This window comes from Lotus japonicus, chromosome 1, assembly GCF_012489685.1.
Source record: "Lotus japonicus ecotype B-129 chromosome 1, LjGifu_v1.2".
Classification (NCBI taxonomy): Eukaryota; Viridiplantae; Streptophyta; class Magnoliopsida; order Fabales; family Fabaceae; genus Lotus; species Lotus japonicus.
In genome coordinates, this window is record NC_080041.1 from 3758332 (window position 1) to 3830420 (window position 72089).

A 72089-nucleotide genomic window follows, 5' to 3' on the forward strand; every position below is an offset into this window, starting at 1 on the left:
ATGATTTAGAGGCGCTAGGCCCAACTCCCCCAACTATAAATAGGGGAAGAATACCAATTGTAAAGGACTCTTAGCTCATTTGAGAAATAACAAACTTGAAATTCAGTTATTTTCTCTCTCTAACCAGTTACGTTTTCATTCCCTCTAGGAATCTCACATCACGTTCCTTACACCTTAGGTACTATACCTCATCTCAATGTTCATGATGGAACATTTGGCGCCGTCTGTGGGGAACGGTAGATTTCGATTCCCAGACTACGTGGAGTATGCTTTAGCTGTAACACCCCGATTTCTCGAGTGTCACACAGTAACCAAAACGTCGTGAATTTTCGTCGTTTAATTAATTAATTTTCAATTAGTGACAAAAGTTCAATTTTACAATATTCTTGAAACTTAACCATTTCAAACTCGCGGAAATAATCATCAACGTAAACCCCAAACTTTATTTAATCATTGAAAAGAGTATGAAATAAATATCCGAAAGAAAACTTCAAAGTAAATTTCATCAAGTTAAACTATCCCAACTAAAAATAAAGTAATAGTTCATTGCTTCTAAACTCGGTACTCTCAATCCCAAAAGAAAATGGATGTCTCCCAACCCAACCCAAATCCTTGGCCTCTTTCTCTTTATCTTCTTCCTCTTTATCTGAAGTGTAGTCGTCATCCGGTAAAGGCTCGTCACAGAGTATCAGCTCCCAAGAATGGGTCGTCGTCGTTATCTTCACGACCATCTACCCCCCCCCCCCCCACAAATAACAAATAAACAAGTAGCGCAAGGGTCAGGTCGCAAAGAAGATAATCATAAACATATCATAAAGCACAATAATCATTCGCTTATGAAATTAAGTTTTATGACAATTAGTCAGTTAGACTAGCGCATCCTCACATCACACAACCCACCAAACCTTCCTTGGCCAATCTCGATCATCCGCAGATGAACAATTCTCGGAGGGGACCGTAGTACAACCCTCAATCACGTGGAGACCTAACCGGCTCATCCACAAATCCCTCAGTGAGACCCATACAGTCAATCCCTATCCCATGACTAAATCATGGTTATCACGTGGAGACCTAACCGGCTCATCCACAAAAACACCCTCGCGTGCAAGCCCATCGTTCTCATGGACCATAGTCTACACCGACCTATGTTCCATTAATCACATTTTCACTTTTTACTTGCAAGCGAGTTATTTCTCTATCTCTTATATTGAGGCTCTAAGTCAAGTCTTCCTAGAGTCTTTTATTCTCTTCACAACACTAAAGATAGCAACACAACATTCACAGTGCACAAAAGGGAATTACGACTAGGTGAGCGACCCTTTTGTACAAATAACCAATTAAACAGTGTGAAATCATTTAAGAATAGCTATATACATAAAAACATGCATATTATGTCACAACAGCACCACAAGGCAAGTACCAAGGCTCATGAAATCAAGATTAACACCATATAACTCACAACATCTCCTAAACACTTGTTCCTAAACAAAACTTCAAAACATTTTCGCAACTCAACATATTGACAGCAGAAACAACTTTCACAAAAACAGAGCCACAAAATGTATCTTTCAACCAAAAATCACGTGTGATACCTTTCTGGAAAGCTATTCTAAATATCTACAACTCTCTAGTTAAAAACTCGTTCATTTGAGTCCCATAATTAGGTGATATTAGGCCTTAAAGCTAACTGTCCGGAACAGGAAAGACACCAGGTGTAACAGTTACTAAAAACGACCTCCAGATCACATTACTAAACCAAAATTATGATTTTTATACGTCTGGAAAGCTATTTTGAAAATCTACAACTATCACTTTAATCACCTTTTCATTTGACGACCCTAAATAGGTAAAAAAGGGCTCTGAAGTCCGCTGTCCAGTACAGGAAACTGGCAGCGAAACTCCCACCTCTAGTTTAAGCTATAAACCATTTCAGCCCAAGGATTTAAGCTATGTTCCAGCATTAAAAATCAAATCACATAGGTCTCATATCATAATAGTACAGCAAGCAAACTTCCAACCCAAACCCTCATGCAAACCCTCAACAATCAAGATTCTTCACAACCAAACATAGCAACAAGTCCCTAACAAACTACCTAAGTCCTAGGACCAGCCCTTACCTTGGCTAACTTGATGAAAAGAAGAACCTTTGGTGATGAAAACAAAGTCCAGAACGCTGCTGTCCCCGTTCCTCTCTCTTCCTTCTTCCTCGCGAAACTCTCCCCCTCGTCGTCCTCCTCTCGTGCGCTACACGGCGGTGGTGGTGGCTTGGGCGGCGGCTCCCCTTGCTCTCTCTCTCTCTCTCTCTCTCTCTCTCTCTCTCTCTCTCTCTCGAGTTCTCTCTTTTCTCTCGTCTGTATTTTCCCTTTCTGTTCTTACGTGAAACTTGTGCAGGTTCTGTTCTGAATGAGGGAGAGAAAATAGGGTTTTCCCCTTAATCCCATGCAAACCACAAGTGGGCTAGGGTTTGGTTTTCCCTTTTCAAGCCCAAATCTTATCACCTTTGACCCAATTAATTAAAAACCCTAACCAGGTCTTATTTAATTAAAAACCTACTCTTTTTAATTAAATAACCTAACCAAATTCGGAATTAAAATAAAAACACATTAATAAATTCGCTGGCACTTTACAGCCAGAACCCTGCTTGGTAAAATTCAAATATATCGAGCTACAAAGGTCGGAATGATCTGATTCCACTTAGAGCATTTTCTAAACTTAAAGGGCTACAACTCTCTTGAAGGAAGTTTTCCCAAATGAGATTGTTAAGACCCTCTAAAAATTCACACAAGTTGACAGGCGTAATCTGTCCAAAACTCAAACTTAGCCAAAAGTCTCATTTTATTCAATCTATCACTTAAGCATTACATAAGTAAGTCTAGGGTCTTACAATACCACCCTCCTTAAAAATAGTTTTGTCCTCGAAACTACTATAGGAAGACATACCACGCTTCCATTGCGCACTCTGATATTCCCTACAAATTTCCCAGTCGTCTCGACGCATAGGTTATTGGCCTTAGTCTCATCTTTCTGGTCTTCACGTGACATCTCTAACGGTCTAGTTCCACATCATTCTCACAAAGGGAATCCGTCATCCTTAACGTTCCTTTCATAGTCCAACACCAACTATCATTCCGATCACCATTTTCCAATATCAAGTTGATCAGGCTCAATATCCAAAAGATGGCAATCAGGAAAAATATTTGGTAAGGATGTTCGAGTCACTCTCATTTCACTGTCTATAACCTAGACACTCGTCGTAGAACCTTATGAAACTCTCTCGTAAGAACACGACCTAGATTGCCTCATTGCAATCACACAAAAACAACAAAAGTTTAAGTCAAACAGGTGTTATGCTCATGCCGGCACACGCTGGTCGGCGTCCCGTCCAGGTGATCCAGATGCAACATCAACAACTCAGACACAGGAAAACAAACTTTCCGGACACCGAGCTCAAAGGTTCTATCCACCAATTCACTCGTTCGGTAGTTCCATCCACCACATAGTCCATTCGACAGTTCCATCCACCATCTGGTTTGTCTGATCTATGGTTCCATCCACCATATACGATCGTTGGTTCCATCCACCAATCCCGTCTTTCCTGATGGTTCCATCCACCATCTCGGTCTGACCAATGGTTCCATCCATTATTTCTGCTTCACCGATGGTTCCATCCACCATCTCATCGACCTTGATGGTTCCATCCACCATCTCGATCGACCCAGTCCGTTCACTGGCTCCATCCGCCATCTCATCGACCTTGATGGTTCCATCCACCATCTTGATCGACACGCTCTGTTCACTGGCTCCATCCGCCATCTCACCGACCTTGATGGTTCCATCCACCATCTTGATCGACACACTCTGTTCACTGGCTCCATCCGCCATCTCACCGACCTTGATGGTTCCATCCACCATCTTGATCGACACACTCTGTTCACTGGCTCCATCCGCCATCATTTCTTAGCTGATGGTTCCATCCGCCATCTTTGCCAAGTAAGGAAAAACAAAAATCGAGAGTGTAACACAGTCACACAAAACACCACAAAAACGTAAGGAAGACACTGACTCGGTCAGTGTTCTTCCTCGCCTCTATGACTCAATAATGAGCATTCAGCACACCAAATCATATCACACACATAAATCACAAACCTTTCACAAAATGAGATAATACCAATTATTATTTATTTTACCAATTCTGACAAAAAGTCTCGATGTGGTCAGGCGTGTCCCACTTGGAGCGTCCATTCCAATCTCAATCTTTGGTAAGCGATTACCCTTAATTAAAACATCCTTTCAATCCCTCACTTTTCTTCGATCTTACAAGTAGTGTCAACACGCATCCCAAAACCTGGGATACGTCATGCAAGTTCACCTCAAGGGTGACATACAAGGCAACAACAACCCTTAGATATCTAGCAGTCATCTTCAGATAGACCTAGATATCACGCTCGTACTAGGGCACTAGGCGCCAAATCCAAGTCCAATTGATCAACCGTTTATAAGCTAATCATCATCTCAATACCTAACAATCCATATGTCATCTCTTGTTCAGAACTATCCTCATTCAGACCTTAAATCAATCTTTCACTTATCCACAAGTCAAATTATAGTATATTTTAAGTCTGAAATCTCTGCATAACTCATAATTCATTCCCTTCAAGATCAAACCATAAATTGTGCCTCAAGGGACTTAGCCCAACTTTCGCTCCCTAGATTTTAATCTTCAAAGGTTCAACTGCTATCGTCACAACTAAAACCATTAAATCTCTTATTCATACCTGTCTCTCAACTCTCAAGGACAATCTTAACCTCTAAGGTTTTAATCCAGCTTAGTCAATCTCACTTAGTAATCCTAGCACATTTCTCTGAAATCCATATCAACACTCTCATGTATTCAACTTATGCTAAAACTTTCTTTCTCTAGCTTGATCACTATGACACCAATAAACTTCTTACTCTCTCAATCCAATTCTAACAAACTTTAAGTCCTACACAATTAGGACAAGAATTTATGGACTTAAAATCTAAACCTTCACCGAGTTCGCACCAATAATGTCCTCTAACTCTTCAACACTTTTTAGATGAATATTCATTTCTTAGCACTACGACTTCTTCACAAAGGGATCAAACACCTAACAAACTCATCTCTCAGATTTGACCAACATCTATCAATTCCTATCAACCTTTCTATCATGGTCCATCACCAGCTATAATTCTGAAGATCATCACCCTTCAATATTAAGTCGATTAAGCTTAATATGTCGAAGATGGAAATTTAGAAAAAAAATCATTGTAAAGGTCAATGAGTCTCTATCATCCAGTAGTCACATAAATTGAGGTCCTATCCAATCGATTCAATTTCTAATACTTCAACCTAAAAAATTATGTACCCTTGACATCTCATCTCTGGAATTCATATGTCATTCCACTAAGATTCATCCTTAGCTTCTACCTTCTCCTTTTTGACACGTCAAACACGTTGATACATACTCGACCACTCGTTTCTTCATCCCAGTCCACCAGAAATGAAGTTTTAAGTCTGATACATCTTTGTCATTCCCGGATGAATACTCAATCTACTCTTATGACCCTCATCCAAGATCAACTTCCTCAAAATATCTTGACAAAGAGTCAAACACTTATTCTCAAGTATCACGACAATGATACTAATCACAGACATTCTCACAGCCAAGCAAACATCTTAGCAAACAAGTCTACCCAATCTCACCGCGAAGTTTTGAAAACACCTTTATCAAAAACAAAACACCACGAGTTCGGAAACTCGTAAGCCCAAAATCCTTAGTACTCTGGTTTCTCAACCGGAGCTCTGATACCACAATGTAACGCCCCGATTTCTCGAGTATCACACAGTAACCAAAACATCGTGAATTTTCGTCGTTTAATTAATTAATCTTCAATTAGTGAAAAAATTTCAATTTTACAATATTCTTGAAACTTAACCATTTCAAACTCGCGGAAATAATCATCAATGTAAACCCCAAACTTTATTTAATCATTGAAAAGAGTATGAAATAAATATCCGAAAGAAAACTTCAAAGTAAATTTCATCAAGTTAAACTATCCCAACTAAAAATAAAGTAATAGTTCATTGCTTCCAAAACTCGGTACTCTCAATCCCAAAAGAAAATGGATGTCTCCCAACCCAACCCAAATCCTTGGCCTCTTTCTCTTTATCTTCTTCCTCTTTATCTGAAGTGAAGTCGTCATCCGGTAGTGGCTCGTCACATAGTATCATCTCCCAAGAATGGGTCGTCGTCGTTATCTTCACGACCATCTACCCCCCCCCCCACAAATAACAAATAAACAAGTAGCGCAAGGGTCAGGTTGCAAACAAGATAATCATAAACATATCATAAAGCACAATAATCATTCGCTTATGAAATTAAGTTTTATGACAATTAGTCAGTTAGACTAGCGCATCCTCACATCACACAACCCACCAAACCTTCCTTTGCCAATCTCGATCATCCGCAGATGAACAATTCTCGGAGGGGACCGCAGTACAACCCTCAATCACGTGGAGACCTAACCGGCTCATCCACAAATCACTCAGGGAGACCCACACAGTCAATCCCTATCCCATGACTAAATCATGGTTATCACGTGGAGACCTAACCGGCTCATCCACAAAAACACCCTCGCGTGCAAGCCCATCGTTCTCATGGACCATAGTCTACACCGACCTATGTTCCATTAATCACATTTTCACTTTTTACTTGCAAGCGAGTTATTTCTCTTTCTCTTATATTGAGGCTCTAAGTCAAGTCTTCCTAGAGTCTTTTATTCTCTTCACAACACTAAAGATAGCAACACAACATTCACAGTGCACAAAAGGGAATTACGACTAGGTGAGCGACCCTTTTGTACAAATAACCAATTAAACAGTGTGAAATCATTTAAGAATAGCTATATACATAAAAACATGCATATTATGTCACAACAGCACCACAGGCAAGTACCAAGGCTCATGAAATCAAGCTTAACACCATATAACTCACATCATCTCCTAAACACTTGTTCCTAAACAAAACTTCAAAACATTTTCGCAACTCAACATATTGACAGCAGAAACAACTTTCACAAAAACAGAGCCACAAAATGTATATTTCAACCAAAAATCACGTATGATACCTTTCTGGAAAACTATTCTAAATATCTACAACTCTCTAGTTAAACACTCGTTCATTTGAGTCCCATAATTAGGTGATATTAGGCCTCAAAGCTTACTGTCCGGAACAGGAAAGACAGCAGGTGTAACAGTTACTAAAAACAACCTCCAGATCACATTACTAAACCAAAAATTATGTTTTTTATACGTCTGGAAAGCTATTTTGAAAATATACAACTTTCAATTTAATCACCTTTTCATTTGACGGCCCTAAATAGGTGAAAAGGGGCTCTGAAGTCCGCTTTCCAGTACAGGAAACTGGCAGCGAAACTCCCACCTCTAGTTTAAGCTATAAACCATTTCAGCCCAAGGATTTAAGCTATGTTCCAGCATTAAAAATCAAATCACATAGGTCTCATATCATAATAGTACAGCAAGCAAACTTCCAACCCAAACCCTCATGCAAACCCTCAACAATCAAGATTCTTCACAACCAAACATAGCAACAAGTCCCTAACAAACTACCCAAGTCCTAGGACCAGCCCTTACCTTGGCTAACTTGATGAAAAGAAGAACCTTTGGTGATGAAAACAAAGTCCAGAACGCTGCTGTCCCCGTTCCTCTCTCTTCCTTCTTCCTCGCGAAACTCTCCCCCTCGTCGTCCTCCTCTCGCGCGCTACACGACGGTGGTGGTGGCTTGGGCGGCGGCTCCCCTTGCTCTCTCTCTCTCTCTCTCTCTCTCTCTCTCCCGAGTTCTCTCTTTTCTCTCTTCTGTATTTTCCCTTTTTGTGCTTACGTGAAACTTGTGCAGGTTCTGTTCTGAATGAGGGAGAGAAAATAGGGTTTTCCACTTAATCCCATGCAAACCACAAGTGGGCTAGGGTTTCGTTTTCCCTTTTCAAGCCCAAATCTCATCACCTTTGACCCAATTAATTAAAAACCTAACCAGGTCTTATTTAATTAAAGACCTACTCTTTTTAATTAAATAACCTAACCAAATTCGGAATTAAAATAAAAACACATTAATAAATTCGCTGACACTTTACAGCTAGAACCCTGCTTGGTAAAATTCTAATATCTCGAGCTACAAAGGTCGAAATGACCTGATTCCACTTCGAGCATTTTCTACACTTAAAGGGATACAACTCTCTTGAAGGAAGTTTTCCCAAATGAGATTTTTAAGACCCTCTAAAAATTCACACAAGTTGACAGGCGTAATCTGTCCAAAACTCAAACTTAGCCAAAAGTCTCATTTTATTCAATCTATCACTTAAGCATTACATAAGTAAGTCTAGGGTCTTAAATTAGTTGAGTGAAGTTCGTTTTTTCGTGCGATTCTCTTCGTTTTTCGATTTCAGAGTCAAATTCTTGATTTGCTGGTGGCACGTAATGGAAGCGCAACGTCAACAAAGCGAACGAAGGATGGAACACACGCGCAATCCGCATCAAGTATATAGAAGGTGACGCGAGAAGGAGGCGGAATCTTCAGTCTCCTTGTTGGAATCCTTAGAAGGAAAACCGCCGTCACCCTGGCCGATAGACACTATCAGAGATTGGAGGCGGCTGATTCGCGACATAAGTCGTGGTTTGGAGCAGCAAGACGCGGAGGTCCGAGAAGCAAACACAACGGCAGAGCTTCGGATGTTGCAAAGGGAAAGCTATTGGAAATCCTCAAAGGAATGGAGAAACTCATCTCTAAAAGGAAAGCTGGCGCGCCTGGACAAACCGTCTACATCGGAAATCCTCCGAGAGCCGTTAACAACGCGAATACGTGGCGAGTCGGGAGGTGAGTGGTGCGTTTATCACCAGGCCATGGGCCACGTCACAGAGGAGTGCCGCACGTTGCAGCGTGAAGTCAGAGAAATGATAGCGGCGGGAAGACCTACTAAAGTGCAGGGCGGTAGAGCTCCAATACCCAAAGGAGTACACACGATTGCCAGAGGTTTTGGAGGAGGGGGAGTCACCAGTGCAGCTAGGAAGCGGTATGCTAGAGCAGTGAACACGGTAGCAGAAGTTCCTTTCGGTTTTTTACATCCAGATATTACCTTTTCATCCGATGACTTCGTTGGAATAATGCCACATCTAGACGATCCGATTGTAATTCTCCTTCGCGTCAACCAACTTAATGTACAACGAGTACTTTTGGATCAAGGGAGTTCAGCAGACATCATTTACGGCGGGGTATTTGATCGGCTCGGTTTGAGTGAGGCAGATCTCACTCCTTATGCAGGGACTCTGATGGGGTTTGCGGGCGAGCAGGTATGGGTGAGAGGCGTCCTTGACCTTGATACCACATTTGGCGAGCGAGAGCACGCTAGGACGCTGAGGGTGAAATACTTGATCCTAGGAACGGAGGGATCGTACAACATGATAATTGGCAGAAACACCTTGAACCGGCTATGCGCTGTGATTTCGACGGCACACTTGGCGGTTAAATATCCTTTGTCGACTGGACAAATTGGGAGAGTGGCTGTGCACCAGAAAACGGCGAGGGAGTGCTACTGCAACGCGGTAGACCGATACGGGAAAAGGAACGCTTCGGTGGGACACCGATGCAACGAGGTCGATGCGCCGGAAGAAAACCTAGATCTAAGGGGCGAAGGGCGAGTCAACAGGCCCACGCCGATCGAGGAGACCAAGGAACTGAAATTTGGCGAGAAGATACTCAAGATAGGGACCCAACTAGAACAGAGATTATCAAAGCTATTGGGCGAGAACTTGGACCTCTTTGGTTGGAGTCACCAAGACATGCCAGGGATAGACCCGAACTTCATTTGCCACAGGCTGGCGCTAAATCCCGGAGTTAAACCAGTGACCCAGACGCGCCGTCGAATGGGCGATGAAAAGGAGAAGGCAATCCAGCAAGAGGTGAACAAATTATTGGCGGCAGACTTCATCTGGGAAATTAAGTATCCTACTTGGCTGGCGAATGTGGTAATGGTAAAGAAGGCGAACGGGAAATGGCAGATGTGTGTAGACTACACAGACCTGAACAAGGCGTGTCCAAAAGATTCTTATCCATTACCAAGCATAGACAAGCTAGTGGATGGAGCGTCGGGAAATGAGCTGCTGAGTCTGATGGATGCCTATTCGGGATATCACCAAATCAAGATGCACCCGTCGGATGAAGACAAAACGACCTTCATGACCGCGAGGGTAAACTACTGTTATCAAACTATGCCCTTTGGGCTGAAGAATGCAGGGGCGACGTATCAGCGGTTGATGGATAAGGTATTTGAGGGTCAAGTAGGAAGGAACATGGAGGTATATGTCGATTATATGATCGTGAAATCGATTTTGGGATCAAGCCATCATGAGGATTTGACGGAAGCTTTTGGCAGGCCTCGAAAACATAATATGAGGCTCAATCCGGAGAAGTGTTCTTTTGGTATACAGGGCGGGAAGTTTTTAGGCTTCATGATTACATCAAGAGGGATTGAGATCAATCCAGATAAGTGCAAAGCAATCCAAGAAATGAAAAGCCCCAGCAGTGTAAAAGAGGTGCAGCGCTTGACAGGGCGGATTGCAGCCCTGTCCAGGTTTCTCCCTCATTCGGGCGACAAGTCGGCCCCATTCTTCAAGTGCTTAAAGAAGAATGCGGCGTTCGAGTGGAGTTCAGAACGCGAAGAAGCCTTTAAACGCCTCTAGGAGTAGGAAGGTAATTTACATTTTTTAATCTTATAAATTTTTTTATTGCAGGCTAGTGTAGATGTGTTCTTAAAAAAAATACTCATTGATTTATTCAACGAAAAGTTCATTTGTTCACAACAAGTATTTTCCGATGCACCAAAACAAAATTGTTCACAACAAGTTAACGTAACACAAAGTCAATAATATTTAAAACCTGGCTTTTAGTATAATTTTGGTTCTATTTTTTAAGCTTTCCACAAAATATGCTAAAATATCTGACAAATATTTTTCCAAAACACACACAACACATTCTTATAAAAATAAAACCCTACTTTGGTCCTCATTACTATCGATTTATGGGACATTTCTTGCTCGCCAAAGAAATATGTCCCTTTTGTTATTGTTTTATCGGGTTTTGATCCCCTATGCTTTTCAACACTTCTGTCCATTTACTAATGTTTTTGCTTTTGTGAAATTTTTTTTACTGTTGTCGTGCAATTTTTGTTATTACTACATACTAGGGTTGAATTTGGGGATGATGAATGATTCAATTAGTTAGATTATGATTATTTACTATGATTATAAAATAAATTAATTATTAACATATCTCCATATAAATACCTTTAAATTTATAATATTTTATAATTAAAAATTAATCTTAAACGTATTATATATATATATATATAAAGAAAAATAAAATTCTTTATCATTTTAAGAAGTTCGTAACATACTATAAATAAGCTTGTGCATCATTCGTGCAACCCACGAGTTTATTTACATGCTTTAAAAAATAGTTTATTTACATGTAAATCTTTCTGCAAATGTTATTATAAAATTTATATGACTGAAACAATATTGACATAAGTTATTAAAAATTGTGTTTCTTTTTTCAAAAATAAATTTTCAATTATATTCCTTCAAAAACATTAATGAAATTCACATTTATTTTAATTAGAATACATCAAATACAAAGTAACAATTCACATATATTTGTAAATCTGAGTTAATGAAGTATTAATGTCATAACTAAAAAAATTAATTAATTTAACGATTTTTAAACTCTTATTCTAAATACTCTTATAATTAATAATTTATTCCTTAATCATTAATTTAATCATGCCTAATTATAATCTTATCAATTAGTCCTCTTGTCTTATCAGGCAACGACATCCCAAGTTGATCTCCTTGCTTCAACCATGAGGTCCTTTTGTGAGTGTTCGGGGCTTAAGATCAATATGGAGAAATCCAAAGCTATCACTTCTAAGGGTGTAAGTTCCGAGGTGAAGGCGGAAATTTCAAATATTGCTCCTATCCCTTTCGTCAGAGACCTAGGCAAATACTTGGGTTTTCCGCTAAAAGGGGGCCATATGCAACAGAGGAATTTTGACTATCTTATTGAGAATATTCAAAGGAATTTGGCACATGGAGAATGTCTATGCTTAATCTAGCAGGCAGAGTTAGCAGGTGGAACCCGCCAGTGGAAGGAACTGTGAATTTGTGACTTGATGGAAGCTATAGCAGGGAGAGGAACTGCATGGGATCAGCGGGGCTGGCTCGTGATTCTCAGGGACAGTGGTTGGTAGGTTTTCACAGCCACAAGGATGGTGGAAACGCGCTACTGGCTGAGGCAAGGGCGTTGAAGATTGGGCTCCAAGTTGCGTGGGACAAGGGCTGGAGAAGGCTACAGTGTAACGTGGACTGCGTGGAGTTGGTTCGAGCACTGGATGATGATGTGAGCCATGTTTTCTCTCCAATTCTTGATGATATTGGCTTTTTTGGGAAGAAATTAGATTGTTTCTTTGAGTGCGATCAGCAGAGAGTGTAACAAGCCTGCTGATTGGTTAGCTAGGAAGTGAGCCTCCTTTCCAACCTTGGATCTTTGCACTCTTGAAGTTCCTCCTCCAGAAGTAGAGATTGAAATTCTGGTTCACGCACAGGACATATGTCGTACCAAATGTGTAAGACATCTTGCACAACGTACAACAGGTAAATCACAAGTGCAACACAGTATTAAACCAGCAAAATAATAAGGAAGAACACAGAGGATTGGTAACCCAATTCGGTGCAACGTCAGCTACGTCTGGAGGGCGTCAGCCCGAGAAAGATAATCCACTATTATAGAGAATCAAGTACACAAAAGGTCTTAACTGAACTGCCCCAGTTCACTGCCTTTTCTACCTATTGCTACCCGTGGTTTATTATTTAGGTCTCTCCCTAAGTATGAGAACCCCTTCTCACTTTCTCACACACAATCACTGCCACAGTGATTGAAACAATAAACAACGAAGATGAAGAGATTACAACTCAACTAAACAAACCAACTCTATGCCATATGATGATCAATGGAGGCAGTAGATTGGTGTACAATTAACACAATAAGGACTCACAACCACAAAAACTAAAAACACCACCAAACGGTGCTAAACGCACACTTAGCAACTAGGGTTAAGCCTCTTTAAATAGCCGTTCTTCAGGTTTTGATCTTCAATGGGCTTGCACGAAAATAGAGTCCACAAAACAGATCTAGAACAAATCTTTTTAAACCAGTAACAAATCTTATCAAATAAGATTTGAACAAAAGATAACAACTTTCACAATTTAAACCAAATCAAACCCTCTTCAGCATATTTAATTCCACTATATTATATTCCAGATAGCACACAAAAGCTTTCTTCAACAAGCTAACTAGAATTCCACGTAATCAAAACACAGCTTCACATATAACTTAGCCAACTCATATCAGATCCGCAGGGACACATGTCATAGTCAAGATGTTACAACATCGTGTCCGACATGTTGGCAAAAACACACTTAGTTAAAATGCAGACAATCATGAAAAAAGGAACAACAGAGATCCTCCTAATGAGGGATCGTTTAGCGTTATCGTAGTTGTCGTTTTGCTATTCGTTTTCCGATGTAACAAAAAAAAATCTTATCAATTAGTGAACTAATTCTTAAATTCGAATTTATAAATCATTTTTTGATATGTTTCCTTAAAATATAATTTGAGTTTCATAGACTTAAATTTTGTTAAATACTTTATTTTAGAAAGCAAAAGTTTATTGAATTCGAAAGAAGTCAAGATATAGATCCTCTTGACAATTGATTAAATACAAAGCAAAGCAAAAACGAAAGCAACACAATGAAAGCAACAAACGCCAACCGACAAGATATACCCACAAAAAGACCGTCAAAATAACGTAAACTGAAACCACACAAACCAATCAACGCAAACTCCTAGACGCTCCGATCCATACTTCTTCAGATGAGTAGCCCTGAGATGCTCCACACAAGCATGAAGCGCCTCCTCGTCAGTACCAGAAAACACAAGTCCACAAAATTTCCCCATCTCCAACATGCCTCGTGCCCTCTCAAAAACGCAATCAGTATTCTGCTCTGTGACCGGAAGCAAACGATCCTCAATGTATTTTTTAAGTTTTTCATATAATTCACAACACACAGTATTCCTAATTTAGGTCATATTTAATTCCTAAAAATGATTTATAACCATTATAAATGATTAAATGAATATTGAATATATTGATTTTCAGAATTTTTTTTCAGAGAGCAAAAGAATTTATTGAAAGTCAAAAGCAAAGTACTGTCTGGACAATATGGCAGCAGAGGAATGATGTCTTGTTTAACTCAGGGGTGATAAATGCAGAGAAGGCTCTGGAGCTAATTAAATTTAAATCCTGGAAGTGGCTCAGATGCAAAAAGAAGGAGTTTTATTATAGCTTTTATGAGTGGCATAGAAATCCTTCATTATGCCTGGGAGAAGGACTTGCAGGGTTCTGTTAGCTCTCAGTCTTTGGACTTTGAAATGGCTTGTTACGGTGCTTTTGAGACATCTCGAGCAGGTTGGAGTAGCTTCTTACTGTTGGATCATAAAAAGAATGTTCAAAGCCTATCAGTTGGAAGTTGTGCAGGGCTCTTGGCTGTTGACTCATGGTATCTTCTGTTTTTGGCCATTTGCTTACATAGTAGGCTTTTGCTCCTTTTGTTTCACTTTATCCTGTTTGGTCAGAGGCAGATTCTCTTAGGCTTTGGTCCCTTGTAAACATGTTTTCTATTCTTTCCTTGTCCATCCTTCTCTTGTGTTTTTATCTTGTGTATTGGGTTGAAGTACTTCTAATACTTCTCTTTCAATGCATATTTTATTGGCCTTCCAAAAAAAAACAGTAAACGAGCTTCGACCAAAAAAAAAGTAAGCGAGCATCAACACCAGCTCTTAAAAAGCAGGAAAACAACGCCAGACAGCAAGACCAGCAATAGAAGAGGCGCTGCACAGCTCAAATAACAGCTCCTTAACACCACAACGCGAGGCCAAGCACCCCATCACCTGCTGTAGAAAACCGAAACAGACCCATACAAGGAAGCACATAGGATAGACCACCACAACAAAGACCAGCTGAAGGGAATTAAAATTTCAGTGCAGAATCAGATTGGTGACTCCCTTCTGCAATCTTCCTTTGATTGGTGACTTCCTTTGATTTTGCAAAGTTCTGAACTGTCTTCACTCTGTGATCACCCAATTTAGTTTCTTGTAGCAGAATCATCCCTGGATTGCACTTCTTGATGGCTTCGTTTACAAATCTCCACTTTCTCCCCATTAAGATGAAGAGTGGCGGAGTAGCTGGCCTCAGTTCTTCCTCCACTCCTGCAATAGCTTGCGAATCAGTGCCCTCATGAAGTATTAATGTCATAACTAAAAAAATTAATGAATTTAACGGTTTTTAAACTTTTATTCTAAACACTATTTCATTTATTGAAATAGTAGATATAATAATTAGATTATGGTTATGTTAATTCATCATTAATAATCAAACTTCACAAAAAAGGTGATATAAGGATTTGGATTAGAAAAATAAAAATGGTAGCAACACACTTTTCAACACATATTTTGTAATTGACTTATTTTTTGAAAAGTTAACACAATCCTCTCATTTCTTAAACAAAGGTTGATTTTTAAAAGTTAAACCAATCAAATTAAGATAGAATTTGGTAGGCAGGTTAGAGCGGGACAGATAAGGCACAATTCTCTCATTTCTTTGAGTGCTGAGAATTAATCAAATCAGCCTGAACAAAGCTATATGAAAACAACTTCAAAGATTTGAGGCAAGCATGGTAGTAAACATGTGCTGGAAATTCAAACAAAGTCTCATGATTGATATAATTAGTAGTTGACTAACAATCTAGTGTTGGATCGCAAAAGTTCAGCTCCAACTCGTTCAACCTATGTTTTTTTTGGGAAAGACAATGCATTTTCGCACAACCTCTTAGCTTTTCCGAGCATTGATAACCTCAAAGAGAAGTTATCCGCGATAGTTTTTAGGTACTTTCAAAAATTATGACTTAATTGAATTTTTTAATTCATTAACATTATTTTATTTAAATTACTAATTATCATTTAATTACAATTATTTTACCATAACAACGACTATTATTATATTATGGTATTGACTATCTATTATTTGTTTTCAATTTTTTTATTGAATTAATAATATAACTAATATTAAAAGATCATTAATGGTAAAATTATTTATGATTTAGTTGAACTTTTTAATTCTTTCCATTTTTTTATAGGGGTTTGTTAACTTGCTCTCACTGGATTTTGTGAAGGAGTAAGTTAACAACCAACACCTTTTCTTTTGGACTAAAACGCCCCCACTTTTTTTGTTTAAAAATATTTTAAATGTGGGTTTCTGGTAATTTTCAATACCCAAAACTTCATTCAATTTTAAAATTTAAAATTTTCTCTCTCCACATTTATCACTTTCTTTAATTTTCTCTTCAACTTCTATTCTTTTGCTTCTCTGCAAATTGCTTTGTCTTTCTCTGCAACAAAATCACCATAAACAACGTGCCACCAATCTTGTTTGGTGAATATTTTAACCCACCAATCATGCAGGAAATGAACCCCCAAGACCAAATAATGGAAACACGAAAAAAAAAGGTAAAGCAACAGAAAACTGTTTGTGAGAAAAATCCTACTTTAATGGAAAAAAGAAAGAAAATGGGAATGATTCATTATTTCCCATGAATAAAAGGTTGCTCTCCCTCTCTCGGGTTTTTTAGAACAACCCATTCCAATGACTATGGTAAGGAGAAGAAGAAATAGAAGCTTGAAAAACACAGGTTTGGGGAAGAAGATGGACGAAATTAAATGATGAGAGAGAAAAGAGGTTTTTTAATTTAAAATTTTAAAAGTAAATTACATAAATAACCTTCACTTAAAGTTGGTTTTAAGAAGATAAAGCTTGGTTTTTTTGTCTAAAAGAAAAGGTGTTGGTTGTTAACTTACTCCTTCACAAAATTCAGTGGGAGCAAGTTAACAAACCCTTTTTTTATAATATTAATATTAACCATTTTTTAAATATTAAATATTATAATTACTTTAGTATAACATTGGTTATTATTGAATGATTATATGACATCTAATTCTTTTAATTAACTTAATAGTATAAATATAATTGAGTTGATGTTAAATGATCTTGATATAGAAGGAAATGGTTAAACATATAGTTTATGAATCGTGTTCAAAAGTATTTCAGATGAGAACCCAAACTTTAAACCTTACTTTTTTTTAGAAAAGAGAATATATTGATATAAGAAAGATCTTGGAGACAAAGCTCTTCCAAGTGAGCTAAAAGAGCAACATAACAAGAAACCAAGCAGATAAAGTGCAAGTAGTACAAACAGGACAAAAACAAACTAACGCTACAGTAAAGAAAAAAGAAGAGAAACGAACACTAGCAGCACGATAGAAATACAGCTCCACGCCTCACTGAAACTGCAGCACTCCAAGGGAACAGGAACTACCAGGCGCAAAACTGACCAACACATGGGTCATGGTCTCAAAACAGCAGGGAAAAAACATCCCCAGGGCATCACAGAGAACACCAGACAAAACCAGTAGGCAATCGGAGAAGAGCATTTTCAGACATAAATTGAAAAAACTAGTCTCAGAAAAAGCTTTGAAAGTAGATCAGAATTTCCCCCAGAGAGGAATTGCTCTATGACAACCAGTTTAAACCTTACTTTTTTTTTTTTTTTAGGTAAGCCAAATTTTGTATTGAAAGGGAAGTACAAGGGTACTCCAAACCCAATACAATATATTGGGTTTAAACCTTAATTATATTAGAAATTCTTCATACAAAGCTTTATGAATTTTCTTGGGTTGAATTTTTTCCCAAGATATCCATAACGTATTCAACTTTTTATTTTTATAACATGTGAATGCACAGTTACGCTAAATAATATCACACATTTTAAAATATATAAAAAATATATTTGGCTTAATAGTTTTCACTTTGTTAAAATATTACCACTTTTTATACATGACATACATAATAATTATTTCTATTAAAATATCGAGACAAGTTTGAATTATGTTTTCTTAATATTTCATCCACTACTATATATTTTTTTCTAAATTCCTCACTTTTTTTTTCTTCTAAATATGCGGTGTAATTTTTGCATTTTACTTTTAATTTTTTTTTGGAAAAACCAAACATTATATAAATAAGGAGATAGTCAAAGTACATAATGAGATTAAAACATAACGAATAGACATTTTCCATTTGAAAAAATATCCATTATGGTTTTAAATAAAAAGTTTGATTTTTTGTTTAAAAAATAAAATAGATATTAATTGTTTAACTTTATAATTATATCTTGGTATTTTACTAAATAAAATTAGAAATTATTTATGAAATATAAGTATTTAAATTTCTCCATGGAGATTACAACCATATCCTCTTATTATTTAAATTATTATTTTTATTAATCTATAACTAATAATTTTATAATATTTCTGTCAAAAAAATAATGTTATAATTTTTAATCATATTTCACTATAATAATTTTGATGATGCCTAATTGTAATCTTATTAATTAGTTATCTAATTCATAAATTCAAATTTATATATCATTTTTTGATATGTTTCCTAAAAATATAATTTGACTTCCATTGACTTAAATTTCTTTAAATACTATTAAATACATTTTACTAGTATTTATTCCTAATTAATAATTTAGAATTAATAATTTACTCCTTAATCATTAATTTAATCATGCCTAATTATAATCTTATTAATTAGTGATCTAATTTTTAAATCATTTTTTGATATGTTTCCATAAAACTTAATTTGACTTTCATAGACTTAAATTTCGCTAAATTTTTTGGTATAGAAATTTCGTTAAATACTAAATATATTTTAATTTTTTCATATAATTCACATCTCACAATTAATGTATTCCTAATTTAGCTCATATTTAATTCCTAAAAATGATTACTAACCAAATGTCAAGCAACCCCTTATCCCAAAAGCTTAAGCTAAAGCTTAAGCTGTTGGTTAAGGGCCACATTAATGGTTTTATATTATGTTCTAACACGCCCCCTCACGCAAGAGCCATTCGGGCTTGAAGCGTGGATAAATGCACAGGCCCACCTACTATGTGCTTAATTAAATTCCACTTTTTAATTAGAAACTGAGGGGAGCAAGGATCGAACTCTAGACCTCTCGGCCATAGAAGCTCTGATACCATACCAAGCAACTACTTATCCCAAAAGCTTAAGCATAGCTTAAGCTGTTGGGTAAGGGCCACATTAATGGTTTTATATTATGTTGTAACACCATAAAAAATGATAAATAAAATATTGAATATAAGAAAAAAATTAAAGGTATAATACACTTTAGGTAAGTTTTCTTTAGAGCATGTGGATTTTATTTGGATGGGGGAAACCCCTAATTGTATTCGCATACTTTGTCTCTATGATATTCTTCCGAATATTTTTTTATTGAATTACCTATTTTCGTCAAAAACGGTTATTATTGTTAATAATTATTTTATTTATTGTTTTAATTAATAATAGTTAAACTTTTTACTTTTTATATTTTAATTAAATATCAATAACATTTAAATTCTAATTACATATCACTGGTTGAGGAAAATTATCTTAAAATAATTATTAAAAAGTTAAATTTTACTTGACTTTTACATTAATAAAAAATTAATTAATTATTATTAATATTTTATATTAATCATTACATGAATTACTGATTATTTTTTATAAGATTCTCCTTTTTAAGTTATATAATGATATTATTTATTTTTTTCAAAAATAGATATTATTTAAATGTTAATTATTATTAATTATAACTTTAGGAAAAAAATAAAAAAATAAAAAGAAGATTTGACTTGATTTTTACATTAGTAAGAAATTAACTAGTTACTAATCACATTTTATATTATTATTTATATGACACCGATTACATCCTTAACTTTCATCACTAGTTCTTACAACCCCAATACCATAGTCATGGCACATAGGACAAACATGTTTGGCTCATTGCCTCAGTCTTTACTCTCCACCATTGTTTCTTTGATACCGTTCAAAGAAGCAGTAAGAACCTCAATCCTCTCCACGAGTTGGATAGACATTTTTAAGTCTACTTCCAATGTAGAATTTGATGAAGTGTCTTTTGTGAAAGATGACCAAACATATCGTATCAGGCAATCCCAAAGAAAAGCTTTTTTGGAGTTCATCTCTCTTTGGATTACGAATCACACAAAAACTATCGTCAATAAGTTCTCTTTGAGATTATCAACACCTGGAAAAGCTAAGAGGGTCGTGAGAAACTGCATTGTCTTTGCCACAAAATATGGGGTGAAGGACTTGGAGTTACATTTTTGTGATCCAAAGTTGGATTGTTATTTCACTGCTAATTATATCAACCATGAGGCCTTGTTCGAATTTCTAGCACATGTTTATGGCCACACTTGCCTCGAATCCTTGAAGTTGTTTTCATGCAACTTTGTTGAGGCTAAGTTGATTAACTTTCATGCACTCAAAGAAATTTCTTTGGGTTGGATGGAAGTGAAACTGACTACTATTAAGACTTTGTTGTCAAATTGTGAGGCGCTAGAGAGTTTAAGTCTCAAGAGGTGTTGGAATTCAGATGATTTTGATCTAGGGGAGGAGAATCTTAGGTTGAGAAAGTTGGTGGTGGACAGATGCATGTTTAGATCTAATGGTCGTTATTTTATAGTCAATGCTCCAAACTTAAGATATTTCTATTACTCCGGGTTAAATAATAACTTTCTAGTCATGGATGTGCGTTCTCTTGTTATGGAAGAAGAAATTCTTGACTTCTGCATTGAGTTTGAAGGAAATGCTCTTTTTCTTTACAAACTAGTGGAAGATGTCTCCGGTGTTAGTGCTTTGACTGTGTGCAATTCCTTCCTTCAAGTATGTTTTATCTCATTGTTTGAATGTAACTACTTATTTTTTTTGTAACTTTTCTAAAGCATGTAATGAGTATTAATTATTGTTCAACATTTTGTGTTAATTTGATATGTAAAGGTTATTCCCACAGGAGGATGCTTCCTCCGAATGCCACGTAACTTCTATGTGAGAAGTTTGATAATGAAGACCTCTTTGGATTAAAATGAGCTTTTAGGAATCATATTCTTGCTTAATAGCTGCCTGAATTAGAGCATCTCACAATGCAATTGGGCCCCCACAAAAAAATTTGGTGAGTATTTCATATATATAATTTGTTTTTCTATGTGTATGTATGTAGAGAATTAACTAGAAAAAACTATGGAAAATGAACTGATCAGGAAATTTAATATATTAACTAAAATCATTAATGTCTAATTGGAAACGTGATATGAAAATTTTAAGCGATTCAAATATAATATAATATGTGATTTAAAATCTCTTGGGAAAATTTAATATATATATTTTTGTGTTTAATTGATTTTGTCTTGTGTGCTAGTTTTAGTGGCTAAGTTTTTTTTTTCTTCATATGTTGTAGGATTATGAGCTACCAGAGAATTTTAACTCGAAGAGGTTTTGGACTGATCATACAAAGGCTTATAAATGCATGATATATACTCTTAGAGAGGTAGAGATCAGGGGCTTTAAAGGATTAGTGGATGAGATTTACATGCTTACCTATTTCATTACTAGTGGAAAAGTCTTGAGAAAGATCGATGACTATCAACATAATAGAGGATGATGTTGGCTATCAAGATGGGAGGTGGGAATATTAGTGCTGTGACATAACAAATATGTTAATGATTCACATGGCTTCAAAAGATCTAGAGATTTCAATTTTTTGAGCGATAATATGTATAAAAATCAGTGAGAGTATATATATACACTCTGCACCCTAAATAAGATGAAAGAGGTTCATGAAGATAAGAGTGAGTAGAAACAAAAACTTGATGGCATGCCTTGGAAGTTAGTATCTCAATTCCATAACTTTTGTTATTTTAAAAATTCAAGACTTGTTTAATTTATTCTCCAGCATCTACCCCCTCATTTAGTGTGGATTGGTTGTGGGAAGTTGGTGAAGAATACATGAAACGAATGTGCATGTAAATGAGGGTATTTTAGCTAAGTTACTACCTGAATTAAAGATGTTTTAAATTGTATGCATGACCTTCAACAGCAAAATTTATGAAATGTAGGTCGTAGCTAATAATACTGACTGTTGCATAGATCCATGCTATGTGTACAAATACAGATTTATGTAGAATGGCTTGGACAAAATACTTTTTTTTGCAATCACCAATAATATTAAAGTAACAACGTATAATGTATGTTCAAATGTTTTGGATTCTTACACTAATATTACATAAAGCTTATGTTACACAAAGAAGCAACAAGAGTAGAGTTCTACTTCCAGGGCATGCCTGGAATGCTCTATGGTGCGTTATTGTTCTTGGAGGCTCCTGTTCTAGTTAAGGCTTCCAAGCCCACCTGACGATCGAATCACTGCCTAGTGATGGTGAGCTGCTTTGGCCACCTGTTGCAGACCTTGGTTGGGCAGTATCTGTCTGCTTCACAGACTTGAAACCCCCTAAAAATACCTTAACAAGAGCAGCAACTATTAATAGACCTGCAAGGCTGGAACAGCACCTCCCAAAACCTGGCCATCTGACCCTGACAAGGATATACTCAATGCCCCAGCTCTACTGTCCTCACTACCATCTTCAGCAACTGAAAAAGTGTCAGCAAGGGAAAGGATTTCAAATTGCCCCCCCCCCCCCCCTCGTATGTCACTGTTCCACCAGATAACGAAGGTTGACAAATTGTAGCCTTGGATAAGGATCCAGTTGCTGATAAAATGAAAATGTTTCTTGGAGCACTCTGGGAATTGCCCATGATTTTTGCCGCCATGTCCTCTCCTGCTTAATTACTTTCTTCATCTATATATAACTAGAATGTCATAGTTCTTAATCATGTTTTTCTCAAATAAAAAAATAACAAATATTTCAAAGAAATTAAAAAAATAATTATAAAAACAATGAAACAATTGGTGGCGCTTGATGTCTAAACCAGAGTCTTTGTTGGAGAAAGTATTCAAAGATGTCTATTACCCACGTGCCTCTATTCATGGTGCAAAGAAAGGCTTCCGTCCAAGCTATGTTTGGTCTAGTATCCTCCGCTCGGGTGAGATTTTCAAGAGAGGGGGACAGTGGAGGGTGGGTGATGGGAAGATGATCAATGCATGGACCGATAGTTGGTTGTCTGGGGACGCTCCAATGGTTTTTAGTGAGGATTTGGTGAAAAAATTTGGAGTTGTCCATGTCTCTGATCTTATGTTGCCTAGCTCCTTGGTGTGGAACAAACCTCTGATTGAGTTTGTGTGCTGCCTCCCATGGCTAGTGCTATTCTGGCTATGCCACTTCCTCTGGTTCCACGTTTAGATCTCTTTTATTGGCCTTGGACTCCTGATGGTTTTTATTCTACAAAATCGGGGTATCAATTTCTCCGTAGGGAAGAGGAGAGTGGCCTTAGTTCGTCCTCTCATGCTACATCGCTTCCGAGTGCTTGCTGGAAGAGTTTGTGGAAGGCTCCAGCCCTCCCTCATTGTCGTGAGACAACTTGGCGGGCCTGCTTGAGGGTTCTTCCGGTGAGGGCTCTCCTTCATGCTTGTAGGATGGTTGATGACCCTATTTTAGTAGTGTTTTTAGGGTCATTTCTTTGTGTGTTTTGAGTCTTCTTGTTGAGTCTCATGTAGTGTTTCATGTATTCTCATGCATTTTTATCTTTTCTTTAGTCTTTATTTTGCTTTGGTAATTTAGTAGTTTTATAGGAAGTTTTCTTGCATTTTGAGTAGAGTTTAGGGCTTGCATGGTTTTATTGTGTTAATTGAAGGATCTCTTGTGCTAATAAGCTCTTTGAGCTTCTAGAATTTTCCTTGGCTTGTTGGTTAAGTTTCAGATCAGGAACTGAAGAAGAAAGAAGGTCAATAAGCATGGAATTGATGGAAAACTTAAAGGGGATTGAAAAGAGGAGTTTCAGAAGCCAAAAAGCCCTTTTCATGCGAGCTTAAGCGCCTAGGCGCTGGGGAATGGGCGCCTAGGCGCCAATTGGGTCCAGAGAGCATGTTTTTACATGCAATTGGCGCTCAGGCGCTCTGAATTGGCGCCTGAGCGCCCAGACTCGACCTGTTTGCCTATAAATAAGTTTTTAGACATTTCTCTTGGGACCTTTTGTCATTTTTATCATATTTTCATAAGTTAGAAGAGAGAGTTTGAGTTCTGGAGCTTGAGGAGCATTCCCTAAGCCATTTGTTCCAGGTTTTATCTCTATTTTCTAGCATGGATTTCATAGCCATGTTTGGCTAAAACCCCTTTTGCTTTGGGTTCTTTGTAAGACTTTGAATGTTTTAGCTATCAATCCTTTTCTATTCATGAAGTTCTGAGTAAACCCTTGAATCTCACTTCTATGCTTTATCTTTCAAGCTTGAATGCATGCTAGCTTCTTACTTTTCTATAATCATAACGATAGTTTGTTGTAGAATTGGGACTTGTTGTGAGATTACTCCTTCTATACTTGCTGCTAGGAATAGAGGAAGGGTTGGGGTTTGTTGGCCTGATTTGTATGCTTAGTGCTTCTAGCAAATGTTTAGGTTATCAAGGAATTGAACCTATCTTTTGATTAGGAAGGGTTTTCTTTGCGAGGCATCGAAAGACAACTAAATAGGCTAGAACATCAAGGAGAGACTCCGGATTAATTGAATAGGAAGGTTTGCTAAAACTGAATTAGTTGAACAAGAACCCAAGGCAATCTCATCTCTGTTTTTCAATCGCTTTATTACTTGATTACTTGTCTTTTTGCAAACTCAAGAAACAACCAATTATTAAAACTGAATTTTACTTGCTTTTCAACCTTGAACTTGAATCTTAAACTGAATTTGCAATCTAATTCCCTGTGGTTCGATAATTTAAAACCCGGAGGTATTCGTACACTTGCGAATTGACCAACAAGTTTTTGGCGCCGTTGCCGGGGAATTGTTTTGCGATTTTTGGTTTAAGTTTTAAGTTTTAACTTGTCTAGAATTGGTGCTACTAATCTTTCTCTGTTGAGTGTCATACGTAGGTTGCTTTCAAGAGAGGCACCACCATGGGTGGCCGCATGACAGAGGAGGAGATGCAAGCCCACATCGAGGCAAGGATCCAAGAGGGTATTACCCTCCGCTTGCGTGAACAAGAAGTCAAGAATGCCAATCGAACTCTTCGGGAACTAACTTCGGGGTCCATGAGCTTTGACTATCCCGGAAGTATTGTCATTCCCGAAGAAGTGGGGAGCTTTGAGTTGAGACCGGCATTCATCAACATGGTGAGCCAAAGCCAATATGGTGGAGGTTCCTCGGAAGATCCTCATGCTCATATGGAGAAGTTCATCCGGAATTGCAACACTTATCGGGTGGTGAATGTTTCTTCAGAAGCAATCCGGTTGAGTCTATTTCCCTTCTCTTTGAAGGACGCAGCAGAGGAATGGTTGAATTCACAACCTCAAGGGAGTCTCACTACTTGGGAAGACCTTGCAGAAAAATTCACAACGAGGTTCTTCCCAAGGTCCCTCTTGAGGAAATTGAAGAATGACATCATGACGTTCACACAATCCACAGATGAAAATCTTTATGAGGCTTGGGAGCACTTTAAGAAGCTTGTGAGGAAATGTCCTAAACACAATCTCACCCAAGCTGAATGTGTGGCGAAGTTCTATGATGGGTTACTATACTCATCACGGTTTGGCTTGGACGCGGCTTCAAGTGGGGAGTTCGATGCTCTTCCCCCACAAGCGGGATATGATTTGATAGATAAAATGGCGATGAGGGCCATGAACTCCGAGAATGAACGCCAAATCCGAAGAAGTTCTTTTGAAGTGGAAGCTTATGATAAGCTCATAGCCTCCAACAAGCAACTCTCCGAGGAAGTAGCGGAAATCCGAAAGCACATAAAGGAAACCAAGTCAATTGGAGCAAGAATGACTTGTTTGGAGTGCGAATTGTGTGGTGAAGCTCATGCTAGTAACCAGTGTACTGTCAATGATGATGTTAGCAAGACCAGAGCATTAACTCCTGGAAGAGGAGCTCCAACCGCAGAACAAGGGCCTCTTGTCCAGCCGCAAATTGTTGAAAGGACGGTTGGCAAGAGAAGTCTAGAGGAGCTGATTGAGAGATTCATTGATCATACATCGAGAAATTACAAGAGCCATGATATGGCTATAAAGAGCTTGGAGAGTCAATTGGGACAGCTAGCAAAGCAAATGTCCGATAATCACCAAGGTAAGTTCTCTTCCGAAACTTTAACTTTGACTGAGCAAGAAAATACCGTTGTTGTTTCCACTAGGAGTGGAAGAGTGTTACATGAGCCAGAGGAAAAAATTGAGGGAGAGAAAAATGAGGAAGCTGAGATAGAAAGAGATGAGGGTGTTATGGAGGAAAGAGCTAGAGGGCCCACTAGGACTAGAGTTGTGAATACCCATACTCCTGAACTCCGCAAGATTCCATTTCCCAAGGCTTTGGTGAAGAAAAATTTGGATAAACAATTTTCTAAGTTCTTGGAAGTTTTTAAGAAACTTCATATTAATATTCCTTTCTCCGAAGCCTTGGAGCAAATGCCAATCTATGCTAAGTTCATGAAAGATATCCTCAGTAAGAGAAGGAAGTTGAGTGAGGTCGATGAAACTATCTTGATGACCGAAGAGTGTAGTGCCATTTTGCAAAGGAAGATGCCTAAAAAGAGGAGAGATCCCGGGAGTTTTACTATTCCGGTGGAGATAGAGGGGTTAACTATGGTAGAAGCCTTATGTGATTTAGGAGCTAGTATCAACTTGATGCCGCTTAGTATGTTTAAAAGGTTGAACCTGGGTGAGGTTACTCCAACTATGATTTCTTTGCAAATGGCGGATAGGTCCTTAAAAACACCTTACGGGATCATTGAAGATGTTGTGGTTAAGGTGGATAGATTTGTCTTCCCAGTGGATTTTGTCATTTTAGACATGGAAGAGGACTCTAAAGTTCCTCTCATACTGGGGAGACCATTCTTAGCCACTGGTGAGGCTAAGATTAAAGTGGCTAAGGGAACTCTAACTTTGAAAGTAGGTGAAGATGAGGTCCTCTTCAATATTTTTGACTCTTTGAAACACCGAGCGGATGAGGAAGTTTTCCGATGTGAAGTAGTGGATGAGCTCGTGTGTGAAGAGTTTGTTAGGATAACTATTAAGGACCCCTTGGAAACAACAATCATGGAGGGGTTAGAGATAGAGGACCAAAATCTTGAGAGAGAACTTGATTCCTTGTACCATGAGGTGAATGCTACTCTATCTCAATTAGAATCTGTCTCATCTCTTGCCACCAAAAGCATTTGGAAAGAAGAATTAACTAGGGATGAGGAGATTCCAATTGAGGAGAAGAGTGAGCTCAAGCCACTCCCTTCCTCTATCAAGTATGCTTATCTTGAGGAAGGTGAGAATAAACCTGTTATTTTGAATAGTGCTCTCACTCCCTTGGAAGAGGAGAAACTCCTCAGAGTTTTGAGGGATCACAAGTCAGCTTTGGGTTGGACTATTGATGATATCAAAGGTATTAGTCCTGCGATATGCATGCATAAAATTTTGTTGGAAGAAAATTACAAACCTATAGTCCAACCTCAAAGAAGACTTAACCCTTCCATGAAGGATGTGGTGAGGAAAGAGATAATTAAATTGCTTGATGCAGGTGTGATTTATCCAATTTCGGATAGTGAATGGGTAAGTCCCGTTCAAGTTGTTCCCAAGAAAGGAGGCATCACTGTGGTTGCCAATGAGAACAATGAGTTGATTCCCACTCGTCAAGTGACGAAGTGGAGGGTTTGTATTGACTATCGAAGGCTGAATTCGGTAACTAGAAAGGATCACTTTCCTTTGCCTTTCATAGATTAAATGCTGGATAAGTTGGCTGGGCATCAATACTACTGTTTTCTAGATGGCTATTCCGGGTACAACCAAATTTGTGTTGCACCGGAAGACCAAGAGAAGACGGCATTCACTTGCCCTTACGGCGTGTTTGCTTATAAGAGAATGCCATTTGGGCTTTGCAATGCCCCAGCTACTTTCCAAAGGTGTATGTTTGCTATTTTCTCTGACTTGATAGAGACTTGCATCGAGATCTTTATGGACGACTTCTCTGTTTTCGGTCCAAATTTTGATGCTTGTCTAGGGAATTCAGCCTTGGTTCTGAAAAGATGTCAAGAGACCAACTTGGTCTTGAATTGGGAGAAATGTCATTTCATGGTTAGGGATGGCATAGTTCTTGGACACAAGGTGTCCGAAAAGGGGATTGAGGTTGATAGAGCTAAGATTGAAGTCATTGAAAAGCTCCCTCCCCCGACTAACATCAAGGGTATTAGGAGTTTCCTCGGCCATGCTGGATTTTATAGGCGGTTTATTAAAGACTTTTCCAAATTAGCTAAGCCTATGACCAACTTGCTTGAGAAGGAGGCACCTTTTACTTTTGATGAGAAGTGTTTGAAAGCTTTTGAGTCTATTAAAGAGAGTGTGGTGACAGCCCCGGTAATTGTTGCTCCGGATTGGTCTCTACCATTTGAAATCATGTGTGATGCTAGTGATCTAGCTTTAGGGGCTGTCTTGTGTCAGAAGAAAGAAAGAGTGTTGTATGTGATATACTATGCAAGTAGAGTGTTGAATGAGGCCCAAAGGAACTACACTACAACTGAAAAAGAGTTGTTGGGTGTAGTCTTTGCGTGTGAAAAGTTTAGGCCTTACATCTTGGGTTTTAAAGTGATTGTTCATACTGACCATGCTGCTTTGAGGCATTTGTTTGCTAAACAGGACTCTAAGCCAAGGTTGATTCGATGGGTCTTACTCCTTCAAGAGTTTGACCTTGAGATCATTGACCGGAGAGGCAAGGACAATGGCGTGGCAGACCATTTGTCAAGATTGGAAGGTGGGGCGTGCAGCCCAATACCTATTCAAGAGGAGTTCCCGGATGAGAAACTCCTAGTTGTTTCCACCGAGGAACCCCTACCCTGGTATGTACATTTTGCTAATTTCCGTGTTGCTGGACTTATTCCCCATGACTTGACATGGCAGCAAAAGAAAAAATTTCTGCATGATGCAAAATCTTACCTCTGGGATGACCCTTTCCTTTTCAAAATTTGTTCTGATGGAGTCATTAGAAGGTGTATCCCAGAAGTTGATTTTGAGAAAATTCTCTGGCATTGCCATGGATCAAGTTATGGTGGACATTTTAGTGGGGAGAGGACCGCTGCTAAGGTTCTCCAAAGTGGTTTCTATTGGCCTACGCTGCATAGGGATAGTAGAGCTTTTGTTGAGAGTTGTGATAGATGTCAACGAACTGGTAACATCTCAAGGAGAAATGAGATGCCCCTAAAGAATATCTTGGAAATTGAGTTGTTTGATGTTTGGGGCATCGATTTCATGGGACCTTTCCCACCTTCTTTTGGTTGCCAGTATATTTTAGTGGCTGTTGATTATGTTTCCAAGTGGGTGGAAGCCACTGCACTCTCAACAAATGACTCTAAGGTGGTGGTTGCTTTTCTAAAAAAGAACATTTTTACTAGGTTTGGTGTTCCTAGGGCGATTATAAGTGATGGGGGTACCCACTTTTGCAACAGAGCTTTCGAGTCTCTCTTGGAAAAATATGGTGTAAAGCACAAAGTGTCTACCCCCTATCACCCCCAAACTAGTGGGCAAGTTGAGATTTCTAATTGGGAGTTAAAACGTATTCTTGAAAAGGTGGTAGATTCTTCCAGAAAGGATTGGTCCAGGAAACTTGACGATGCTTTATGGGCCTACCGAACCGCTTTTAAAACTCCGATTGGTACCTCTCCTTTCCACTTAGTTTTTGGGAAAGCGTGTCACTTACCTGTGGAATTAGAACACAAGGCCTATTGGGCAATAAGGAAATTGAATTTTGATTGGAAAGTTGCTAGCGAGAAGAGACTCTTGCAATTGAATGAGCTTGATGAGTTTCGACTCCGAGCTTATGAGAGTGCTAGCATCTACAAGGAAAAAACAAAGAAGTGGCATGATAGGAAAATTTTGAATAGGGAATTTGTCTCAGGGCAATTGGTGCTGCTCTTCAGTTCTAGATTGAGACTCTTCCCTGGGAAACTTAAGTCTAGATGGTCTGGACCCTTTGTGGTCAAAAAGGTGTTTCCTCATGGTGCTGTTGAGGTTGAAAACCCAGAGACCAAGAATACTTTCACTGTGAATGGGCAGAGGTTGAAAGTGTACCAAGGTGGTGAGGTTCTGAAGTTGGAAACCATGTTTTTCAATCCTCCTTGACAAGGGGGATAGTCTACCTAAGACTATAACAATGGGCTACTTGGGAGACAACCCAAGTTTTGTTTTTTTCGCTTGTTTGGTTGTTGCATTTTGCAGGGATTGAGAGCCTGAATTTTGGAGTAGGAGGTGTATCTAAGGCCTCCATGGTAATTGGTAAAGGAGGTCGACTCTTTCCCTTAGTTTAGCTCATGCATTTTTGCATATTTTTCCTTTGTAGCCTTCATTTTCTATTTGGTCATGCATTGTTTAGTTAGAGTCGTTTTTTTTGGATTTTTACTTCCCTATACTCACATGTTTTTTCCCGTAGTTATGCTCTCTAACATGTTGCTAGTTTTGAAAATGCTTTTGAGAATACTTGTTGTTGTTTGTGGGGATGAGTGATTGCATGTTGGGGAAGAGAGGAGGAGACTTCGGTCTTCCGAGTGTTTCTTGAGAAAGGAGTCGAGGTGAGTCCATTAAGGGTCTATCTTTGACCCTTCACCATAAAATGTCCCTGGAGGATCCTGACTCACTTGCAACTCTTGGTTCTGCATTAATTTCGCTCATAGCATGCTTTGTGATTCTTGCTTTATTCTTGAGACTTGTAGGATTTGTTGAGATTCTGAATTAGTTGATTGAATATTATCTTCAGTTGCCCCACTTGAGCCTTTTTGGAGATTTTATTGTAGCCAAGTGATTGGGGTGGGTGTTTGGTTGGAATATTGGGGAGTGATGGTCCTTGATTATATTTGTATGGAGCTGAAAAAATTGTGAAATAGTCTCTTGCCCCGAAAAGAAAAAACATTGGAAAAAAAAAAGAAAAAGAACTCCTGAACAAAAGCTGGAGTTGTAAAAGAAAAAAAAAAGAAAAAGTTGAAAAAAGGGGGGTACAAGAGACTTGTGCTAAAAATTTTATTGTGAAAAGCTCCGGGGGGTTTTAGAATTGGACCACACTCAATGTGCTTGAAGCCTAGAATTTCCTTAGGGACCAACCACCAACATGTTCTACCTAGCCAATGTTTCAACCCTTTTTAAAGTCTCTTTGAATATTTGCATGTTTAATCTTTGTTGCTATTGAGTGAATGACATTCAGGACCTATGAACTTGTTTGTGTGCTCAGTGCACTAAATGAACATCTCATCCTAGGATTTTTAGTTCTATATGCTTCTCATGAATGGACTCTACACTCTTCTCTTTTCAAAAGATGCATGAAGTAGGTTGTTGGGTCTTTCTCTTGGAACTAGCTGTGATTACTTTGTCCCCCTGTTTTTGTGAAGTATTCCTTGTTGAGAGCACTTGTGTGGGAGCATTTCTTGCGCTTGAGGGCAAGCGAGTGTTATTTACGCTCGAGGACGAGCTGTCGTTGAGTATAGTGGTGTGATGACCCTATTTTAGTAGTGTTTTTAGGGTCATTTCTTTGTGTGTTTTGAGTCTTTTTGTTGAGTCTCATGTAGTGTTTCATGCATTCTCATGCATTTTTATCTCTTCTTTAGTCTTTATTTTGCTTTGGTAATTTAGTAGTTTTATATGGAGTTTTCTTGCATTTTGAGTAGAGTTTAGGGCTTGCATGGTTTTATTGTGTTAATTGAAGGATCTCTTGTGCTAATAAGCTCTTTGAGCTTCTAGAATTTTTCTTGGCTTGTTGGTTAAGTTTCAGATCAGGACCTGAAGAAGAAAGAAGGCCAATAAGCATGGAATTGATGGAAAACTTAAAGGGGATTGAAAAGAGGAGTTTCAGAAGCCAAAAAGCCCTTTTCAGGCGAGCTTAAGCGCCTAGGCGCTGGGGAATGGGCGCCTAGGCGCCAATTGGGTCCAGAGAGCATGTTTTTACATGCAAATGGCGCTCAGGCGCTCTGAATTGGCGCCTGAGCGCCCAGACTCGACCTGTTTGCCTATAAATAGGTTTTTAGACATTTCTCTTGGGACCTTTTGTCATTTTTATCATATTTTCATAAGTTAGAAGAGAGAGTTTGAGTTCTGGAGCTTGAGGAGCTTTCCCTAAGCCTTTTGTTCCAGGTTTTATCTCTATTTTCTAGCATGGATTTCATAGCCGTGTTTGGCTAAAACCCCTTTTGCTTTGGGTTCTTTGTAAGACTTTGAATGTTTTAGCTATCAATCCTTTTCTATTCATGAAGTTCTGAGTAAACCCTTGAATCTCACTTCTATGCTTTATCTTTCAAGCTTGAATGCATGCTAGCTTCTTACTTTTCTATAATCATAACGATAGTTTGTTGTAGAATTGGGACTTGTTGTGAGATTACTCCTTCTATACTTGCTGCTAGGAATAGAGGAAGGGTTGGGGTTTGTTGGCCTGATTTGTATGCTTAGTGCTTCTAGCAAATGTTTAGGTTATCAAGGAATTGAACCTATCTTTTGATTAGGAAGGGTTTTCTTTGCGAGGCATCGAAAGACAACTAACTAGGCTAGAACATCAAGGAGAGACTCCGGATTAATTGAATAGGAAGGTTTGCTAAAACTGAATTAGTTGAACAAGAACCCAAGGCAATCTCATCTCTGTTTTTCAATCGCTTTATTACTTGATTACTTGTCTTTTTGCAAACTCAAGAAACAACCAATTATTAAAACTAAATTTTACTTGCTTTTCAACCTTGAACTTGAATCTTAAACTGAATTTGCAATCTAATTCCCTGTGGTTCGATAATTTAAAACCCGGAGGTATTCGTACACTTGCGAATTGACCAACAATGGTCGTGGGTCCAGTTTGTCCAAGGTGCCCTGGGGAGGTGGAAACGATTAAGCATGCGTTGCTCTTTTGCCCCATGCGAGAGTGGTGTGGTTTGCGAGCCCTCTTGGTCTTCGATTGCAGCCAGGGCATCTTTTCCATGACGTCATGCATGGCTTGTTGCAGCAGCAGGATGACGATTTCCTAGGTAAGTTCTTGACGATGCTGTATGTGTTGTGGTGCACGTGGAATGAGCTCGTTTTCAATGATACGCAGGTGACGGTGGAACAGTTCTCCAGCCTGCTAGCTCCCTTCTCCCTCCCTTAGATTTGCAGCCTGTTATACAGCAGTCTTCACGGTCTCTTCCTGCGGTGTGGAGCCGACCTGCTGCTGGTGTCTTCAAGGTGAATTTGGATGTTGCGCTTCAACGGACCAGCGAGGCTGGAGGTGGTTTGATTGCTCGAAACAGCAATGGAGAGGTTATAGCTGCAGCGTGCAAACTTTTTGGACCTGTACCCGCGCCTTCAATAGCGGAGGCTTTAGCTCTTCGATGGGCGATGCTTATGGCTAAGGATTTGGGTTTTCGACACGTTGCTTTTGAGACAGATTGCTTGGTGCTGTTTAACGCATGGAGTCGTGCCAATGGTTCTTCTATTTTATATTCTATTGTAATGGATTGTTGTTATTTGCATCCAAACTTTGATGTTTTTAGTTTTCTGTTTGTCCAGCGTACGACAACCGTGCGGCGGATGCCCTTGCTCATTTATCTTTTAGCTATGGTGACTTTGTTTGCCTTGAGGAGGTTCCTCAAGAGTTATTTGGCATTGTCCAATCCGATGTAATGACATCTAGGCCCTCTTTTTCTATGAATGAAGTTGGTTTCAAAAAAAAAATTGCTTTTTAATGCCACACGGTCAATGCTTCTTGCAAAGTTTCCATGTAATAATCCTATAATTTAGAGAAATAAATTCATCTCATTGAATTAATCTAATAAATTCTTACTTTATGAATTAAAAATATGAATGAATGTCTTGGAGAAATTAAAAAATAAATATTTAGTAAAAATATATTATAGCATACCAAATGCATAAAAAAATTGAAAATCCTACTTTTTAAATCCAAAGTATTTAGTTGGTTAGTGGAGTATATGTTAAATGCTTATTAAATGTAAACTACAATACTTTTAATAATTTACATGAAAATTATTTAAAAATAACTATATTATTAAAAAAAATTAAACATAGAATATTTTTATTCATTGATATAATTTTTTATAATAATAAATAAATAAGTTGCCATAGTTCAAAGAAAAATTATTAAATTTTACTACTTACCAAAAAAATATTATTTTTTTCATTATAAATTAATAAACTTAATCAATTTCTTCATCTATATATAGCTAAGAATGTCATAGTTCTTAATTATTATTTTTATTAAATAAAAACATTAATTTCAAAGAAATTAAAAAAATAATTAAAACAATTATAATAATTGAAATTAAACAATGAAACAATTTTAAGAATCACTTTTTTTGTCATTTAGCCATCAGTCTCCACGGGGGAAAGGGCCCCCAATGACTAATCTGGCTCGGGATACAGTAGTGTTGTCCCTAGCCACAAAGGTATTATTTTTTTACCTTATCGGGGATCGAACTCGGGCTAGAAACTTATGCGAAATCCCTTAAAGAAATGCACATTCACCACTTATGTCACCCTTTGTGGTTTAAGAATCGCTTTTTAATGGCATACGGTTAATTTCCTATGTAACCACAAAAAAAAATGGCATACGGTCAATGCTTCTTGCCAAGTTTCTAGGTAACAATCCAATCATTTAAAGAAATAAATTCATCTCATTGAATCTAATTAATTCATACTTTATCAATTAAAAATATGAATGAGGCGGGTTATAAGATGCAATACATGTTGGGTCTTGCACCGGTGCCACACTTCTTTTAACCACACTTCTTTTAACCGTTAGATCACACCATGTCGGTGGGATTGGAAATAGGAAACCCACACAACGAGTTTAATATCATTTTAAATTTATTTGTATTTTATTTATGTTATGACACTAGAGCCCTTGTTCTCCCTCTACCAATCTGTAACTTCTTCAACGGTACAGGACACCACCATGACGAACTCCAGCCAACCACCACGACGGCCGCCGTAGGATTCCGGTGCGGTGGCCATATCATGCCCCTTACTTCTTCCCTCCTCTGTTCAGTTCTTAACTTCCTCTTCTGTTCACTCTCAAAATCCAAATTCACTACCAACTTTACTAATCCAATATTGCGATTCAGCCACACCCAGATCTGGTCAATGATGGCGGAACTCTTACGGCGACCAAGGTCATCAACGCTCGAGGATGGCACCCCGTCAACGATGACGAGGACAAGATTGTGGATTTGAAGCGCGGAGATGAATCTCGTGCGATGAAGGTGCAGTTTGGTGGTTTGGGCGAGATCGAGACCACGATGGGTTTTTGGATCTGGGATTCGACTTGTGTTGTGCAGGATGCTTACCTTGTGCTTATTTTATCTAATTTTTTTAGTAGTATATGCCTCATTTAGTTGCAACAATAACTAACAGGAGTTGATTACCAAGGGAGGTTCTTTATTTTGGCTTCTTTATGTTGATTTGGGGGAAGGAGATCTGGTTTGGAGAAGAGGATGTTTATGTTACTTGAATGTTCTTTTTTCCGAGATACCAAAAATATTTCTTAAATGTTCATGTTATCTGTTGACTGTTAGGATTTGGGAACAATTTCACGCGAAGGAGAAGGGAACAAATTTGTAAAAATATCTCTTCAACTTCATAGTGCTATGGATAATGTCTTCATACTGATTTTTTCCTTCTGTTAACAAGAAGGTCAAATCTGGGTTCAACATTTACTAAGAGTTGGGAATAATTCTGGCAAAATACGGGAGTTGGGTTTGGAGCCCCACCCCTTAGGCTTTGCACCCCACTAAAACAGATACGGAATTTAAATTTCCGTATCAATACGGAAAATAAAATTTCGTATCTGTTTTAGTATATAATGAGTGGTTGAAAATGTGACACGCATGCTTAAATACAGTACGGAATTTTAAGTTCCGTATTCAATATGGAGAATACGGAACTTTAAATTCCGTATTTGATAAAGTGGGGTGCCAAGCCCCATAGGTGGGGTGCCAAACCCAACTCCCCAAAATACGAGTGGTTGAGAAGATGAAGGTCAAATCTGGGTTGGGAACAATTATGGCAAAATATTACTTGTATGTCATAAATCTGAAAGATAACAAGTTTAGTGGGGAAGGAGATCTGGATTCAGAAGAGGGTATTTTTGTAATCAATGTTATTTTTTTATTTTTCTCAGCAGGTAACATTACTTGCTACAACAGGTAAAATTTGCTCTTGCATGGTGCAAGACTTAAAATGCACTTGCACCCTAACAGCCACCTATGAATGAACGTCTTGAAGAGATTATAAAATAAATATATTTGGTGAAAATTATGACATACCAAATGCATAAAAAAAAATTTAAAAATCCTACTTTTTAAATCCAAAAGTATTAAGTTAGTTAGTGGAGTATATGTTAAATTCTTATTAGCAAGTTTCCATGTAATCTACAATCTAATCATCGAAAAAAATGAAATCTACAATCCTTTTAATAATTTACATGGAAATTATTTTAGAATAACTATATTATTAAAAAAATTAAACATAGAAGATTTTTATTTATTGATATAATTTCTTAGAAATAATAAATAAATGTCCCCGTATGATAGCTTAAGTGGTAGGAGCTGGAGACATATGGGTTGGGTAGGGGGTCCAGGGATCGATTCCTGGCGGGTGCAATTTATCTTTCCGATGTACCAAAAATAAATAAATAAATTATTAAAAATATTCTATATTATTCATTAATTATTTTAATTACTAATTGCAAAAAAATTGAATTTCTTCTTTCTAAAATTAAATAATGATAATATTCAAATGGGATTTATTATTAATCATAACTTCATGGAAAAAGTTGACTTGACTTTTACGTTATTTAAATAACGCCGCTTTATATTATTCAATCATATGGCACCTATTATATCTTAACCTTTTGTCACTTGTTCCTGCAATTTCAAAGCCATAGTTATGGCACCCTCCACTGATAGGTTTAGCTCATTGCCTCATTCTTTACTTTTCACCATTGTTTCCTTGATAATATTAAAGAAAGCTGTAAAAACCTCAATTCTCTCCAAAAGTTGGATAGACATTTTTAAGTCTACATCTAACGTAGAATTTAATAAAGTATTTTTTTGTGAAAGATGATCAAACTCATCAAATCAGACAATCCCAAAGAAAGGCTTCTCTGGAGCTCATGACACTTTGAATTACTAATCACTCAAAAACTGTTGTGAATAAGTTCTCTTTGAGATTATCAACACCTGGAAAAGCTAAGAGGGTTGTGAGAAAATGCATTGCCTTCGCCAAAAAATATGGGGTGAAGGACTTGGAGTTGGATTTTTGTGATCCAACGTTGGACTATTATTTTGCTACTAATTATATTAATCATGAAACCTTGTTGGAATTGCCAGCACATGTTTATGACTACACTTGCCTCGAATCCTTGAAGTTGTTTTCATGCAGCTTTTTGAGGCTAAGCTCATTAACTTTCATGCACTCAAAGAAATTTCTTTGGGTTGGATGGAAGTAAACTCACTACTATTAAGACCTTGTTGTCAAATTGTGAGGCGCTTGAGAGTTTAAGTCTCAAAAGGTGTTGGAATTCAGATGATTTTGATCTAGGAGACGAGAATCCAAGGTTGAGAAAGTTGATTGTGGACAGATGTATGTTTAAATCTAATAGTCGTTATTTTATAGTCAATGCTCCAAACTTAAGATATTTCTATTACTCTGGGTTGAATAATAACTTTCTGGTCATGGATGTACGTTCTCTTGTGATGGAAGAGGAAATTCTTGACTTCTGCATTGAGTTTGAAGGAAATGCTCTTTTTCTTTACAAACTGGTGGAAGATATCTCCGGCGTTAGTGTTTTGACCGTGTGTAGTTACTTCCTTCAGATATGTTTTATCTCATTGTTTGAATGTCACTACTTATTTTTTTACTTTTCTAAAGCATATGCAATAAGGATTACTTATTGGTCAACATTTTGTGTTAATTTGATATGTAAAGGTTATCCCCATCGAAGGATGTTTCCTCCGAATGACACGTAATTCTTATGTGAGGAGTTTGATGATGAAGACCTCTTTGGATCAAAATGAGCTTTTAGGAATCACGTTCTTGCTTAATAGCTGCTCTAAATTAGAGCGTCTCACTATAGAATTGGGTCTCCCACAATTTTTTTTGGTGAGTATTTCATATATAGAACTTTTTTCCTATGTGTTTACAGATAATGAACTGAAAAAAAACTATGGAAAATGATTTGATGCGAAATTTTGATATTGACTAAAATCATTAATGTCTAATTGGAAAATATGATATAAAAATTTCAAGCTATACAAATATAATACTACATTTTTTTAAAAATCTATTGGGAAGCACCTCTTTGTGTTGTGTTTAATTGATTTTTGTCATGTGTGGTAGTTTTAGGGGCTAATTTTTTTTTTTTCATGTTGCAGGATTATGAGTTATTAGAGAACTTTAGTCGGAAGAGGTTTTGGATTGATCATGCAAAGACTTATAATTGCATGATATACACTCTTATAGAGATAGAGATCAAGGGCTTTAAAGGATCAAAGGATGAGATTCACATGCTACCTATTTCATTACTACTGGGAAACTCTTAACAAAGATGACTATCAACTTATTAGAGGATGATATTGGCTATCAAGATGGGAGGTTGGAATCTTATTGATGTGACATAACAAATATGTTAATGATTCACAGGGATTCAAAAGATCTAAAGATTTCAATTTTTTGAGGATAATACGAGTAGAAATCAGTGAGAGTATATACATCCTGGTACCCTACACTCTAAATAAGATGAAAGAGGTTTATGAAGATAAGAGTGAGTAGAAATAAAAGTAAGGTGAATGAGAGGCGATTGATTGATGAATGATGATACTTTCGATGTTTAAGTTATGATAATTGATTTGATAATAAATGTAAGAGAGTACTATGATTATTTTAAAACCAACACGGTTAAAGTTGTCAAATCAATTATGCTTGCTTAAGGGCAAGACTAAATTCACATTATTATTAAAATAAAGGACTAAAATAAGATATTTAGAGAAAAGACACTAAAAAGGTACGAGCTTATTTAACTTTGGGAATGATGAATGATTCAATTAATTAGATTATGATTATATACTAGAATCTAAGTATAGGAGTAGGAAGATAATTTCCATTTTTTCATCTCTTATAATTTTTTTTACTGCAGGCTAGTGTTGATGTGTTCTTAAAAAAAATAGTCATTGATTTATTCAACCAAAAGTTCATTTGTTCACAACAAGTATTTTCCGATGCACAAAAAAAATTTGTTCACAACAAATTAACATAATGTAAAGTCAATAATATTTAAAAACTGGCTTTAGTTTTAGTATAATTTTTGTTCTATTTTTAAAGCTTTCCACAAAATATGCTAAACATATCTGACAAATATTTTTCCAAAACACCCACGCCACATTCTTATAAAAATCAAACCCTACTTTGGTCCTCAGTACTATCGATTTATGGGACATTTCTTGCTCGCCAAAGAAATATGTCCCTTTTGTTATTGTTTTATCGGGTTTTGATCCCCTATGATTTTCAACGCTTCCTTTCATTTACTAACGTTTTTGCTTTTGTGATATTTTTTTTTAACTGTTGATGTGCATTTTTGTTATTACTACATACTAGTGTTGAATTTGGGGATGATGAATGATTCAATTAGTTAGATTATGATTATTTACTATGATTATAAAATAAATTAATTATTAATTCTTGCTTCTTTTCCGAAACTCGTCCCCGTCTTGCTGGGAACATGCCCTCTATGAACCTGTTGAACAGACTTGGATTTGGTAGCACAAGGTCACCGGAGAACATGGATTCATCCATTGCTCAGGGACAAGATGACATACCGGCACCAGGCCAGCAGTTTGCGCAGTTCGGTGCTGGCTGCTTTGGGATTTGCTCGCAGGGGCTTTTGCATAATCCAAGCTATGAGGATGTGTCTTCAGGGACCACTAACCACGCAGAGATTGTAAGAGTCCAATATGATCCCAAAGCATGTGGCTACGAGTCTCTATTTGATGTGTTTTGGGCTAGACATGATACTACCATACTGAATAGACAGGTATGTAGAGTTTTTGGTTTGAATTATGAACCTTATGGTGTTAAATTGAGCAGTCTGGTTTCTGATTGATATCTGGTTCTTTTGTTGTCTGAAATAGTGAAATGGCATAAAATTGTTTTGGATCATGTGTCTTCTCGTCCTACACACCATTACTCCATACATCAGTTGCATTTAAGTGCTCAATTGCAATGCTAATTTTTGCTTTGTTTTCATTGTGGTAATGAAGTTTCAGCTTATTTTTTCCCTTGTTTCTTTTTGTTTAGTCCCCACTATGGTCTTCCTTCTAAATAAAATTCAGTTTCTCACTTATTTTTTCATTTATCTAGAAAACTATTTTGACATGGAATAATCTATTTTCTTTAATTACATTTTTGGTCCTGTCCCTTTTTTTCCCTAACCTTCACTATGCACACCTTTTGCTTTTGTAGTTCTCTGATCTCTTTTTCATTGAAATCCATGCATGCATGAATGAACCTTTAAATATATGATGACAAGTTGTGATATCTGTTCATGATTTGTTCATCATCATGTGTCTTAGTGCATGTTTAGAAACCCTATTACAAATGATTCTAAAACCAAAATTAATCTGGGGAGAAGCTTTTGTGAGTAGCTTCCGAGTTTCAGAATTGATTCTGAAGAAAGAAAATCTAATCCAAACATGGTATAAGCACTTAGTGACAATTTGATCTTCCTTTGTGATAGGGGAATGATGTGGGAACACATTATAGATCTGGAATATACTTCTACACTCCTGAACAAGAGAAAGCAGCTCAAGAGTCCTTGGAACAACATCAGAAGCAGTTGAACAGGAAGATTGTTACTGAGATCGTTCCTGCAAAGAAGTTCTACAGGGCAGAGGAGTACCATCAACAGTATCTCGCGAAAGGAGGTAGATTTGGTTTCAAGCAATCTACTTCTAAAGGATGCAATGATCCAATTCGGTGTTTTAATTGTTGAAGGTGAATCACCATCAAGGATCATAAGGACACTATGACCTGTACTTTTTTAGATGAGAGTTGATGATTTTGTTAGTAGCTATTTGATTTGTTAATATATCAACAAAACTCTTGAACAATGTATTGGAGGTTGAAAACGGGCATAGGCATAAATTCAGTTGTAAAGTTGTATATTGTCTCTCATATTATATTATGTGATGCATATGCTAGTGTTTTGAAGTTGATTACGTTCTTATTAAAATTTATCGTGATAGCGTAGTTGTGTACTGAATTTATTAAATAGTGATTAAAAGCTAACTGTACTACTGAAATTATAATTGAGAAGCTAAATGGCTTTTGGAGACAAAAAAGGGTCTTTGGAACCTTGATTTCCAGGGCAAGTTTTTGATACATTATCATATCATTTTTATATGAATGTATCACATGTGTTATAATGATGTAAAAGAAGGTTTAGTTCTAACTTCTAACAAGTAAGTAAAGTGTGTTTGGATACAAGTTGAATATAATGTGAACATATTTTTATCTCATTTCATAAAGAATTCCACTCACTTTTTTCCATCAAAGTGTATTAACTTCCGTTTACAATGGAAGTATAAACGGAAGTTTTTTTTTTTGAAAGATAAAAGGTTAAGTATTATTATCCACAAAAAACCCCTAAAGACAGAACCCTTAGGGAGCGAGGAGAGCCCAAAAAAAGGGAGCAACTCGACGAACAAAAAGAAACCCCACTACACCTAAAAGTCCTCGACCAAGACCCAGGAACAAAATCAAAACAGGGCTAAACAAACAGCCACGAAACAGAGGGGAATAGGCAGAAAAAAACCCCTTACCAAAACAAGAGCAGCCCGAGAAAATCAAATAGAAATCAAGACCTGAAATGATCCTCATAAACCTTTTCTAGGCCTCGAATGGCATTTAAGTCCTTTCCCTCAAACTCTAGACCCAAGACTTTGCCCACAAGCCAAGTCTTTTTCGATCGTGTGAAGTGTAACGCCCGCCGCAAGACTGATCGGAATCCGACAGCAACAAAGGTGAAGCGGGAAGAATACCCTCGACAAGCTCAACCTGAACCTCTTCAACAACTGGGGGCATCTGGCAAAGAGAGGGGACCTTTTTGGGACGCCCACGTCGTCGGGGTCGCTGGACAGGAGACACATCATCAAGCCCAATCTCCTGTGAAGAACCGGTGCCTTCCACGTCCCCAACAGAAAGAGCCAAACCTGAAGGAGGAAGGGGCTCAGGCAGAATCAAAGGGGTAAAGTGGAGTGGCGAGGCTACCCCTGCTGCTGCTCCAGACCTTGTAACGGCTTGCTCAAAGGAAACAGTGCTCACCAAACACCCACACCCTGCCCTCTTAACCACAGAAAGCAGGTTCAAGAGAGGGATGGTCCTCGGAAGTATAAACGGAAGTTAATACACTTTGGCATCAAAAGAGTAATAATATGATTCATAAGAAAGTACATTTGGTCACTGCTTATGCATCATTGCTTTTGAGGAAATGAATATGGTCAGCAGAGTATCTAACATGTATTTTATTCTGTCATTGCTGATTGATTATGGACACAGCCCCCACTACGTACGATATACATCGATCTCTATAGGATACAAATTATTGTAGTAGCGATACCTATCGCAAAGTGAATCCAAAATAAACATGAATCTCAATTTGCATGTATTTCTGAGAAGAGCTGAATCTTACGATTCAAAGTTGTGTGAAGGTTGCACTTTAATCCGGTCATGTTGTTGAACTAGTATAGGTGTCTAATAGGTGTCTAGTGCATTCTATGCTGATTTTTTAAGCTATTCACAAAAAATGCCAGAAATAGATGATAGTATTTCTCCAAAGTACTCACGTCACATTTTTAGAAAAATCAAACCCTACTTTGGTCCTCAATATTACTATTGATTTATGTGATATTTCTGGGTGCGTTTAACCTGCTCCATTTAATTAGGTGGTGTACTGATACACCATTAAATTCTTGTGTGAAAATACTAGGTTATCCTTGTCTTCTACCTTCCAACTCTGGTTTTGCAGCTCTCACTCCTTCATCTTTATTTCGATCCAATGCTCCAATTACTGTAACTGTTTATCAATTGATTTGCTCTTTCACCATTTGAGATCTGAATTTTCATATTCACCACTGATTTACCAAATAAAAACTGAGAAATTTGAGTTTTCTTATTATTATTTTCACATCATCCCAAATCTCATCTTCTTCTCTTTCACCCATTCTCATTCAATTGACTTCTTGGAAGTTCTCTGAATGGGTCAACGAACCTGGGAATTGTTTTGGGGTTCTGTAGGCGTTGTCCTTTGGTAGGCTGATTGGGTTTCTATCTATTTTGTTATCTTCTTTTACTGGTTCTGCCCAGTTTTCTTGTATCTGTTTTTTGCTCTTGGGTATGGTTTATAGTTTATACCCCCTTATAATAAAGTATTGCTTATCCAAAGAAGAAGAAAAAAACCAATCAGTCGCGGCAGCCGTGGAAAAGGGCGGTGGAAGGAAAGACGGCGATGGAGTTGTGGAAAGCGAAATCGATGGGGAGAAATTATCACCCACCACTGCTTCAGCTGCTGTCACTTTCGCCACCGCCGCCGCCCTCCCTTCGCAGCACCGCTGATGAAGTTCTTCAGACTATTTTTTCATTTTATTATTATAAGGTATGAATGTAATTTAAACCAATGATCTATCTTCAATCTCTACCGTTTAATTCTTTAATATTATATCATGTGGTTACCTTTTGTGGTGTACAGATACACTACCAAATTGAATGGTGCAGGTTATACGCACCCGATATTTCTAGCTCATTGAAGAAATATGTCTCCTTTGTTGTTGTTTTATCGATTCTAATGTGTTGTGTTCTTCGATTCTACTAATGTTTTTCCTTTTGTGATATTTTTCATGGCTTGTGCAATTTTTACTATTACTGTGGAGTAGTACTAACTTTTGGGATGATGATGATCCAAATAGATTATAATTATTAACTAGAATTTAAGTGTAGGAGTAGGAAGGTAAGTTACATTTTTTCATCTTATTAAGTTTTTTACTATAGGCTAGTGTTGACGTGTTCTTTAAAATATACATAGAAGAAAACAAAAAATTGCACTATTATCATTATCAACGGATCGGGGCTAGTGTTTTTAGAAGAAATCTATAACCTCATTAATTTTATTTTGGTTACAATAACCTCATTAATTGTGTGCTGGGAGCAATTATTTATGCTTGAGGGCAAGCTAGTCTTAGTGACGCTCGAGGGCGAGCTGTCATTGAGTATAGTGGTGTGATGACCCTCGTTTTGTCTTGTTCACAAATTCTTACATAATGCAAAATCATTAACTTTTAGAAACTGACTTTTAGTTTACCTTTTTGTGCTGGTTTTTTAAGTTTTTCAAAAAATGCCGGAAATAGATAACTAATATTTTTCCAAAAGACCCACGACATATTCTCAAAAGAATCAAACCCTACTGTGGTCCTCACTACTATCGATTTATGTGACATTTCTAGCTCACCGAAGAAACATCTCTCCTTTGTTATTTTTTTATCAACTCTGATGGGCTATGCTTTTCGATTCTACTAGTGTTTTTCCTTTTGTGATATTTTTTACTGTTGTTGTGCAATTTTTGCTATTACTGCGGACTAGTGCTGACTTTGGGGATGATGAATGATTCAATTAGTTAGATTATGATTATTAACTAAAATTTAAGAATAGGAAAAGGAAGGTAATTTTCCTTTTTTCATCTTATTAATTAAGTTTTTTACCGTAGGCTAGTGTTAAAATGTTCATTATAAATACTCATCAATTTATTCAACCACAAATTCAATAGTTCACAACAAATTTATGTAACAAATTTACGTAATGTAAAGTCAATAATTTTCAACAACTGGATTTTAGTTTACTTTTTGTGCTGATTTTTTTAAGATTTTCACAAAAAATGCCAGAAATATCTGACAAATATTTCTCCAATAGACAACGTCACATTCTAGTAAAATTAAACCCTACTTTGGTTCTTACTACTATTGATTTATGTGACATTACTAGCTCACAAAAGAAATATGTCTCCTTTGTTGTTCTTTTATCAGTTTTGATCCTGTACGTGCTTTTTGACACTTTTAATTAATTTGTCCATCTACTAATGGTTTTCCTTTTGTGACACTTTTACTGTTGTTGTGCAATTTTTGTTACTACTGTTGGATTAGTGTTGACTTTGAGAATGATGAATGATTCAATTAGTTAGATTATGATTATTTACAAGAATCTAAGTATAAGAGTAGGAAAGTAATTTGCACTTTTTCATCTTATTAAGTTTTTTACTGCATATATACTAGTGTTGACGTGTTCTTTAAAAATACTCACTAATTTATTTAACCACCAATTCAAGTGTTCACAACAAATTTACGTAATGTAAAGGCAAGATATAATTTTTAACAACTGCCTTTTAGTTTACTTTTTGTGCTAGTTTTTAAAGCTTTTCACACACAAAAAATGTCGGAAATAGTTGACTAATATTTCTACAAAAGACCCACGTCACATTCGTAGGAATATAAAACCCTACTTTGGTCCTCCAGTCCTCACTACTATCGACTTATGTGACATTTCTACTCACCAAAGAAACTTGTCTCCTTTATTGTTGTTTTATCATTTTTGATCCCCTGTGTTTTTCGACACTTATGTCAATCTACTAATGTTTTTCCTTTTGTGACATTTTTTCAGTCCTGTAGTGCAATTTTTTTTATTACTGCAGACTATTAACTTTGGGAATGATGAGTGATTCAATTACTTGGATTATGATTATATACTAGAATCTAAGTATAGGAGTAGGAGGGTAATTTACATTTTTTTTTTTATTTTTTACTGCAGGCTAGTGTTGATGAGTTCTTAAAAAAATACTCATTGATTTGTTCAACCACAAGTTATTGTTCACAACAAATTAAAGTAATGCAAAGTCAATATATAATATTTAAAAATTGGTTTTTAGTATAATTTTTGTTCTGATTTTATAAGCTTTTCCCAAAACAAATGCTAGAAATATCTGACAAATATTTCTCCAAAAGACCCACGCCACATTCTTATAAAAATCAAACCCTACTTTGGTCATCAGTACCATTGATTTATTGGACATTTCTTGCTCTCCAAAGAAACATGCCCCTTTTGCTTTTGTGATATTTTTTTACTGTTGTTATGCAATTTTTGTAATTACTACAGACTAGTGTTGAATTTGGGGATGATGAATGATTCGATTAGTTAAATTATGATTATTTACTGATTATTAAAATAAATTAATTATTAACATATCTCCATACAACTACCTTTAAATTTATAATATTTTATAATTAAAAATTAATCATAAACGTTTTTTATATATAAAGAAAAATAAATTTCTTCATCATTTTAAAAAAATCGTAACATACTATAAATAAGCTCGTGCATCACTCGTGCAACCCACGAGTTTATTTACATACATAAAGAAAGAATTTACTTAATTGCAGTTTTGCTCCCTCATCTTTCACATATGTGTGATTTTGCTCCCTCATGTTTAAAACGAGCGATTTTGCTCCCTCATCTTTCAATTTGTGAAAATCAACTCCTTCCGTTAGTTAGCCGTTTAATGTTTGACGGAGTTGGTTGACGTGGCGTTCATTAAATGAAATGGGTCCAACCGATTGAACACTTGGATGCCACTTCACTAAATAAATAAAACAAATAATTAAATAAATAAAACAAATAATTAAAAAAAATGAAATACTAATCCCTAATTAAATCTGGGTTGATCCTTATCTCCTCCTAATTTATCCTCATCCTTCATTATTCATCTTCATCTCCTCTCCCCTCCGTTCATCATCAACTCAGTTTTCTCTTCCTCCTCTATCACATTCCTCCTTTTCTACTTCATCCAACCTAGAGATTTAACCCAAATCTGAAAACCCATATTTTTCCCAAATTGTAAAATCCCAGTAGTTTCCCTCCCCTAACTGTCACATCTGCCGTGAAACTCATTTTCATAAGCCCCAAACCCACCGTGACTCAAATCAGAGAAGAAAGATGGTGGCTTTATCGAGAAAGGTGGTGGCTATGAGAAAGGTGGTGGTGTGTTGAATGAGTCTGTGAGTGTGAGGTCTTTCTCTTAGTCTTTTTAATTTGCAGGTGGATTGAATTTATGGGTGGTGGTTTTTCGTTTAGGGGGTGAGGGTTTCAGCTCTAGGTGTTGGATTTAATGGTGGCTGGGGTTCTGGTTTAGGGATAGGTAAGAAGAAGGAGAAGAAAATAGGGCTGAGAAGGGAGTGGAGGTGGTGAGAATGGAGGTGGCTGATGATGGATCTGACGATGAGTGAAAAAATCTTCTTTTCTCAATTTTGTTATTTGTGGTTTGGACTTTGAATTTCTACCGGGTTTTTTACTTGTTATCTGTGATATTGGAATCCTTTAAATAAAAATTTGAGTTTTATTTGCAAAGGATGATGTTTTGATTTTCTAAGTTTTGTTTAAAGGTTTAAACTAAGATTTTATGGGTTTTGTTTTGATTTTTTTGGTTTTGTTTAAGATGATGGAAGAAGGAGGATGAAGTTGATGGGGATGAAGATGATAAAAGAATGATTAGTATTTAGAGAATATTCGTTTAGGGTTAATTTTGTTTTTTAATTTATTTGTTTTTTTTATTTTGTTTATTTACTGATGTGCCATTTTTTGGTGGTACAATTAGCAAAGCCACGTCATCTTTGGTGGTGCAACAAGCAAATTCCGTCTGAAATTTGACGTCTAATAGACGGAGGGAGCCAATTTTCACCAACTAGAATTTAAGGGAGTAAAATCGCTCGTTTTAATTATGAGGGAGCAAAATCACACATAGGCGAAAGATGAGGGAGCAAAACCTCAATTAAGCCAATTTATTTACATGTATATCTTTCTACCAATGCTATTATAAAATTTATATGGCTGAAACAATATTGACAAAAGTTATTACCAGATGTGTTTCTTTTTCAATAATAAATTTTCAATTATATTCCTCCAAAAACATTAATGAAATTCACAATTAATTTAAATAGAATACATCAAATGCAAAGTAACAAATTGTGATAATATATATATACACATATATTTGTATATCTGAGTTAATTAATGTCATAACTAAAAAAATTAATTAATTTAACGGTTTTTAAACTTTTATTCTAAACACTATTTCATTTATTGAAATATTAGATACAATAATTAGATTATGGTGATGTTAATTCATCATTAATTATCAAACTTCACAAAAAAGGTGATATAAGGATTTGGATTAAGAAAAATAGAAATGGTGGCAACACACTTTTCAACATATCTTTTGCAATTGACTTATTTTTGAAAAGTTAACACAATCCTTTCATTTCTTAAACAAAGGTTGGTTTTTAAAAGCTAAACCAATCAAATTAAGATAGAATTTGTTAGGCAAGTTAGAGCAGAACAAATAAAGGTACAATTCTCTCATTTCTTTGAGTGCTGAGAATTAAGCAAATCAGCCTTAACAAAGCTGTATGAAAACAACTTCAAAGATTTGAGGCAAGCATATACAAAGTCTCATGATTGATATAATTAGTAGTTAACTAACAATCTAGTGTTGGATCGCAAAAGTTCAGCTCCCTCGTTCAACCTATGCTTTTTTGGCAAAGACAATGCATTTTCTCACAACCTCTTAGCTTTTCCGAGCATTGATAACCTCAAAGAGAAGTTATCCACAATAGTTTTTAGTTTTTAATTAGTTACTTTCAAAAATTATGACTTAATTGAGTTTTTTAATTCATTAACATTATTTTATTTAAGTTACTAATTATCATTTAATTAAATTTATTTTACCATAACAACGACTATTATTATATTATGGTATTGACTATTATTTGTTTTCAATTTTTTTCTATTGAACTTAATAATATAACTAATATTAAAATCATTAATGGTAAAATTATTTATGATTTAGTTGAACTTTTTAATTTTTTTCGAAAAAAGAGAAATGTATATTAATAAAGGGTTTTTATGGCAATTTTTTTTGAACTTTTTTATTCATTCCATTTTTTTACAATATTAAGATTAACCATTTTTAAATATTAAATATTATAATTACTTTAGTATAACATTGGTTATTATTGAATGATTATATTGACTAATTATTTTTTTTTGAAAATGAAAGTAATATTATTAATAAAGCAACCATGAGTAAAAGTTCTCAAGGATGAAAAGAAGTACAAGATACAGGTCCCATAAAACCACCCCAAGCGAAACCCTGCCATGACTATGAACGAGGTCTTAAGAGTGAGCCTCATTAAAACCTTGCTAAGCAAAACCCAGTGAGAAAAAACCTAGCAAGGAAAAAGAGTACCACATCCTTAAGATTGCCAAGTTGCAACCCTTACAATAAAGAAATCACACATAAATTCATGACAGCACCAGCAGCAAAAATAACTCCAACTTCAAACGACAACCAGCAATAGCCAAAACAGCACCATTAATTTCATTGCAGCACCAGTAAATTCGTGACAACAACCAACAGCAACAGCAAACAACAATTTCAATTACAGCACCATCAAATTCGTGACAGCAATCAACAGCAACAGCAACAGCAACAGCAAAGTAACTGACAGCAGCAAATTAAAGAAGCAACAACAGCAAATACCAACAGCAACAACAGCACACATAACAGCAGCACCAAAAAATAGAAGTGACCCAGCCAACCCAACAGCACTACAATCCTTCAAAAAAATGCTCCACCAAGTAGCTATATTGCACTTAGGCATAATATCCTTACCCAAATACAGTCAACAGATCCTTGATGAAAAAATAGCCTAAGCCTCATCAATGCAACACCGGAATCAGATCTCACCTCACCAAGAAAAGGAAATCCTTCTAGCTAACATATAAGAGAAAATCTCCTCAAAACATATCAATATCAGCCCGTGGTAAAGCAAAGAAGTGCAGCAAATGGACTCCCTGAAAATTTGCATTCCCGTTTAATCTTCAAACCTGTTACCAAAACCACTGGTTCCAAATCCCATACTGTCAAAGAGATCAAGTTTGCAGTAATTATCCAAAATGATACATCCTCCACTAAGGTTGCCCTTTAATAGGCCTCCATTCCTCATTAGATAGCAAATTAGCTTCCACAATCATATCAACCAGCAAAAACCAATACCCTATATACCACATAAAATGAATATACCAGTTTATGGGTCCTTAAGAGCTTATGTTATTCCCCTCTAATCACATAGCACATCTGCCATATGAGACTAAGAACCACCAGCACCCTACACGATCCCTTTGACCAAACAAAAACAGTAATCTCGTAGCCCAGAATTAATCAGCAGGGGCATATATGCATACTCCACCTTCAACTAATTTACTAATCCTCATAACAGTAACAATGGCATGACCATTAGAGCATCACACGAGTAAGATAATTCATGATCAGAATAGTGCTATGCTACTTATAACTGGGAAAGACAGTTGAATTGGTTTTTTTTTTCCCGACATGTCAATTAAGGTGAGGGTGGTTTTCTCGGATTTGAGCTTCCAAGCCTCTCAGCATCAAAACTTCCGATCCGCGAGGTTTCAGGCCTAACTGTTTTCCAATCAACCAGGCACGTTGAGCTCGTGTAGATACCCCGTCTTCTCCTGTCACTGGTTCCAAGTAATCCTCAGGTAGAGGTATGGGTTTGTTCTTACTACCTTTTGAACGCCCCCACTGCGAGCTTTTCTTTGAGGAATTTGTATTCGGAGAATTGAGTGGCATTGGAGCACTTGGGTCGGACGCAGCTTGGGGTACAGACGTCTGAGGCGTCTGGTTCGTCTGAGGCGTCTGGTTCTCTTGACAATCACGCACCAGAGGAATGGTGATTATGCTTGGAGTGGTTTGCCGTACAGTTTGATGAGGAGAAGTCCGAATGAGTGTTTCACGTGAAGTGCGCGCTACACATTCTGTTTCAGAAGCTGGCAAAGTTGTCGAAGATGTCGCGAAACTGAAGAAGTGATTTTGGTTGTAAAATCCATGAGGCAAAAATGGCTTAATCATTTGTTGCTGCTGAATATGAAGTGGGTCCCAATAAGTGGAGAATAGAGGCCAACTATATTTCTGAAACATATCCTGTGTGTTAAAAGAGTAACCTGTAACAGAAAATTGGTTGTTATTAGAAATACAAACCGGATTTTGAAATTCAAAAGGGCAGATTTGATTTTTATTTGTCTTTAATCCTTCTGCACATAAATTTCGCCTCCATTCCTCAATCTCCTCCATCGTGTAACCAGACTCCACCAAATCGTGAAACTGTCCCTTGAAATCCTCTCCTGAATTGATGGCAACGTTACAGAGTTTTGATTTTGAAATCAAAGTCGCCTCCTCTGACTCAATCACCGCCGACCGGTGCTGCTCATGATCCACCCCGCCGCCGGCGAGGTGACAAAGCCCTGAGTCTTCAGATAATCACCGCCATGTTCCATCGCAGCCTCTGTTGATTGTATCATATCTACTTCCATCGTACTGTGAAGACATTCAAATTTTTCATTCCTAAATACTTCATCCTCTTCATCTGATACAACATCCACAGAAGACTCATAGTCTTTGTCAAAATAATGGACTGGGGCATGTGCTTCATCATCGTCTTCATCCTCATTATCCACAGAGTTCTCATCAGACATATCATCGTCCTCTGAATTATATATCTTCACCGGCGTAGACGGCATGCCTTCAACCTTTCCATAATCATACGCAAACTCATCTTTCTCTACTAGAATCACACATGACGTACCCTCAACATTTACTGCCATAGAGAAACACTGGAGTAACGGATGATGCATCCGAACAAGAATGCGTGCAAAATCAGCCCGGTACCGCTGTTTAGTTGCAATATCTAGTTTCACAAAAGTCCCTAATCGATGCCTAACAGCTGTAAAAAACGAGTCAGTCCATAATCCCAAAGGGACATGCCATAGGCGAATCCACACCAAGTGTGCAATCCCATGAGTAAGCAGCGTGCACGGTCTCAATTCTGTTAGCTTCTTTTCCAGCCAGAAACTGCATTCTGTTAAAGTTGACTCCCTCTCCTCCTTGCTCTCAAACTCTAGCAGTACCTCATTTGCACCAAGTGGTGTAAACCGAAAATTATACATTCCAATTTGGGTGAGTTCATCCAGAATAACATTGACAGGCTTTGCTTCAATAGTACGGGCTCGAGCGCAACGTTGGTACCAGTGAATATCCAAATCAGAAGCAGAAAGACTTAACTGACACCCAACTGAACTCGTGACGTTCTCAAGTGGTTGAGCAGGAGCACCCTGCTTCGTTGGCAGACCACCTTTGACAAGATGCTCGTTGTCATCCTGCACCTTAGGACGCCATATTTTCCGTGGTGCTTGAGTTTTTGGTTTCACCGAAACTACTTCTTTGTCCTTTGTGGTTTCTTGTGTAATCCTTGCTCTTTTCACAACAAGATAATTGCCCTCCAATCTGAAACCATTGAAACGACTTATTGCATGCCAAGCCTCTTCTTCAAATTGAAAACGAACAAATCCATACCAGAAGCGCCGCTGAAATTTCTTTCTAAATTGGATAAAAACATCACACACTTTCCCTGCCTTCCCAAAAATCGTTCTCAATTTTCGCAAGGTGATCCTGTCACTCAAGCCATCCACATACACTGAAAACGACATCCCCTTCATCTTAGAATACTGGTTTTCACGAGAGTCACGTTGTTGCTGCTTTTGAAAACCAGGAACGTCCTTCTGCTGCTGCTTTTTCTCTCTGCCACTTCCAGACCCTGACCACCGCAAACGATGTGCTCGATCAACCTCCAGCCACTGTCAAGGTTGCCATTGAGGCTGCTGGAAACTCCTTGGGTACCCATTCCACCCCTGCCTTGCGTTTCAAGAAAAGCCCTGATATCCAGATTCCTTCTGTCGCCACTCTTGACCAGAACAGTGAAAAACTCTATAGCCCTGATATCCAGATTCCTTCTGTCTCCATGGTAAAAAACTCTATAGCACTTATCTATCAGTGAATCCAGCCAGATTCATCGATAGCGGACTCAAGTGGAACCCGCCAAAGGCTACACACAGAGGTAATTTGAAGAACCGCGGGATGAAGCAGATTTGGAGAAAAAAGGAAAACACACAGAATGAGGGGAGGAAAAGACCTCGACAAGTTTGGAAAATCAAGGAAAAGCCTAACAAAGAAAACAAGATATGCAGATGATCCCGGAGGTGGTGGGCCTGAATAAAAACTTATCCAAGCTTGTGTCAGCGACTACTCAAGAGGTACTTTGTTGTGATGATATTAAACATTGGCTTGATCAGAATGGCTTCTCAAATCTTCTGGTAAAGCCTTTCGGTGCCAAGAAAAAAATATTAGAATTTGCCTCGTCGGAGGAGAGGCAGACTTTCATGAAGAAAATGGAAGGAATAGAGAACATATTCCAATCCTTGAAACCGATGGAAGTAGCTCAACAACCCACAGATTGCCTAATATGGATAAAGATCTGGAAAATCCCAATTGGGCTATGGTCAGTTGATTTTATATCAAAGATAGCTACTAGAATGGGATCAGTGGTGTGTCTTGATGAGGCAACGACGAAGGGGTTGAGATATGATGTTGCGAGGGTTTTAATTGCGGCTCCTGACCCAATCTTAGAGAATCAGATCATCCCAATCACGGTTGGATTATTAGAGACCAATGTGCTTGTGGAAATTGATTACATATATGATGAAGATATTGATCAAGCCAGAGAGCTAGTGGATAGGGACGACGACAATAGTGCAGATCATGATTATTGTCCTGGTGAGAAAATGAGCCCGGGAGCGTCAGTGGTGGAGGAGTCGGAGCTGCCGGAGTATTCTGCTCCGGCGGGAGATTCCGGTGATGTTGGAGACGCCAGTAGAATACGAGAAGGCAACGATACCTTGAGACTAGACATGGCCAATGATGAGAAAGCTCTTGAAAATTGTGAGGTGGCCGACAAGGGTTTTGAAATTATGAATTGTGATAGGGCTAGCCAGATAATTTGGGCATTGAATACTGATCAGATGAATCCTTTCAATTTGGTGATTAATGGATGGTGTGCCAGCTCGTCCATAAACCAAATAAGGATTAATATTCCAACAGAGACTTTCAATATTCTGGTCTATGGATGCAATTTCCCTATTTGCCCTCTAGAGGTGGAGGCTCCAGGCCCATTAGCGTTTGGGCTGGAACCTTGGAAGACAATCCAAATTGAAAAGCATACCAGCAATGGAAACGGTGTCGTACTAAGAGAGATTGAAAACACAACCATTGATGTGTCTACTTGCAGTATAGACTATGCGGTGAGCGAACCCGAGCCTTTTGAAGGAAGTGCCCAGAGTTTTCAAAGTCAAATCCACGGTGAAGAAGAACTGTTGAAAAAGGCGAAACAGGGTGTTAGCAGAGCATCCAAAATCAAATCTTTGGAGAATTTGGCTACCGAATGTGCTAGACCAGGCAGAAGCAAACAAAAGAGGGGCAGAAAACCTAAAGCAATAGCTGGGCCATCGATCTTGAGAGAGATTTCAGACGGATCAGGAGGTGTTGATCCCAGCTTTGTGAAACTCCAAGAGTCTGCTGCTAAGAACGGGGCAAGTGCTTACTTCACGAGGGCGACGAAGGTGTGGTTGTTGGGAAAATCTGTGGGCCTTTCCTATCCTGGAAGTGATGAAGAGGCAATTCGAGGACTAGCAGAAGAGTTAGAGGAAGACCAATCCATCCCTCCTGCTACCTAAATCAATGGGCCGGTCAAGGAGGTGGAGCTCTTGGAATGTACGAGGGCTTGGAAGCGCGGAAAAAAGAAGAGAAGTGAAGGAAGTATTGAAGAAGGCTAAAGTGGAGGTAATCCTAATTCAGGAATCCAAGCTAGGTGATAGTAGATACAGAACTGGTGAATTGTTTTCTAAGTCCCTCAAGCTCAGTTTTGTTGAAGTCGCTGCTGTAGGTTCAGCAGGAGGCCTCTTGTCTTGTTGGGACCCAAATTTACTAAATGTGTTGGATGTAATACAGGACCAGATATATTCTTTTAATAGCAAAGGTGTCGTTCCTGCAGTCTAATGTGGTGATTGGTAATATTTACTGCCCCAACTCTGAATCCCAAAGAAGAGTTACCCTCCTCAAACTGGCTGAGGACATAAGCAGACTTGGGCTTGGCTGTTTTTTGGGAGGTGATTTCAATGCAATCCTGAATCCAGGTGAACGCAAGGGAGGAAGTGATGAAATGGATACCAGCTTCGCTGAATTTGTAATGGACCAAAATCTGATAGACTTACCTTTATCAAACGCTGACTTCACCTGGTTCAGTTCCCGGAATGGTGGTATCTGGAGTCGTATCGATCGTTGGCTGATAAGTGAGGAAATTTTGAGGGAGTTGGATGGGGTAAACCAATACGCTGAGAATTGGGGTTTGTCTGATCATAGAGCCATCTCTCTATCTATGGGGGCAGTAGACTTTGGCCCGAAACCCTTTAGATTCTACAACTCCTGGATGCTGGAAGATGATTTTAAATCACTTGTCAACTCTTGGTGGAATTCACCCTTGGTGGCGGGGTGGGCTGGTGCCTCCCTCCATGAGAAACTGAAAACTCTAAAGATGGAAATCAAGAAATGGAAGGGAAGTAGGGGATCGAATGTAACTGAGAGAATCTCTAACCTGGAAGGGGAACTCCAAGTAGTAATGGACCAAATGCTAAGAGATGGTGTGTCTGCTCCTCTGAGAACCAAAAGGATGAAGATGCTTGATGAGTTATGGAAAGCCTTCAGGGTGGAGGAAAGCAGATGGAGACAAAAATCAAGAGCCCGTTGGGCTAAGGAGGGCGACATAAATTCTGCCTACTTCCATAGGCAGTATAAGGTTAGAGTTTCCAAACACAACATTACTAATTTAACTGTAAATGGTTCTGTTTTGGATGATGCAGGTGAAATTAAGCAAGCCATATTCCAACACTTTAAATCCTTCTTCACCAGCCAACACAAAGTAAGACCGAGGCTTACATGTCACAATATCCAAAAACTCACAAGGAAGGAGCAAGAGGAACTAGAACAACAATTTTCTGATGAGGAAATTTGGGCCGTGTTGAAATCAGCTTATGGGAATAAAGCCCCCGGTCCCGACGGCTTCAATTTGCGTTTCTTTCAGGAATATTGGAGCCTAGTAAAAGGGGATGTAATCAAGCTTTTTGAAGATTTCCACAACACTGGAAAAATCTCTAGAGGCATGAATGCAGCATTCATAACACTGATCCCGAAGAAAGAGAACGCCCCCACTCTTTCCCAGTACAGGCCGATAAGTCTAATAGGGAGTACTTATAAACTCATTGCTAAAGTTTTGGCAACCAGGCTGCAGAAGGTGATGCCTAAGCTAACTTCAAGTAACCAGTTTGCGTTTACTAAAGGCCACCAGATAGCTGATTGTATACTGATTGCAAATGAAATTGTTGATTTTCTATCCAAAAGAAGTGAAGGGGGGTTAATACTCAAAGTGGATATGGCAAAAGCATACGATCAAGTTGATTGGAATTATTTGATCTGTATACTACAAGAAATGAACTTTGGGTGCAAATGGGTGACATGGATGAAAAACTGCATCTCTTCTGCATCTTTAGCAATCCTTGTCAATGGATCCCCTACAGATTTTTTCTCCATAGAGAAGGGACTCCGACAAGGGGATCCCTTATCTCCATTACTATGCAACTTGTGCGTCAATGGCCTCTCTTGTTTATTAAACCAGTTTCTTGGCGAGGAGAACTATTGTGGGGTGAGAATTAGCAGGAACCTTGCACCAAATCATCTGCTCTTTGCTGATGATACCCTTATAGTCTGTGAAAATAGTGAGTTACAACTGGAAACTCTGTGCAATGTGCTAACTTCCTTCCTTTATGCATCGGGGTTGAAGGTGAACTATCAGAAGTCTGAATTGATTGGAATTAACGTTCAATCCGATGAAGTTCTAAGGCTTGCAAATTTGTTTGGTTGGAGTGTAGGCTCCTTACCTATCACATATTTGGGGGCGCCCCTCGGTGGTAATCCTAGACGACTTGAATTCTGGAGACCTATACTGGAGAATTTGAGACATAAGGCCAGGTCATACAATTCTAAATTTATCTCCCTCAGTGGAAGATTGGTTTTGGTCAAATCTGTCCTCTTCTCTATTCCTTTGTATTTGATGGCTATCTTTAAAGCTCCGAAAGGAGTCATAGAGGGGGTGGAGAAAGTATTTAGAGCTTTCCTTTGGAGCCAAGATCAAGGGAGGAGAAAATTAAGCTGGATTGGCTGGGATCAAATATGCCTAAATAGAGATGCTGGTGGACTAGGACTTGGATTTATTGAATGGAAAAATAGAGCACTCCTTTTGAAGTGGGCATGGCGGTATGGAAGAGAAACTCAGAATCTATGGAGAATATTCATTGTGGAAAAATATAGTCTTGATACTCATTCTTTGCTTTGGCACAAAGAACACATTAACTCTTCTTCATGCTCAAGGATCATGCAAGACATATTGAAAATTCTATTGGTTGACCATCTCCTATCCGCTGGCTTTAGAGACCATTTGATGATTTCAGTGGGAGACGGCAAGAGAGTCAATTTCTGGCATGATCCGTGGGTATCCGATGTCTCCCTCTGCAATTTATACCCTCGCTTGTTTTCCATTTGTGAAAATAAAACTGCCAAAATTTCAGAAGTGGGAACTTTCATGAATGGAAATTGGCAGTGGTCACTCTCTTATCGTAGACGATTATTCAGTTGGGAAGAAGAGATATATGCCCAGTTTCGCAACAACATCAATGGGATTATTCCAGCTATTGGCATGGAGGACAAATTAGTCTGGTGCCTCAATCCAAATGGTATTTTCACAGTCAAAGACATTTGCCTTTGGGTTGAAGGTCAAATATTCCACCAAGACAATTGCCATGCCCCCAAATCTGTCTCAAAATTTCTGCCCCCAAAAGTATCTCTGTTTGTCTGGCGGGCCATGAAGAACAAAATTGCAACAAGAGACAACTTAATTGCAAGAGGGATTGATTTAAATGGAGCAATCCACTGTCCTCTGTGCACTGAGTGTAGTGAATCATGCTCCCATCTATTTTTGCATTGCCATCCTATCTGGAACCTTTGGTGTGAGATCCTGGCCCGTGAAGGACTCTGTTGGGTAATTCCTTCCTCACTGAATGATCTATTTCTTGAATGGGACTGCCTCCATAACACCTCAGATAAAATACTTTGGAACTTAATCCCATATGCGCTACTGTGGTCAATTTGGCTTGAACGTAATAATATATGCTTCAACCAGAAACAGTTCAATAGCCTCGAGGTCTGGGATGCTCATCTCCTACGAATTGGGTGGTGGGCTCATGATCTTCTTCAGCAAAATGCGTATACTATTGATCAGTTATCCAGGAATTTTAATCATATCAAATTTGCTCCCAAACTTCAAAAGCCGAGAGTGGCTTCTTGGTCTCCTCCAGATGCTGGTATAATAAAAGCTAATGTTGATGGATCTGCAAAAGGATCACCGGGGAGATGTGGAATTGGAGGGATCCTAAGAAACAGTGAGAATATGATTCTGGGATTCTTTTCAAAGAATATTGGGGAGGGTTTTGCTTTTGAAGCTGAGGTTTGGGCTATTCATGAGATGCTGCATTTCTGTGTTGTTAGGCAGCTCAAGTTTTTAATTATAGAAAGTGATTCATCTCTGGCAGTAGGTTGGGTTAACAACAGAAGCAATAGGCCATGGAAACTCATTAATGTCCTAAACCAAATTGACCAGTGGATGAAGGTTGTGAGATGCCTGAAAGTGATTCATATTTTCAGAGAAGCAAACTCGGAAGCGGATAGATTAGCTCATAGAGGTGCAGATTTTTTCAAAGACTTGGTATACTTCAAAGACTCCATTTAATCTTGTTGGAATCTGAGGCTAGCTTACTGGGGGGCAGGTTCAATTCCTTGATTTGTACCTTCATTTATAGTGGCTAAGTTTATAGGGGGTGGGCTGTGTTGTTAGCTACGGGTGGTGATTGGGTACTCTTTTTCCTCTCTTGGGTTTTTCCCACAGGGTTTTTCCAAGAGAGGTTTTAACGAGGCTTGATCATGACTCTTCTTTATGTCGCCCCCTCTTGTACCATGTACCTACTGTGAGAGGGTTGTTCTCACAATTTCCCAACTTTCAATAATACATCGCTATTTGTTCTCAAAAAAAAATAAATATAATTGAGTTGATGTTAAATGAGTTTGATATAGAAGTATATGGTTAGAGTCTATGAGTCGTATTCAAAAGTATTTCAGATGAGAACCCAAACTTTAAACCTTACTTATATTAGAAATTCTTCATACAAAGGATTATGAATTTTCTTGGGTTGAATTTTTTCCCAATATATCCATAATGTTTTCAACTTTTTATTTTCATAACATGTGAGTGCACACCTACACTAAGCAATATCACACATTTTAAAATATATAAAAATTATATTTGGCTTAATAGTTTCACACTGTTAAAATATTACCACTTTTTATACACGACATACAGAATAATTATTTCTATTAAAATATCAAGACAAGTTTGAATCATGTTTTCTTAATATTTCATCCACTACTATATTTTTTTTTTCTAATTTCCTCACTTTTTTCTTTTTTTTTAAAGCAAAAGATATACTAATCAAAGTCAAGAAACAAGCCCTCTTGACAACGGGCAATACAACAAAGCACGAAGGAAAGACGAAAGCAAACGAACAGAATGACAACGAAAAACGAAAGCAACTACGACAAGCCAACAACAACCAAAACAACCAAATTATTAGAAAAACGAGCCCTCACTGCGAAACCAAAACCCGACCAGAAGAGATAAGTCCTTACCCCCCACTATCTCTCGGGATGAGCCGCCTTAAGATGTGTTACACATGCCTCAATAGCCTCCTCGTCCGTGCCTGAAAAAACAAGCCCTTAAGATGTGTTACACACGCCACTTTTTTCTTTCTAAATATGCGGTGTTAAGTTTTGCATTTTACTTTTAAAAAGTTGAGTTGAAAGGTTTTGGAATGAGATTAAAACATAATTTTTTTTAAACAAGAGATTAAAACATAATTAATATATAGACAGTTTCCATTTGAAAAATATCCATGGTTTTAAATAAAAAGTTTGATATTTTGTTTAAAAAATAAAATAGAGATTAATTGTTTAACTTTATAATTATATCTTGGTATTTTACTAAATAATATTAGAAATTATTCATGAAATATAAGTATTTAAATTTCTTCATGGAGATTACAACCAAATCCACTTATAATTAATATATTTTATAATTTTATTTATCTATAACTAATAGTTTTATAATTTTTCTGTCAAAAAAAATAATGTAATAGTTTTTAATCATATTTCACGATAACATGAAATTCTTCTTAACCAGTTTCCTTAATCATTAATTTAATCATGCCTAATTGTAATAATCTTATTAATTAGTGATCTAATTCTTAAATTCGAATTTATATATCATTTTTTGATATGTTTCCTTAAAATATAATTTGACTTCCATTGACTTTTTTTTTTTCTGGAATGGACTTCCATTGAATTAAATTTCTTTAAATACTATTAAATACCTTTTAATAGTATTTATTCCTAATTAATCATTAATAATTTAGAATTAATAATTTACTCCTCAATCATTAATTTAATCATGCCTAATTATAATCTTATTAATTAGTGATCTAATTCTTAAATTCGAACTTATAAATCATTTTTTGCAGATGAGAATTGGAACCGAACTAGCTTTGAACCACTTACAGTTTGCAGATGACACACTACTGTTTTGTGAGAACGATGAGGACCAAATAGATATGCTTTGCAATGCTTTATTGTCATTTCTCTTTGCGTCTGGACTCAAAGTGAATCTGCAGAAGACAACTCTAATCGGTTGTAATGTCGATGCAACTGAGGTGGAAAGAGTAGCTGGTCTTTATGGTTGGAACATAGGCCAATTACCACTACTCTACCTTGGTGCCCCCCCTAGGTGGGAACCCTCGTCGCATCTCTTTCTGGGAACCAATGCTGGATAAACTCAGAAGGAAAAGGCGGACCTGGAATTCGAAATTCATCTCTTTAAGCGGTAGATTGACACTGATGAAGGCATGCCTTTGCTCGGTTCCTCTGTTCTTAATGGCTGTTTTCAAAGCACCCATAAAGGTCATTGGGGAAGTGGAGAAAATCCTACGCAGTTTCCTTTGGGGAAAGGAAGAGAATGGCAGAAAAATCGCTTGGATTCCATGGTCCTTGATTTGCCAATCTCAAGAACATGGGGGACTTGGTCTTGGTTTCATTGGGTGGAAAAACAAAGCCCTCTTACTTAAATGGGTTTGGCGCTTCGGAATAGAACACAAAAGCTTGTGGAGGAGACTACTCATTGCAAAATATGCGCTGGATCCTAAGGTGCTGTTTTTCCATGTGGCTATGGTGGAAGGTAAAAACTGGTCCATTCTCATGCAAGACATTGTGAACATTTTGAATGAAGACTCCTTGGTAGCCAAAGGATTGAAAGAAGGACTGATTGTCAACATTGGAGATGGGTCCAATACTAGATTCTGGGAAGATCCATGGGTAGATATCATGCCACTCCGAAACATATTTCCTCGGCTGTACGCCATGAGCTTGAATAAAATAAGCATGGTGGCAGAAGTGGGAGTATTTGTGCAAGGGAAATGGACCTGGGACCTAGCATTTAGGAGAGCCTTCTTTAATTGGGAATTGGAAATACACAGCAACTTCATCAACCTTTTAAACAGTCACTTTCCCTCGAGAGGTTCCGGGGACCGCATTTGCTGGTATTTTGAAAGCTCAGGGCTATTCTCAGTCAAAGGATTATGTAAGTGGATCGAGGACAAGTTAATTGAAGCAGAACATTGGGCACTTCCATCTCAGGTGAGGAAAATAGTCCCACCTAAGGTGGGATTGCTATTTTGGCAGGGGTGTAACAACAAGATAGCTTGTAAACAAAATCTTCTAAGTCGAGGGGTTTCCTTGGCGGACAACGGTCTCTGCTCGCTATGTTCCCAAGGCCCTGAAACTGCTGATCACCTTTTTCTACACTGTTTGCTGTCTTGGAACATGTGGAGTGACATAGTAAAAAGAGAAGGTGTTGCTTGGGTACATCCAAACTCCTTGGCTGATTTGGCCCAACAGTGGGACTTTCTTTGTGTTAATTCTGATCCTATCTTATGGAAATTAATCCCTTATTCTCTGGTTTGGTCCCTGTGGGTTGGAAGAAATGACTTGATATTCAGAGATAGAGCTTTCAACAGAGATGAAGTCTGGGATATGCATGTTATGCGAATTGGATGGTGGGTAAAAGCTCAATGGAAGGACTGCCCTTATAACATTGAACAATTTAGTGCAAATTTCTGCAATATCAGACTGAAAAGGAGTGCAGCGAGCGTTAGGACAGCAAGGTGGCAACCTCCATCGACAGGTTCTCTCAAATTTAATGTTGACGGTGCATCTCAAGGTAATCTCGGACCTAGTGGATTGGGGGGAGTTCTAAGAAATCATCAAAACAGGGTCTAGGTGGGAACCCTCGTCGCATCTCTTTCTGGGAACCAATGCTGGATAAACTCAGAAGGAAAAGGCGGACCTGGAATTCGAAATTCATCTCTTTAAGCGGTAGATTGACACTGATGAAGGCATGCCTTTGCTCGGTTCCTCTGTTCTTAATGGCTGTTTTCAAAGCACCCATAAAGGTCATTGGGGAAGTGGAGAAAATCCTACGCAGTTTCCTTTGGGGAAAGGAAGAGAATGGCAGAAAAATCGCTTGGATTCCATGGTCCTTGATTTGCCAATCTCAAGAACATGGGGGACTTGGTCTTGGTTTCATTGGGTGGAAAAACAAAGCCCTCTTACTTAAATGGGTTTGGCGCTTCGGAATAGAACACAAAAGCTTGTGGAGGAGACTACTCATTGCAAAATATGCGCTGGATCCTAAGGTGCTGTTTTTCCATGTGGCTATGGTGGAAGGTAAAAACTGGTCCATTCTCATGCAAGACATTGTGAACATTTTGAATGAAGACTCCTTGGTAGCCAAAGGATTGAAAGAAGGACTGATTGTCAACATTGGAGATGGGTCCAATACTAGATTCTGGGAAGATCCATGGGTAGATATCATGCCACTCCGAAACATATTTCCTCGGCTGTACGCCATGAGCTTGAATAAAATAAGCATGGTGGCAGAAGTGGGAGTATTTGTGCAAGGGAAATGGACCTGGGACCTAGCATTTAGGAGAGCCTTCTTTAATTGGGAATTGGAAATACACAGCAACTTCATCAACCTTTTAAACAGTCACTTTCCCTCGAGAGGTTCCGGGGACCGCATTTGCTGGTATTTTGAAAGCTCAGGGCTATTCTCAGTCAAAGGATTATGTAAGTGGATCGAGGACAAGTTAATTGAAGCAGAACATTGGGCACTTCCATCTCAGGTGAGGAAAATAGTCCCACCTAAGGTGGGATTGCTATTTTGGCAGGGGTGTAACAACAAGATAGCTTGTAAACAAAATCTTCTAAGTCGAGGGGTTTCCTTGGCGGACAACGGTCTCTGCTCGCTATGTTCCCAAGGCCCTGAAACTGCTGATCACCTTTTTCTACACTGTTTGCTGTCTTGGAACATGTGGAGTGACATAGTAAAAAGAGAAGGTGTTGCTTGGGTACATCCAAACTCCTTGGCTGATTTGGCCCAACAGTGGGACTTTCTTTGTGTTAATTCTGATCCTATCTTATGGAAATTAATCCCTTATTCTCTGGTTTGGTCCCTGTGGGTTGGAAGAAATGACTTGATATTCAGAGATAGAGCTTTCAACAGAGATGAAGTCTGGGATATGCATGTTATGCGAATTGGATGGTGGGTAAAAGCTCAATGGAAGGACTGCCCTTATAACATTGAACAATTTAGTGCAAATTTCTGCAATATCAGACTGAAAAGGAGTGCAGCGAGCGTTAGGACAGCAAGGTGGCAACCTCCATCGACAGGTTCTCTCAAATTTAATGTTGACGGTGCATCTCAAGGTAATCTCGGACCTAGTGGATTGGGGGGAGTTCTAAGAAATCATCAAAACAGGGTCTTGGGTTATTTCTCTATCAACTCAGATTTTGGCTGGGCTTTTGAAGCTGAGGTACTTGCTATACTCAAAGCTCTGCAATTTTGTCAGGAATTTATGGTTTATGAGGTGAGTATAGAGAGTGATTCGACTATTGCGGTGGGATGGATAAACTCCAAATTAAATAGGCCATGGAAACTCCTTAATGAATTAAATCAAATAGACTTCTTGTTGGAGCTAACCAAATGTTCAAAGGTGAGTCACATCTATAGGGAAGCAAATGAGTCGGCAATCAGTCCAATCCCCTTTGGTGGTGTTCCAATTCTTTCAGAGTCCGATGACTTTGTTTTCTTCTCCTCTATAACGCTGGCTGCAATCGGTCCAATCCCCTTTGGTGGTGTTCCAATTCTTTCAGAGTCCGATGACTTTGTTTTCTTCTCCTCTATAACGCTACCCAAGCTGATGTTGTGCCTGCTAGTTGCTCTCTCGTCTCTGGGGTTGCTGTGTGGTGTCTCGCTCTCTTTGTTTTCTTGTTGTTTTTCGTTTTTGCTTTCTGCTTTGGTTTGTTTATTCCTTTGCTATTTCTGTTGCTTTGTCTTTGCTTTTTGCTCTTGTACTGAATTCTTTTTCGATATTTATATATTTTCCATTCTCAAAAAAAAAAATCATTTTTTGATATGTCGTACCATATAGCGGTGCTCTTCCTTAAAACATAATTTGACTTCCATAGACTTAAATTTCGTTAAATACTATTAAATACCTTTTAATTTTTTCATATAATTCACATCACACAATTAATGTATTCCTAATTCAGGTCATATTTAATTCCTAAAAATGATTACTAACCATCAAAAATGATAAATTAAATATTGAATATAAGAAACAAATTAAATTAAAGTAAGGACCATAAAAAAAAAACAAATTAAAGGTATAATACACTTTAGGTAAGTTCTCTTTAGAGCATGAGGATTTTGTTAGGATGAGGGAAACCCCTGACTGTATTCGCAGACTTTGTCTTTATGATATTCTTCCGAATATTTTTTATTGAATTACCGATTTTCGTCAAAAAATGGTATTATTTATTTTTTTTTAAAGAAAGGTATTATTTTAAATAATTATTTATTTATTATTTTAATTAATAATAGTTAAACTTTTTACTTTTTATATTTTAATTAAATATTAATAACATTTAAATTTTGATTACATATCACTGGTAGAGGAAAAATATTTTAAAATAATTATTAAAAAATTAAATTTTACATGACCTTTACATTAATAAAAATTTAATTAATTATTATTAATATTTTATATTATTTATTATATGAATTACTGATTATATTTTTCCGATTCTCCTTTTTAAGTTAAATAATGATATTATTTCATTTTTTCAAAAATAGATATTATTTAAATGTTAATTATTATTAATTATAACTTTAGGAAAAAAATAAAATAAAAAATAAAAAATAAAAAATAAAAAGAAGATTTGACTTGATTTTTATATTAGTAAGAAATTAACTAGTTACTAATCACGTTTTATATTGTTATTTATATGACACCGATTACATCTTAAGCTTTCATCACTAGGTCCTACAATCCCAATACCATAGTCATGGCACATAGCACAGACATGTTTAGCTCATTGCCTCAGTCTTTATTCTCCACCATTGTTTCCTTGATACCGTTCAAGGAAGCAGTAAGAACCTCAATCCTCTCCAAGAGTTGGATAGACATTTTTAAGTCTACTTCTAATGTAGAATTTGATGAAGTGTTTTTTGTGAAAGATGACCAAACTTATCGTATTAGACAATCCCAAAAAAAAGCTTTTTTGGAGTTCATCTCTTTTTGGATTACAAATCACACAGAAACCATCGTCAATAAGTTCTCTTTGAGATTATCAACACCTAGAAAAGCTAAGAGGGTCGTGAGAAATTGCATTACCTTTGCCACAAAATATGGGGTGAAGGACTTGGAGTTAGATTTTTGTGATCCAAAGATGGATTTTTATTTCACTACTAATTATATTAACCATGAGGCCTTGTTCGAATTGCCAGCACATGTTTATGGCCACACTTACCTTGAATCCTTGAAGTTGTTTTCATGCAACTTTGCTGAGGCTAAGTTGATTAACTTTCATGCACTCAAAGAAATTTCTTTGGGTTGGATGGAAGTGAAACTCACTACTATTAAGACTTTGTTGTCAAATTGTAAGGCACTTGAGAGTTTAAGTCTTAAGAGGTGTTGGAATTCAGATGATTTTGATCTAGGGGAGGAGAATCTCAAGTTGAGAAAGTTGGTGGTAGACAAATGCATGTTTCGATCTAATGGTCGTTATTTTATAGTCAATGCTCCAAACTTAAGGTATTTCTATTATTCCGGGTTGAACAATAACTTTCTGGTCATGGATGTCCGTTCTCTTGTGATGGAAAAGGAAATTCTTGACTTCTGCATCGAGTTTGAAGGAAATGCTCTTTTTCTCTACAAACTAGTGGAAGATATCTCTGGTGTTAGTGCTTTGACTGTGTGCAATTACTTTCTTCAGGTATGTTTTATCTTATTGTTTGAAGGTAACTACTTATGTTTTTTAACTTTTCTAAAGTATGTAATGAGGATTATTTATTGTTCAACATTTTGTGTTAATTTGATATGTAAAGGTTATTCCCACGGGAGGATGCTTCTTCCGAATGCCACGTAACTTCTATGTGAGGAGTTTGATAATGAAGACCTCTTTGGATCAAAATGAGCTTTTAGGAATCACATTCTTGCTTAATAGTTGTCCTGAATTGGAGCATCTCACTATGGAATTGGGCCCCCCCACAAAAGTTTTTGGTGAGTATTTCATATATAGAATTTGTTTTTCTATGTGTATGCAGAGAATAAACTAGAAAAAAACTATGGAAAATAAACTGATCCGAAAATTTAATTAATATATTAACTAAAATCATTAATGTCTAATTGGAAATGTGATATAAAAGTTTTAAGCGATTCAAATATAATATAATATGTGATTTAAAATCTCTTGCGAAAATTTAATATATATTTTTGTTTAATTGATTTTGTCTTGTGTGGTAGTTTTAGTGGCTAAGTTTTTTTTTTCCATATGTTGTAGGATTATGAGCTACCAGAGAATTTTAACTCGATAAATTTTTGGACTGATCATACAAAGGCTTATAAATGCATGAAATATACTCTTAGAGAAGTAGAGATCAGGGGCTTTAAAGGATCAATGGATGAGATTCGCATGCTTACCTATTTCATTACTACTGGAAAAGTCTTGAGAAAGATGACTATCAACATAATACAGGATGATGTTGCCTATCAAGATGGGAGGTTGGAATCTTACTGCTGTGACATAACAATATGTTAATGATTCACAGGGCTTCAAAAGATCTAGAGATTTCAATTTTTTGAGGGATAATATGTGTAGAAATCAGTGAGAGTATATACACTATGCACCCTAAATAAGATGAAAGAGGTTCATGAAGATAAGAGTGAGTAGAAACAAAAATCGGATGGCATGCCTTGGAAGTTACTATCTAAATTCCATAACTTTTGTTATTTTAAAAATTCAAGACTTGTTTAATTTATTCTCCGGCATCTACACCCTCATTTAGTGTGGATTGGTGAAGAATACATGAAATGTGCATGTAAATGAGGGTATTTTAGCTAAGTTACTACCTGAATTAAAGACTTTTTATATGTTTAGATCAATTTTTTTTTTAAAGTGTTTGGATCAACTTTTTTTTAAGAATCAATTATTTGAAGAATTAAATTATACCAATATTTATTCTTGAACATATGTTTCCTCAAAGGAGTTGTCTAAATGACCCATGATAAAGTTTGGGTTAAATAACCCATCATCCAATCACATTGGAGATAGGTGAGTTGGAATTTCCATATTTTATTTATTAATTTATTTCCAACTAATTTATCTCCAATGTGATTGGATGATGGGTTATTTAACCCAAACTTTATCATGGGTCATTTAGACAACCCCTTCCTCAAAACATCCATCTTATCTGAAAGAAGTCACACACACAACGTCTCTTTCCATACATAACCAAGCAATATAATCATGTCCCTTCCATCCAAATAGGTCTAAACGACATCGTATAATAATTTCACATTGCTTACAAGAAAGATACACTGGACCGTATTAATATACGGCGTGACATACGTCTCATGTACCTCTCTTTGCATCACTCTCATCGTCGTTCTCTCTCTCTCTCTCTCTCTCTCTAAAAGATAGGTTATCTTTTCTATATCTGGCAATGGTCAGCATTCTAAAAGAGGAAATCAAGCTGTAACCACTCCTTTCGCACCGACTTTTGGACACGATGCTATGCTCCCAATGGAGATCACCCGCACGGTAACCTATCATATGATCTCTCTCTCTCTCTCTCTCTCTCTCTCTCTTCTGTACTTTCCTCGTGTTCTCTTCACTCACAACACAATCTTCATCACACAGATTCTATCCAACTCAAACTCAAAATATGTGTGATATAAGGATTTGGATTAAGAAAAACTGAAATGGTAGCAACACACTTTTCAACACATTTTTTGTAATTGACTACTTATGTTTTTAAAAGTTAACACAATCCTCTCATTTCTTAAATAAAGGTTGATTTTTAAAAGTTAAACCAATCAAATTAAGGTAGAATTTGGTAGGCAAGTTGGAGCGGGACGGATAAGGTACAATCTTCTCATTTCTTTGAGTGTTGAGAGTAAAGCAAATCAACCTCAACAAAGTTGCGCTGTATGAAATCAACTTCAAGGATTTGAGGCAAGCATGGCAGTAAACATGTGCTGGGAATTCAAACAAAGTCTCATGAATGATATGATTAGTAGTTAATTAACAATATCTAGTGTTGGATCGCAAAAGTTTAGCTCCAACTCATTCAACTTGTGTTTTTTGGCAAATACGATGCATTTTCTCACAACCTCTTAGCTTTTTCCGAGCATTGATAACCTCAAAGAGAAATTATCCACGATAGTTTTTACTTACTTTTGAAAATTATGACTTAGTTGAATTTTTTAACTATACTTAGCTTTCTTTACATATCACTATAACATGAAATTCTTCCTCACCAGTTTCCTTAATCATTAATTTAATCATGCATAATTATAATATTATTAATTAGTGATAAATACAAATTTATATATCATTTTTAGATATATTTCCTTAAAATATAATTTGATTTTCATAGACTTAAATTTCTTTAAATACTATTAAGTACCTTTTAATAGTATTTATTCCTAATTAATAATTAAAATAATTAATAATTAATAATTAATAATTTATTCCTTAATCATTAATTTAATCATGCCTAATTATAATCTTATTAATTAGTGATCTAATTCTTAAATTCGAATTTATAAATCATTTTTTGATATGTTTCCTTAAAATATAATTGGAATTACATAGACTTAAATTTTGTTAAATACTAGTTTTCCGATGTATCAAATTTTTAATTTTTTTAAATACTATTAAATATCTTTTAATTTTTTCATATAATTCACAACACACAATTAATGTATTCATAATTTAGGTCATATTTAATTCCTAAACATGACTTATAACCATTAAAAATGATTAAATGAATATTGAATATACTGATTTTCAGAAAAAAAATTTAGAGAGCAAAATAACTTTAGAGAGCAAAATGAATATTGAATATACTGATTTCCGAACACGTGCTCCTCCGCGTGTTTGGAAGACCCCGCCCTCCTTCGTTATGGTTCCGCTGCTTTGTCGGGATACTCTAGGATAGTTTTCTTTTCTTCTATTTCTTTTCTTTCCAATTGTCACAAAAAAAATCAAAATAAGCCTTTTATTACTTGAAGTCAATATTCCAACAATTAGGCCATTCTTAATACATAAATACGATTACTAAACATTTGTTTCCTTTTTTCCCTATCAAAATTTATGACTACCAAAAATAAAATCATTACTAATTCTGAATATTGTTATTATTAGTTTCCATGAATTTGTATTAATAACTTTATAACATTCTTTCTTTCAAAAAAAAAAACTTTATAACATTCTTTATCTTTTTAATTATTTTTATTCTAAATAAAAATATATTTTCGTAAACCAATTGTTTTAATTTTAGTATTATTGGCCGAAATTTATTTTCACCATAATTAATTTATGTAATATAATTTTTTTTCGAGAGCAAAAATGAGATTATTCAATAACTTGAGTTTCTTTCATCGTTTAAAATTTATTTATGCTTTATCCAATACATTATACTATTTTTGAATGTTTGAATGACTTATATTTGAATATTTTTATGACATAAATGTGTTAATTTATATTTTAATTATAAATTTTTTTCTTCATTCACCATCCGTGAATAGCACGGATTCAATAGTAGTATTAAGTATATTTTAATTCAAAAATAATATTTTTAGTAAGTGTATTTATTTTCTTTTTGAACGGTCATAAGAAACAAAGGTATTATTTTTTTTTTGAATGAAAGGTTTTTTTCTTGAAAGAAAGGTATTATATTATTGAATATTATTTATTATTAATTCACTTATAAATTAAATAAATTTAGTAAAGATTTAGAATGTATTTTATGGGCAGATAAATATAATTTATTTTATTTCAAAAAAAAATTGTTTGAATAAATTAATTATGATATTTTTTATGACAAGAATTAGGACTCATATCAATTTATTTATATGATTGTTGTTTGATAAGAAGGAAAATTAATTTTATTAAATTCTATGTGGAGTCTAATTGAAAAGGTTTTGATTGATTATATAAAAAGGTAAGAAATTATGAAAATATTTTCAAATTAATTTGGTTTATAATTTGAGATTGATTGTTAAAAATAAAAAATGGTATGATAATAGTATAGTATGCTTTGATGAAATTATTTTAAATTCAATTCATGATTGAATGTAATATATAATTTCTAAAATAATTTAGAACTACCTTAATAATTCCAAAAACATTCTTTAAAAAAATACAAAAAACATTATTAATATACTTTCTCTTTTAGGTGGAAAAAATGAATATCGAGTTATTAGTCATATAATGTAAAAATGAGTTAAGATTTGAATATGAATAATATCTCTTCCAAAAAAATTCAAATGAGAATGGAGTCTAATTGAAAAGGTTTTGATTGATTATATTAAAAGGTAAGAAATTATGAAAATATTTCAAATTAATTTGGTTTATAATTTGAGATTGATTGTTAAAAATAAAAATGGTATACACACAACTTTTGAGTTTAGAGAGATGTGCTCCCCCTTCTCTCTAGGATACTCAGGGAGGAACGACAGGAAGAACGAGGAGTCTGGGAGTCATATTGCCACCACAGGGAAGGGCAAGACGACGGTGGAGCATACTAAAGCTAATGAGGACAGAGGAACAGAGTCTTGGAGGCTTGATCGTAGAGCAAGTACGTCCAAAAGAGGACACCCAGGAACTGGGCGGAAAAGGGGAGAGAGGGAGGAAAATCGAACCATCTTCATCGATGGCATGAACGAGGGAACTTCTCATTACCAGGTTAAGGAGCTTTTCTCAAAGGTGCAGGAGTTTTTGTGCAAAGGGAGAAGAAAAGGTATCGCAAGTCCAAGTTTGGATTCGTGAGATTCTGGCAGGAGAAAGATGTGAGGGATGCCATTGAATCTCTCAACGGTGTCATCTTAAATGGTGCGTCATTGAAGGTGATAGTGGCTAGGTTTCCTTTCTTCTCTGACCACCGAGAAGGGAGGAACAACAGTCGTAAGGGACCAAAGCAA

General features: G+C 36.9%; 2 protein-coding genes and 1 non-coding gene across 3 annotated transcripts; 2 read left to right on the forward strand and 1 right to left on the reverse strand.

The window, feature by feature from the left end:
* The first annotated feature begins 20081 nt into the window (after positions 1–20081).
* On the forward strand, positions 20082–21786 carry LOC130732810 (putative F-box/LRR-repeat protein At1g56400). The gene is made up of 2 exons (XM_057584796.1): positions 20082–21011; positions 21583–21786. The coding sequence occupies exons 1-2, from the start codon at positions 20082–20084 to the stop codon at positions 21784–21786; spliced, it is 1134 nt and encodes a 377-aa protein (XP_057440779.1).
* A 3866-nt stretch (positions 21787–25652) lies between these two features.
* LOC130734896 (small nucleolar RNA R71) lies at positions 25653–25759 on the reverse strand. The gene has a single exon (XR_009018232.1). It is a non-coding gene; the product is annotated as a small nucleolar RNA R71 (small nucleolar RNA).
* Positions 25760–39954: 14195 nt separating this feature from the next.
* Positions 39955–41453, forward strand: LOC130731527 (peptide methionine sulfoxide reductase-like). Its single transcript, XM_057583833.1, has 2 exons — positions 39955–40302; positions 41005–41453. Exons 1-2 carry the CDS (start codon positions 39991–39993, stop codon positions 41257–41259), a joined length of 567 nt encoding a protein of 188 aa, XP_057439816.1. The 5' UTR covers positions 39955–39990; the 3' UTR covers positions 41260–41453.
* Positions 41454–72089: the final 30636 nt, after the last annotated feature.

Coding starts and splice junctions, on each gene's coding strand:
- LOC130732810 (XM_057584796.1), top strand. CDS start 20,082: ATGGCACATAGGACAAACATGTTTGGCTCATTGCCTCAGTCTTTACTC. Junction 21,012..21,582: donor TGTGCAATTCCTTCCTTCAA/GTATGTTTTATC, acceptor CATATGTTGTAG/GATTATGAGCTACCAGAGAA.
- LOC130731527 (XM_057583833.1), top strand. CDS start 39,991: ATGCCCTCTATGAACCTGTTGAACAGACTTGGATTTGGTAGCACAAGG. Junction 40,303..41,004: donor CTACCATACTGAATAGACAG/GTATGTAGAGTT, acceptor CCTTTGTGATAG/GGGAATGATGTGGGAACACA.